General features: G+C 35.8%; 4 protein-coding genes across 4 annotated transcripts; 2 read left to right on the top strand and 2 right to left on the bottom strand.

The window, feature by feature from the left end:
* Nucleotides 1–14,760: 14,760 nt before the first annotated feature.
* Nucleotides 14,761–17,277, bottom strand: LOC146170380 (XK-related protein 9-like). The gene is made up of 5 exons (XM_083388592.1): nucleotides 16,923–17,277; nucleotides 16,735–16,859; nucleotides 15,337–15,406; nucleotides 15,023–15,146; nucleotides 14,761–14,906 (listed from the first exon to the last, which is right to left on the bottom strand). Exons 1-5 carry the CDS (start codon nucleotides 17,133–17,135, stop codon nucleotides 14,761–14,763), a joined length of 678 nt encoding a protein of 225 aa, XP_083244718.1. The 5' UTR covers nucleotides 17,136–17,277.
* A 1,274-nt stretch (nucleotides 17,278–18,551) lies between these two features.
* On the bottom strand, nucleotides 18,552–29,434 carry LOC146170379 (E3 ubiquitin-protein ligase UBR2-like). Its single transcript, XM_083388583.1, has 15 exons — nucleotides 29,317–29,434; nucleotides 28,978–29,254; nucleotides 28,716–28,803; nucleotides 27,935–28,115; nucleotides 27,414–27,513; nucleotides 25,005–25,133; nucleotides 24,503–24,763; nucleotides 23,584–23,784; nucleotides 22,540–22,722; nucleotides 21,692–21,744; nucleotides 21,147–21,280; nucleotides 20,497–20,654; nucleotides 19,913–20,009; nucleotides 19,148–19,389; nucleotides 18,552–18,647 (listed from the first exon to the last, which is right to left on the bottom strand). Exons 1-15 carry the CDS (start codon nucleotides 29,343–29,345, stop codon nucleotides 18,552–18,554), a joined length of 2,229 nt encoding a protein of 742 aa, XP_083244709.1. The 5' UTR covers nucleotides 29,346–29,434.
* Nucleotides 29,435–32,724: 3,290 nt separating this feature from the next.
* LOC146170378 (calcium-activated chloride channel regulator 1-like) lies at nucleotides 32,725–47,544 on the top strand. Its single transcript, XM_083384152.1, has 20 exons — nucleotides 32,725–32,906; nucleotides 33,576–33,710; nucleotides 34,323–34,449; nucleotides 34,924–35,023; nucleotides 35,399–35,561; nucleotides 36,241–36,483; nucleotides 36,944–37,159; nucleotides 37,223–37,327; nucleotides 37,671–37,853; nucleotides 38,216–38,461; nucleotides 39,045–39,206; nucleotides 39,943–40,045; nucleotides 40,492–40,568; nucleotides 41,563–41,659; nucleotides 41,989–42,085; nucleotides 42,718–42,857; nucleotides 43,307–43,493; nucleotides 43,957–44,126; nucleotides 45,125–45,199; nucleotides 45,742–47,544. Exons 1-20 carry the CDS (start codon nucleotides 32,742–32,744, stop codon nucleotides 45,876–45,878), a joined length of 2,928 nt encoding a protein of 975 aa, XP_083240278.1. The 5' UTR covers nucleotides 32,725–32,741; the 3' UTR covers nucleotides 45,879–47,544.
* Nucleotides 47,545–55,634: 8,090 nt separating this feature from the next.
* On the top strand, nucleotides 55,635–66,395 carry LOC146170377 (calcium-activated chloride channel regulator 1-like). Its single transcript, XM_083388570.1, has 15 exons — nucleotides 55,635–55,875; nucleotides 56,661–56,795; nucleotides 58,708–58,840; nucleotides 59,368–59,467; nucleotides 60,019–60,184; nucleotides 60,376–60,621; nucleotides 62,133–62,201; nucleotides 62,417–62,521; nucleotides 62,822–62,971; nucleotides 63,569–63,805; nucleotides 63,924–64,085; nucleotides 64,559–64,661; nucleotides 65,161–65,237; nucleotides 65,482–65,578; nucleotides 66,292–66,395. Exons 1-15 carry the CDS (start codon nucleotides 55,711–55,713, stop codon nucleotides 66,393–66,395), a joined length of 2,049 nt encoding a protein of 682 aa, XP_083244696.1. The 5' UTR covers nucleotides 55,635–55,710.
* Nucleotides 66,396–72,089: the final 5,694 nt, after the last annotated feature.

The raw sequence follows: 72,089 nt of genomic DNA, 5'->3' as shown, positions 1-72,089 counted from the left end.
AAAGCAAATAGCAACCACAAACACCGGGGCACCAAACGTGTTCCGCCCTGCCGCGCCCTAGTATATTAGAATCTACCGCCTAACCTATACTTGTCCGACAGGACGCAACCGCAATGAGTTCTTAAAAGATAATCGGGAGTTATTTGCCTCAATGCTTAAGTTTATTCTACAGACCACACAACTTAACCCAAGCAACTAAGTGTATTAGATGAGCCAAAATGTCAAACACCACACCAACGCTTAATACGTGAGCAAAAGTTACTTACAGACAGGACACTACACACAAAACGTGCTGACCTCTAAACGCAATGGCCCACTTCCCAAATACTGGACAAAAGAGACGCTCTGACGCCGATTAATATAGACACCTTCTAAAAAGCAGTTACGCAAGAACTGGAAATACGGGAAGGGCGTCGACGAGTTATTGGAAAGTACGCAATTTAATAAAGACAGTAAAGTTATAGCGATGGCAAAACAGATTAATTCTTCGGTCCGAGGACGGCTGGCGCCAGCGAAAAGATTAGATCAGAACAACGTGACCATTACTTGCGAAATTGGCAGTCATTAAATTTAAAAGTCCAGTGGAGAATCGCCAGAGGTCAGATTACAAAGAATGCCTCACGAGAAACGCACTATTAAATGTCCCGTGTGCAGAGAATATTAAGCTGGCTTAAAAAAGGCCGTGTGCACAAACAAATTAAACACATACCAACCAAAATAAGATGTTACAGTTTAATACATTTCGAAATATGAACCCAAGTCCCTAATCCCTATTTTTAAAGTAAGGCGCAAATTAATAATTAAAGTTAGAATTCGCAGTTGACAAAATGACAAGAAAAACACGCTACAATTACCACTACAACTCAATCACCGAGCAAACCCTAACGTTGAACAGAGTCATTAGGGAACGGAAGCGAAAAAATAAACCTTGCTGTAAGTTGGTTTTATTTTTACCGGTTCAGTTTTTATCGCATTACTTTTCTATGATTCTGTGCATTACAGTTTATGAGTTAAGTGACATCCATATTTAATTATTTAAAATAATAGGTATAAATAACACTACATTTTACCATTCCTTAGGCTACTTGTTATGCACTAAACTCTGACTAATTTTGCACTACATCAATTTAAAATTTAAAATCCTTGGATAGTTCTAAAATTATGTATTTTACTTTTATTGATATTTTTTCCACGTTTTAACAAAGGAAACTTCAGATAAAATGACATATTAACTTAAAAAATGTTTTAGTTTTGCGGAAAAAATATGCCAATTTTTTTTGTGATATTTATTTTACCAAACGTTTGGTCAAAATATTTATATTTTTTGACTTGCAACCATTAATATTCAGATTATACATGCCCCAACCCTCCGCCGTTTGCCACAATGTTCCAGAAAGTTCCAGAATTTCTCAAGTCACGTTCTTTTGTGGATTTTCTCGGGGAAACATTGACGCTACTCATCGACGAAAAAAGTTGTTTAAAGTGGTCTGACAAACTCGTTCAAACGGTGATATTAATATAATAGCATTTAAATGAAATTGTTATGTACAAACAGAATGGCTACGGTGGTATGATAATTTCCTTACTCTAAATTGGTTGAGCGACGGTCCCGGTGTGACCGTGAGTTCAAACCTCGCCGCAAATTGCAGAATCCAATGGTGCTGTGGTTGGTCCCGACCATCGCCCACGTAACCAATTTAGTCCATGCAGTTGGTAAAGCGACGGCCCAGTGTTAAGAATTTTCTTATCTTGCCGTATGGACATTACAACCATGATTATGCCTGAATAAGACTCACATCGTTAGGCCTTTACGAAGCCACATTGCTATATAGAACATTCAACTTCCAGGGACTTTAAATTTTCTATAGTGTATCATGAATTTCTGCGAAAAGTGTTATTTCTGAGATACATCTTTTGTAACCTAGTAAAACTCATATTGTTAAAAACATGAGTAAAAACAGAATCAGACGTTTTGTTTAAAAGAAAAATATATTTCGCCAAGTGGCATCATCAGTTCCTGTAAGAGTACAAATAAATAAATAAAATCAGAGCGCACCCATCAAGCTCTGATTTTATTCATTTATTGTTTTACTTGTTAATATACGCGACAGCGGAGCAGTGATCGACTGGCTAAAACCTGCCGCCGATTTTTTGGACTCCATAAATATACACCCTATTGTGTTTTGTAACGACGTACACTTTTAACAGAGTTTACAAAAAAAAAATTGGAATCCCTTTTTTAATCGTTTACAGCAGTGGTTCCCAAACATTTTTGGCTCGCGGCACACTAAAAAAGTCCTAACTATTTCGCGGCACACTTTTAACAGAACAACAACAGAGTAAAACTATCTTTCGAGGCCGCGGCACACAGTTTGGGAATCACGGATTTACAGAGTTAAATATTATAAAAATTACATGCCTTTTATTTAGGTCTGAGGTGGGATTTCATGTTGAGTGTTCTTCTTGTGTTTCTATTTCAGTTATTTTATCTGATCTGGTGCCCCATTTACGAAGAGAGGGAAAAAGTAAAAACAGATCCCAACAGTTGCTTTAACTTCTGTGAGCTTGCGGAAACAAGTGTGTACCTTTTGCAATCGGAATTAGGCAATTTATTAGTAATTAATTCAAAAGTATAGGAAAACATGGCGTTAAAACTCTTTTTCAATTAGCATTTGCTCTGTTACTACAGTTTATCTTGTCGATAACTAATCCAAAAAATTAGGCGCATATAAAATTGTAAAACTTACAGCAATTTAATTTGTGAGAATAACAATTTTAAGATATTTATGGAGTAAGTTAATGTAGAGTGATCCAAGATTGCAAGCATTTCTCGGACAGCTCCCACTGAACATGGGTAGTTCAGTTAGTAGAGAGACGGTCATGGTATGACCGAGGTCGTGTGTTCGAACTTCGCTAAAGGTTAGTTTAACCAACAATTTAGCTGCCAATATAGTGTATGTTGTTTTTCGACTCGCCCCTCTCTGTACCTGTGTTGTTCAGTTGGTAGAGCGACTGACCCGATTTGCCCGGAGTCATGAGTTGAAACTACAAAAGGTCACGTGCCCATCTTGTTCGAAGATAGATGTATATTTTGTTTTTTTGTAGTTGATCTCAAAAGCAAATTACTGACGCTTGGGAAGAAAGTCCGGAGCATTCACCAGGAGAGCATCTCATGTCTTCTTCGAGGAATGGAGGAAGTGGAGGAGAGAAGAGCAGGGTTTGATCCTGGAGATCCCGTTGTGATGAGGTTTGAGAGGTTTGTTGAACGCTCTGAAGAGAGGATGGATTTCTATGAGATGGGAAGTGGCATCGTGGTTGTGAAAAGGTTTAAAGGGGGAAAGAAAAAGGTAAAGCATGTTTGACCTCGGCCCAAGATTGTTAAGCTTAAATTTATTAAATTAAAGAGATGTAAAGTATCATCAGTATCCTAGTTAATCAAACAAAAATCAAATAAACGCAAAATCGGAAATATCCAACAAATGCGTTGGTTTATTGGAGCAATAGGTTACTGTAATGCATATTCGCATTCTGACATACATTTTATTCAAAGTCAAATCAAGATATTTGAAAATATTTAGCAATTTTGGGTTATTGTTTTATTCTAGAGTTGGCTCTACCGAAAAATCCTTTTGAGGGACTACAGAAGTTTTTCCACATTCAACTTGCTTATGGCGTTTTGTGAGTTTGTTTGTATTTTGTTACTTTTATTGATACCGTTGGTTTGTCTACACTCAAACTGACAACTAAAACAACAACTAAAACCTAATATAATTAGAAACAGTTTTTACTAACTTCAAGTAGCAATGAAAAAAAAAACATTTTTATAAAATTGAATGGCCGACAACAAATTACCATCTACTTTATCGGATTCACGTTATGTTTTCTTTGGAATTGTTTTTTAATTGCAATTGTCAAACATATAGGCCTATCATTCAACAGTGTTATAAAATAAAAAATTGGCTGTTTGCAAAACGCCGACTGCTTCTGAGAGAGCCTCATAGTCCAGTCTGGATATTCATTTAAATAGTAAAATAACCTACTTTGACTTGAGGAAGCACGGTTGTACAGTAGGCCACCTCTTCGAAACGATAAAATTTATTTTCTTGAAACAGTTTCCATCGGAATGTATCTTTTCGATGTTGGTAGCGACCTTCTTAATGCTTATACTTATTACATCAATCGCCACAACATCGAAAACAGTATGTTGTACTTTGGCCTTACACTATTTTTTATCCTGGCTCCATCCATGATAATGCATGTAAGTAAACAACAAACAAGTGTGTGTATTGTGTACTGTTTTCTTTTAATGTATTATTTGTTTAGGCTTACTCTTTCAGAGTAGAGAAAAAGTCACTTCGTCGACATAAAAATAAGAACACGGCAAAGAACAAGTTTCATTATTATGCATTCCTTGTGGCTCATATTCTTCAGGTTGGCCTCATATACAGGTAAGACCCAAGAATGCTCTATTCCAGTGGTTTACAATCTTTTTAAATAGTTTTCTTGACAGATTTTTTAATATTCATATGTCGCTTACATTGAAACACCTGGCAAACGAAATATGACACTCAAAAAGACTGACGAACAAAACAAAGATAATAAAAAAAAAATGAATCAACATATAGCGAAGTGTATTGAAACTGGTTGACGTGTTTTGCTTTATTCATCTATCTATTTTAGGTTTGGTTAAGGACTGCAAACGTGTGATTCAAGCCCAATAACCTACTTCGAATACCCGATATATAACTAATGCTCTGTCCTATATATAAATAAAGTTTCAAAAGCATTCATGACACCAATTGCTAGGTGATATCGGCAAACCTGCATTACAAACGCAACATTGAGCTAGCAGACTTATTAGCTGATAACGTCTGGAAAATAAATCTCTAATATTTTAATATAATAATATAATTTCTGATATTGTGATAAAAACCTAAACAAGTTATTAGCACTTAAATGTTCCATAGGATTTTACGAGCCGTGTATTTTGGACGTAAGGAACAAAAAGGCGACAATAAGGAGTATTACAACCAGAAGGTAAAAGAACAACACATTTGTGAATGTCTATGTTTTTAATAACCAATCTGATATCACCAAACTAAGCGAGAACATAGTGAGCGATTTTGGTTTTATAAAACGGACTCACGATCCTAATATTTAGGAAATTCTAAATTCTAAAACACGTATCGTAAATTTCTTATAATTTCCAAAATACGGATCGCAAAAAAGAAAATATAAAGTAAGGTAATATGTGTGTTATGTTTATACGAAATTTGTCCTAAAAATTGTATTTATTTGTAAAAAAACAGCTGAGTTGTTTGCTTGATTTCAGTGGATTGACGAAGGCGAAGCTGTCTGCAAAATGCGCTTATTTGAAACATTCTTAGAAGCAATTCCCCAGCTTATGTTACAAATTTATATCATGATTACAACTGTACAGGCTCCACCTATTACAGGTAAAACTTACTGACTGATCGTTGTTACCAACTAGGCTAAAACTTACTAGGTTTTGTAACGAATTCTGTCAGCAGGATACACCTAGTGCTAAAATGTCAGGATTCGAGAAAATACTTTTCAAACTAATCGCTTTTGAATTATTATTTTAAGTAGATCAATGCGTTCATGAAAGGAATGAATAAAAGATCTTTTTAAAGGTCGATAAGCCAGACTTTGAAAAATGTTTTTGATGATTCGAATATTCCATGAGTTAGCTTTAATCAACTTGTTTTATTCCAGTTTTAGCTTGTCTTGGTTCCGTCGGAGGATTATCGCTGTCAATGCACGGCAACGAAGTGGCAAAGAGAAATATAGATCTATCCAAGTTTGAAACTCTTTTCTACGTGCTTTATCAATCGTTCACTGTTCTTTCAAGGGTAGGAACACAAATATACAGTAAAATAGAATTTATGTTGGGCTGTTTCCTGGGTTTTAATCAATATTTTTCCACTAACTATGATCAGATTGTATTTTGTGATGTGGTTGTGAGAATCAGAGTTACGGAATCGGTTCAAATTAACCCGCGTCAGACTCCGATCAAAAAATCAAACCCTGTCCGACTAGAGCCAAATGTGCGATTTCATCGAATCCCGAGTCCGGTTCCACCTCTATTGCTTGGATCTCACATATTTGCTTAAATAAATAAGGTGGATATTTAGCAATCCACTCATATGGGGGTCATATAAGTCATTCACCCACGATAATCGCTTGTAAAATACTTCACCAAATTCAACCTTCACAATTTTATTTTTTTAGACTTTATAGTTTTGTAAATTTTGTACTGCTCATGCCCACTTTTGAATCGGGATTAAAGTAGTGTTACTCGACTCAAGGTTCCGAGTTAGAAAAATAACTACGTCCAGTCCCGAACTTAAAGTCCGGCTTCGACAGTCCTGAATAAATGAAGTCTTTAATTTTGGAAGAACACAGTGAATATTTATTTGAAGGTTTTGGCGTTGTCCCTCCTGCTAACACTAAACGTTGAGGCGGGGTTTGGGTTGGCTCTTTTTCACATGTTGGTCGTGGCTGGATGCTTTTATTATAAAGGCGAAGAAAACTTTTTTTCGCTGGTTGTTGGGTGAGAATGTTTTTGTTATTTATTTGTAATAATATCAAAGCTAGTTCATTGTTTTGAATATTGCGTCCTGGCTGATGCGGTGCCGAAAATACAAAAAACACCTCTCTGTCTCTAAAACGCTGTTGATTTGCAAGTTCTTTGTTTCAGATTCATATTCACTTTCACTGTTCCACACGAAGACTATGGACCAAAGCTCGGCGATTCTTTTTATTACTCAAGTCCAAGCGATCAAATCCGTTCCATTATGCTCATCTTCCTGATCCCAACATTGATCGAGAATTGCATAATAGCTGGAATTTGGTTCGAACTTAGACCTGGAACAGTAAATGTTAGCGGACAGAATGGCATCTATTTCACAACAGAAGTCCCATATTTTACCAATATCACAACCCAAGTTCCCCATATAACTCAACCCTTTAACAATGATAATGCTTTACAGTCTTCACAGCACGGTGTTCCACAACTCATTGCGATTGCCATTATTGTTTTTATTCCTGCTGTCTTTCTACTGGGTATTCTTTGCCTGATGGTTTTCTGGCGCTTGCTTAATTGGCATAAGCATCAATTAAGTTTCCAAGTAGGTCTTACCCCATTTTGACAATTCGTTTTGGCCTGTCTGTCTGTCTGTCTGTCTGTCTGTCTGTCTGTCTGTCTGTCTGTCTGTCTGTCTGTCTGTCTGTCTGTCTGTCTGTCTGTCTGTCTGTCTGTCTGTCTGTCTGTCTGTCTGTCTGTCTGTCTGTCTGTCTGTCTGTCTGTCTGTCTGTCTGTCTGTCTGTCTGTCTGTCTGTCTGTCTGTCTGTCTGTCTGTCTGTCTGTCTGTCTGTCTGTCTGTCTGTCTGTCTGTCTGTCTGTCTGTCTGTCTGTCTGTCTGTCTGTCTGTCTGTCTGTCTGTCTGTCTGTCTGTCTGTCTGTCTGTCTGTCTGTCTGTCTGTCTGTCTGTCTGTCTGTCTGTCTGTCTGTCTGTCTGTCTGTCTGTCTGTCTGTCTGTCTGTCTGTCTGTCTGTCTGTCTGTCTGTCTGTCTGTCTGTCTGTCTGTCTGTCTGTCTGTCTGTCTGTCTGTCTGTCTGTCTGTCTGTCTGTCTGTCTGTCTGTCTGTCTGTCTGTCTGTCTGTCTGTCTGTCTGTCTGTCTGTCTGTCTGTCTGTCTGTCTGTCTGTCTGTCTGTCTGTCTGTCTGTCTGTCTGTCTGTCTGTCTGTCTGTCTGTCTGTCTGTCTGTCTGTCTGTCTGTCTGTCTGTCTGTCTGTCTGTCTGTCTGTCTGTCTGTCTGTCTGTCTGTCTGTCTGTCTGTCTGTCTGTCTGTCTGTCTGTCTGTCTGTCTGTCTGTCTGTAGCTTCAACTTGTTTTCTTTCTTTGTTCTTTGTATAGTATTATAATGTTTGCTTATTCATCTGTAGAACAAAAAAGTTTAGGATAGTGCATTACAAATCTTTATCTATGGTTTATAACAATCTTACGGTGATGAGATATTTAAAATGGAACAAAAACGTAATGGCGAAGAGGTTTGTGCAAAAATAATTAACTCTTATTTTCTGTAGTTGTAGTGGTTTGAAAGCCGTTAGGGCGTCTAAGTTTGCCAAGACTGTATACCCCAGTTTGGTATCAGAAATGAGGTTAGAGTTTGAGTTAGAGTTAAATTTATTTGGGCAACTCTTAATGAGTAAGAGGTGGGGTTAGGACCAAGATGAAGATTATTTATACCTTATTCTGGCCGTTAAGGTCTTAGTCCCATTTCAATTTTATTCCGACTATTAGGTGTTAGTCCCATTTTGATCTTACTCGATACTGTGTTTTTCTGACGAATATTTTATTCTAATTTTGGTGTTATTGCTAGAGTCAGGCTGAATACTGTCCAACTGATGTTATTATGGTGCTTACCTTTTTCCCTTGTCGTAGTAATGGTTATAATTGTATTGAGTTGTCATCTAATGATTCGCTTTGAAACAAGATAAGTAAATTAATTTTATTTATAATTTATTTTATTAAAGTTAATAGCCGGGATTTTGTTAGTTTTGCAATGTATTTTACCACAGTCTTGTACATCGCATGTTACAATGGGCTATATCCACTCCTAGGAGCTGATGTTAAGGCGACCAAAATTTGCCGAACAGAACCAAACTGAACTGGAACTGTTTGGTTCTAGCGCAGGTAAGTTTAACACAACAGTTGTTGAGTAAAAACGTTATTGATATGGAGCATAATGATTAGAGGTTGTGGTGAGACGTAGTAAGCTAAGAATATCAAAGCCCATACAAAAGTAGGAAGCGTTGTGTGAACTTTGAAATATCTCTAAAACAGTGGCCAACCGTTTAGCGATCAAGAGCAACATTTCTGGTCTGTTAGCCACACTCTACAAACGGGCACAAATGACTACAACAAGACGGGGGTGCGGTTGTTGTATGTTTTGTCGGGGGGGTATATTTTCGGGGCTTAGTGTTTATTTTCAATTTTTACTTTATTTTAATTTTTTTTTTTTTAATTTTTTTTTTTTTAATATTTTGCATTGTGTACTTTATATTATATATTTTGTTTTTAATTTTCCTTAACTTGTTTCTGCAAGCAAAAACAGATATGGGCCGAAAACTTCCCCACTTAACTTATGCCTTTGATGCGAAAGGGGTTCAAATATGGCGTAGAATTTGGGGAATGATCGAAACATATATTTGATAAATAGAATTTACGTAGATAATGCGTATGGCCATTTTATTAGATTTTTACCAGCTTACGTGTTTGAAAATCAAATATTATCATTCTCTTAAAGACTAAAAATGGTTTTTGCTATACTTTTGCAAACTTTTACTCGTAATTTTATACCATGGCTTGGTCCGAGCAATCACTGTTAAAACAGGCTTTAAATCTGTAGTTTCAAACATCTGTAGTTTCAAACAATATGAAAAACACTATTATGTTCTCAATACGCAAACTGTTAAATCGAAAGTTTTGCTAGATGTTTAGGCCTGATGTTGGTCTGCTGGTCGGAGCAAGATGCACAACAGGTGCTAACAGAGAGGCGTAGACTACCTCAAGATTTCGCATTTAAATTTGCGGCGGTAAATACACCCTATTGACACTTGATTATTAGGCGAAGCTTATCGCGAAGTTATTGGTCGCCCGAAGAAAAGCTAACGCCGCATTGAAAGCAAGCATTATAAATGATTCGCCGATATTCTGCTTTGAAAATCTCTACTCGCAATGCTTCCGTCCGTTAATTGTACGGTGGGTGAAACTTTATTCACGGCCTTACCTCTTTGTGTATTACCGCGACAATACGATGAAATACGATTTGGAGAATATTTGCTATTTGCACCTGTATGGTATGTTACTCCAATCCAACATATCAACATACACTATTTTAAATTGTGTAGGCCTGGTGTTGATATGTTGGATTAGAGTTGCCACCAGATTTCGCATTTAAATTTGCAGCGGTAAAATAAGTTGTTTCTTAAGAGCATTAAGTAATTTTAGTAAATTTTACTAGCCTCTTTTCAAAATGCAAGTCGCACGAGCCCAGTTTTGGACGTGCCACTTCGCACAATGAAAGTCTCACGCGCGGGACAATAAAGCGCAGCAGGCGGTGAGTCGCTTCGTCACTTCACAAGCTGGACAAAGCAAGCGAATATGAATGAATTCTGTATGAAAGTTTTTTCTGCTGCTAGATAGCAGTCGTTAGCTACAAAAAGCTAAAACGTAATATTTCAGGTTTTTGCCCCCCAAGCAAAGGCCCCTGGGGGTGCAGCCTCATAAATTCTACAAAGCAGCTACATACCACTCTACGCCATGTCTGAAAATTTGAAGGTTCTACGATGTATACTTTTTCTATAAAGCTTCGGACAAAAATCGGTCTGAAACATGCCATAGGAAACCATAGGAAACCATAGGAAACCATAGGAAACCATAGGAAACCATAAAATACCAAAAAAGAATAGCGGCAAAAACAAGATATGTCCCGAAAATAAATTTTCGGCCCATATAATAACCGCAAAAACAAGATATGTCCCGAAAATGAATTTTCGGCCCATATAACAACAGCAAAAACAAGATATGTCCCGAAAATAAATTTTCGGCCCATATAATAAAACGCCATTTGTACCATGCACAGATACTGTATCTTTTGTAAAGCAGATTTATTTTATTATGTCACGCACTTTAGCGATTAAGGGATGTTGCTGCAGGTAAGCAGCGCCGATGTCTTTTAAGACGAGAGCCGACGGCTGCCCAAGTCTCTTACACGTTCCTTGCCAAGACTGAAAGAGCAGGCCGCTAAATTACCACTTGAACTCTAGACAGGGTCCCTTCACTCAGTCCATATTGCTCGTTGAGTATATATTAACAAATCTCAAAACACGGTGATTCAAGCCGCTAAGATGTAAGCCGTGTCAAGTAGAATGAATCGCAAAACGTCGATTATGCTCGGTACGGATCTTGGTCACACCTCAATGAACATTGGTCACGTGCATAATGACATCAATTAATTAATGCAGAGAAATAATTCTTGATAAACGCCACACACACCAACTTGAAAATAAATAGTTACAAGGCCTTTAGTGTCATGTGTTTTACAGACTTTAGGGGGAATTTTAAATACATCATTGTATTAGCAATTATCTTTAAATCTGGCTGGAATTCTGTGGTTGCCAATAAGCACAGCTTTCAAACTATTGTTAAATCAACACATAATATTTGGGTTTAGGTGCGGGTTAGCTGCTGGGTTTGGGTGGGCCACGCATCATTATTTTAATAACAGTTGACCCATCCACACTCTAACGCCAGCCCGCACCAAAACCCAAATACTGTGCGTTGTGGTACAATTCAAGACCAGCTCCCAAAATACTGGTGTAGCGATTGAAAGTTTAAAACGAGTCTCATTGAACTGACACGAACAGTAATGTCACGATAATTAGACAAAAGCTGATTGTTATTCACAATAGGGGATTTAATAAACAAAATACAATGTGTTGATGTGGTTGTAATGAGAATCATTTAATAGTCTTTTGTGCCTTGATGTACCAAACTCACAACTACAATGTATTTAGATACTGTATTCAAATTGAATTGTTCATCTTCTGCTCCATACCTCTAATATGCTTCGTATTAAACCTTAGCTCAGAAAACAATCACTCGACCTTGTAGCAGCAGCCATTCTGTTTATTAACTGGACAAGACTGGTCTAGTTCTACAGCAAAACAACTTGTAAATTGATCCTGATAACTGGACATGTTTATTTAGTATGCAATCTGTTTTATACACAAAATTCAGAAGATAAATTTCTGTACGAGAAAAAGATTATGACGCAGCAATGACACGGCAAATTGTTATAATATTTAATCATAATTACGTCACACGGGTGTTGGCTTTCTCGCCTTTCTTTCTCAACATCTCTCCTACGAGGAAGCTAGAATTTATCCATATAAGTACACAAAAGCAGCTTCTCTAACAGTAAACACAATTTTAAATCATAGTTTTGAAATATGGTGATCGTGCCAGTTCTCAAACGGCGATTTAGGGCACGCGTTTGAGGACAATTAGAGGTCATTTTTGCTATTCGTCATCTGTGAACAAGAGGCGATGCAATTTCCAAGGCATTCGCAATACTGGAAGTTTCACTAAAACGCACGCAGTTAACGATTCGTCAAACATTACATTTTCGAGTTTAGACACAAAATGCTCTTTGATAAATAGATACATTATTACATTTTTGATAAATATACAACGAGATGTTTTTGATAAATATACAACAGGATGTTTTTGATAAGGATGCATTATATAAGAAGGGTGCACGTTTTAATCATTCGTTAATTACTAAAAACGCCTAATCAAACATCTTAAAATGACCAATGTCGTTACAAATGCAATCACATGGTAAGGCTCCTGATATTAAATTAGTAATAATAGGTATTCTTCAGAGTGAAAAGTCACTCACAAAGTAACATGACGGCTTATCCGAAGTTGATTTACAATAGAAAGAAAATCAAATGCAACAAGGATCAAAGATCTATGTACAACCGGTCAAAGAGTCGCTCGTTTGCCACAGCTCTAAAATGCAGTCATCTTTTTGTTTGAGCTTTGATATTCTTAGTACGTATTTTTTGAGAAGACATGCGCGTTTTCTTAAACAGGTGTTTTAAAATGATTCAGAGTAGACAAATATAATTTCCTATATATATATATATATATATATATATATATATATACGTTTTTAAATATATATTTAATCTTGTTATGTATTATTATATTTGGTATTGCGCCTGGCATTTTGCGCAATATCGATTCTGTGTTTTCGCAGAGCTAAACCTCACATTGTAATCGTGGCACTGCTTAAGTTGTTTTGTTTTCACGAAGCAGCTTGTGTTTTCACTTTTGCAAGCGCCAATAAATCACCAAGCAAAGAATACCCAGTACGAAGACAGCAGGAATAAAAACCACAATGGCAATCGCGATATCCTGTGGAACGCCGGGCTGTAAAGACTGTGAAGCAGTTCCATTGCTAAATGGCTGAGTTAGACTTGAAGGATTGGTAAAATATGGAACTTGGGTTGTGGAGTTGGTAAAATATGGAACTTGGGTTGTGGAGTTGGTAAAATATGGAACTTGGGTTGTGGAGTTGGTAAAATATGGAACTTGGGTTGTGGAGTTGGTAAAATATGGAACTTGGTTTGTGGAGTCGGTGAAATATGGAACTTGAGTTGTTGAATTGCTAAAATACGGAACTTCAGCTGTGGAATAGTTGCCATTCTGTCCGTTAACGTTTACTGTTCCAGGTCTATGTTTGAACCAGGTTCCAGCTATTATGCAATTCTCGATCAATGTTGGAATCAGGAACGCTAGCATGAAAATGATTTGATTGGTTCTACCCAGTTGATCAGGACGCTCGATGAAGTCTTCTGTAAACTTTAGCTTGGGTCCATAGTCGGCATATGGGACAGTGAAGGTAAATATGAATCTGAAACAAATAGCTTGCAAGTCAAAAAGCATTTAGAGTTCGATTTTTGTTTGATCGCTATGCTTTATTATACACTTTTGTATACATGTGACGTTGCCCATCTAAATTTTACTGACCTCACACAATGGAACTACAAACAAAGTGCTCTGTTAACCTTCGAAAGAACCTTAACATGATTTTGAAATGCTGCACAGTTTTCATTATAGGCATATTTCATATATGTTGTTGTTTTATTTTACCGATTTTATTTGAATAGATTAAGGCAGTTTAGATGTAGAACATTAGGCTTGATTAGAAATTTGAATTCCGAGCTTCAATGTTCACTTTTTATAGCCTATAACAAGTATTATTTATTTAAGAATTCTGATAATAGCTTATTGACTATACAAAAACAAAGTTCAGTTCGCCTTAGTAGACTGTAGCTATATTAATCGATTAACTTCGAATGTAATTGAATGTATTAATCGAAGTTTTCTGAAGTTATTAATCGAAAGTTTCAAGGTATTAATCGAAAGTTTCAAGGTATTAATCGAAGGTATTAATCGAAAGTTTCAAGGTATTAATTGAAGGTATTAATCGAAAGTTTCAAGGTATTAATTGAAGGTATTAATTGAAAGTTTCAAGGTATTAATCGAAAGTTTCAAGGTATTAATCGAAGGTATTAATCGAAAGTTTCAAGGTATTAATTGAAGGTATTAATTGAAAGTTTCAAGGTATTAATCGAAGTTTCGAGGAATCCGGACAGATACCAGCTAACCTAACCATGACAAATATTTACAGATGGAGACGTTAACTAGCTTTTATATTATTTGAAATAAGCAGAAAAAGCACAAGTTGTAAGTTTAACTATTTTAAATTAACTAGCTCACCCAACAGTCAGAGTAGAAAAAACGCTTTTTTGGTGATCACAATAGAAGAACCCAGCCACGACCAATAAGTGGAAAATAACCACTCCAAACCAAGCCCCAACGTTTAATGTTAGCAGCAGGGAAAACGCCAATACCTTTAAAAACATTAGTTGTGTTATTTTAAACTACAAGGACTTCATTTTCTCGACCACACAAAATAATTGAAAATACAAAATTAGGTCTTTTAAACAATTTGGTCATAATCAAACAGAAAATGGTTGTTAAAAAACAAGAAAATTCTGGTACACTGTTTAATCGCAATGATAAACTGTAAAATGGGAAAGTGTTTTTCAACATGTAACTAGCTAAGATTAACAGTATTAATTTTATCCAAAGAAGGTTTATTGTGTAGGTAATAAGAGTGTTCCTACCCTTGAAAGTATAGTGAACCATTGGTAAAGCACGTAGAAGAGAGTTTCAAACTTGGATAGATCTTTGTGTTTGTTCGCCACTTCGTTGCCTTGTATTGACAACGATAAACCTCCAACTGAACCAACACAAGCTATAACTAGAATGAAAACAAGTTGGAAGTCCGCAGTCATGTCTTCATACTGATGACAGAAAAAAAAAATCGTAATTTGAAATAGTATTTAACCCCTTTACCTGTACTGAGAGGGGTCTGTGCAGTTGTAAGCATGATGTATAATTGCAGAATAAGCTGGGGAATTGCTTCAAAGAATGTTTCAAATAAGCGCATTTTGCAGACAGCTTCGCCTTCGTCAATCCACTGAATGTAAAAACATCTTCAGTTAACTTTTACCAAACGATTTGTTGACGATAAACATTTAAAGATTCGTAAAATTTGAGCTGTCTGGATCATTTTAGAGTTTATAAAACAAAAGCTCTCACTAAAACTGGATTGGACATCAGCTGGGTTATCTAAAACTTTAATTTTCGTAAAAGTGTATTTGTTTTACCTTCTGGTTGTAATACTCCTCATTGTCGCCTTTTTGTTCTTTTCGTCCAAAATACACGGCTCGTAAAATCCTATAAAAAACATTAATAGCGAGCCATAAGTTAGTAATTAAAAACTAAAAAAAATGAAGAAGTGTCTTTTATTTTGTTCTAATACATAGAGACCTGCTATTAAGCATGTTACTCGCAAAAATATGTATATCTCCCAAATTGTGATCTTGTTGTCTCTCAATGCAATCATGAGGTAAACTTACGAGTTTTCAAGGTTATAATTTCCAGGATTAACTAGGCCTAGCTGTCAATCTAACTAAATGTTGTGTTTGATTTTATTTACAAAGTAAAATATGGCTTTTCATATCAAAAGTTTTTACGAATTTTTTACATTTAGGAATGTATAGAGGAGTAGTACAACACAAATAAAACTAGTTGCTTTTATTATGAAAGAAGCATACATATGCGTGTTCAACAACTGTGATCCAGTTTTTCGAAGTCATTTTTTTGCCAACTCTTTTGTCAACGGCTTTTATTACGTGTCACAGTCAGGGCGCCCTCAGAAAATTTTTCAGGGGGGGAAATCAGGGGGGTAACCAGAAAATCAAAAAGGGAAGGTCCTGAATTTACAACTTAGGGAATTCCCCTGTTTTTCGTCTGACGTTAATGAATGATGACGTCTTTCACCACCTGCAATACTAAACAAAGATCGTTTTTTCCAGGTGCTATTATGCCACGATTGGCGCAACATATGCGCCGAGCTGTGTGCCAAGTCAGCTAAATTACAAGCTGCGGTTGAGGGGAAATAAGTTGTTTTTGCCGCTACACATTTGGTAAATATAAGTTGTCAATTGTCGAATACACACTTGCTAATCAGTCAACCTAAACAAATAACGAAAGAAAAAAACTTCCAGCGTTTACGGTCGACCAAACAAAATTACTTAAAAAGCACGCCGCTTCGAACAGTTTGTTAAACCATGACAAAACGAGCAACAAAACGATAATATCACTTACAAAAAAGGGGGGGGGGGTAAGAATTCCCGCCTCCTGGATACTGGGGGAAATGGATAATGTATAATATTTTCAACCTTCATAAATCATACATATTGCACTTATAAATAATACTAATAATCGCATTTTGAAATTCCAGGGGGGCAAGTCCCCCCCCCTTGCCCTCCCTGCGGGCGCCCATGATCACAGTATACTGGAACCCTTCCACAGACTAATCGAATCAGTCGATCAATACTACTTTTTAATATTTCATTACTTTTATTGAGTTTGACGTTATAACTATTTCGGACTTTTATTACAAATGCAGTTCTTTTAAATTGACTCCAATGGGTTTGTTACGCAAAGTTCTTAGTTTTGAAACCACTTGTATAAAGGATTCTTTGAGTATTTAAGCCTACCTGTATATGACGCCAACCTGAAGAATATGAGCCACAATAAATGTGTAGTAATGGAAGTTGTTCTTTGTTGTGTTCTTATTTTTATGCCGACGAAGTGACTCTTTCTCCTTCCACAAAGAGTAAGCCTAAACAAATATTACATTAAAAGAAAACAGTAAACAATATACAAACACTTGTTGTTTACTTACATGCATTATGATGGATGGAGTCAGGATAAAAATCATGGAAAGACCAAAGTAGACCATACTGTTTTCGATGTTGTGGCGATTGATGTAATAAGTATAAGCATTGAGAAGGTCGCTAACAACGTCGAAAAGATACATTCCGATGGAAACTGTTTTAAGAAAAGAAATTTTATCACTGCCTTTGGTTGAAAAAATCTCTACGCTTTTATAAAGCATATTTATGCAAACAAGAAGTAATAATGGCAAATTGCTGGCAGTTTAATCAATGTTGCAAAGAATACCTTAACTATCGAGTCTTCGTTACAAGCAGCGGACTTTTTTTTGCAAACATGTACCTCAGTCATTTTATTAAAAAAAAATATCCCTTAGAGCAGGGATGTCCAACCTGCGGCCCACCTGATATTTACGTGAGGCCCACTACTTATTCTAACTTTCAGTAGTCTTTATTTAAAACAATTGTTTTCACCATCAAAACGTGTAGAACGCGCAGTATTTAATGTAGGCCTAATATTATATTTTTTCTGAGAGAACCAAGTCTAATGTCGCATTTCCGCGTCCATCGAACACTTTGTGCACACACCATTGCTAAGCAAGATGTGTGTTTTTCTAAATGTGTATTTTTTCGAACCGTTTTAAGGAAATGTATCAGCACAAACATGTAAAAACTCAAATTTTCGCGCTTCGCCATAATAAAAATAATAAATAAGGTCGAGATTACTTGAGTTCACTCTCGAAGAGCGGGTGTTTATAAGTTAAGTTGTTTTATGACGTCGTAACTTATGACGTCACCCCTTTAATTTGAGAGGTTTTGCGGCCTATCGAAATTGTTAAAGTGGCAATGCGGCCTATTCTGCTAAAAGGTTGGACATCCCTGCCTTAGAGTGAAAAGTAATAACTTACAGCCTATAGTTAGTTTATAGACATATCCGATAATATTTAATCGGAGCCGATACCCGATGCCAATCGGTGGTGTTGGTGTCATCCTATACTAGAGTGGTATTGGTGCAGATCTGATACCAAATTATTATAGGAATTAAAGCTAAGATTTGGAATAGAATGGAGTAAATTTATCCAAAAATAAAAAGTTAAGAACTTTAGATTTCTTTATTAATAACTTCGAATAACGGCAGGCGCTATGCACATGCAGAAACAATAGCATATACATGCAAAAGTTGAAATAAAAAAACGTCCGTAGTTCTCATCGAAATAAACTCCAAGTTTCCAAGATCCCTAGTAAAATATACTTAAGGGAATAAAGTGGACAGTAAATGTAACTTTGTTAAACCTTATCAAGCTTACAATGCTATTTAAATTCCATCGGGGGGAATGTACATAGTTTATATCTTAAAAATATTTTTTAATAAAATATAACTAAAATTCGCCGTTATAGTGAGGACGTTAATTAAGGTGTTGCCCTGCAAATGGTCTAAAAGGGAGCTGTTTGGGCTGTGTTTCGTCTTATTTCAGAGTCTTATATAACGCAAAAAAAAACGTGAAGACAAATTAAATTCTTTTTTTACTTCCATAAGACATAAAGGTAACGTTTTTTTCTAAATCAATGCAGTATTGACATTTTCATACCTCATATCTTCACCGCCGGGGCCCTTGGATGCAAAATTATAAACAAAATGTTCATAAATTCCTTATAAACTCACATAAAGCCATAGGTATGTTGAATGTGGAAAAGCTTCTGTAGACCCTTAAAAAGATTTTTCGGTAGAGCCAACTCTAAAATAAAACATTTCAAAATCATTACATATTTACAACTATAAAATTTTACTTTGAATAAAAAATATGTCATATTGCAAACATGCATTGCAGAAAACTGTTCACTCCATAATACTGTTATATTTAGTGAATGCTTTAGATTTTGCGTATATTTGTTTTGTTTGATTTAGTTATGTTTTCACAGATACCGATTGTGTTACAATTATATTTCTAGTAGAAATTTTTGTTTTTAATACCCTACACTACAATATAGAAGTTCAATTACTTACGTTTGTTAAACATTTTAGTTTAAAACTTTTATAGATATTGATGGTACCCCTATTTGCAAATAATTCTTATATATAAGCACTTTAAAAATATACAGATATATATCTTTTTTTCGAAATAGACGTATTTGTACTTAGGAACTTAATTGGGTTGTAAATTTTGTTTGTGAAAGTTAGAAGCAGTTAATTAGCTTTAATCTTTACAATCTCAAACCAAATCCAAACGTCTTTTACCTTATTTTGTCCCTTTTCAAACTTCTTCTCAAACACGTTGCCGGTTAACCGCTGATAGAAATCCATCCTCTCTTCAGAGCGTTCAGCAAACCTTTCTATCCTCATTACCACGGGATCTCCAGGATCAATTCCCGCTCTTCTCTTCTCTATTTCCTCCATTCCTCTGAGAAGACATAAGATGCTCTCCTCGTGGATGCTCCGGACTTTCTTCTCAAGCTTCAGTAATTTGCCTCTCAAATCAACTGTTATAACAAAAAAAAAAGGTTCAAAGGTTCATCAAGTATATACCGAGTGCCAGTAATGGATCCAGATTGGCACATGTCCTTGTAAGGTGAGGTTCGAACTCACGACCTTTGTCATTCTGGGAACGTTCCTTTATCAATTAATCTACACAAGTTCAGAGTGAAACGAATCGACATACAACCATAAATCTAATGGCTGCTAAATGGTTGGTAAAACTAGCCTGCATTGAGGTACGACCTCGGCCAAACCTCGGCCAAACCGGAAAACGTTGCTTTGCCGACAGGACTACATTGGTAAAGCGGGAGTAAGTCGCCAAACAACTATAGCACCGTTGCCGGCTGCATCCTGTTCGTAAAACTCACTTGTGGTGAGGTTCGAGCTTACGACCTCGGTCATACCGGGACCGTCGCTCTACCAAATGAGCTACACGGGATCAGTAGGCGCTGGTCGAGAAATGCTTGCAATGATCATCCAACATTAGCTTATCCTCATAAATAACTTAAGCTTGCAAAAGGTACACACCTGTTTTTGCCAGCTCACAGAAGTTGTAGCAGCTCTTGGGATCTTTTTTTACTTCTTCCTTCTCTTCGTAAATGGCGCACCAGATCAGATAAAATAACTGAAATAGAAACACAGTGTTGTTAGAAGAACATAGTAATCAGTAAATTACATCTCAGAACTTAAATAAATGGCAGGTCATTTTTTATTATTTTATACCCTGCAAAAGGTTTGAAAGTGATACAGATATTAATTTTGTCAGGCTCGTTAAAGAGTTACATGTACTTCGTTACAAACCATGTAACATCTCTCAGAAAGAAAACTTTTCGCAAGTAATGATTTACTATATAAACAATAAAATCCCTTGCAAGTTAAATGTTATACATACCAAGTATTAAAAACACGCAAGGTGCCTTCGAAACGGCCTAGTGAATCGCAGTCAGGCCTACTTAGGGATGCTATTCCCATGGGGCCAGGTTGGAAAACTTTTAACACAAGCACCACCTGAACTACATTGGTCAAGTGAGATCTGGTCAAGACCAACCATATCACCGTAGCCATCTTATTCATACAAAAAACTCACTTGAAGCTGGTTTAAATACTATTACCTTTTGTCCGAGTTTGTCAGACCACTTTAAACAACTTTTTTCGTCGATGAGTAGCGACAATGTTTCCCCGAGAAAATCCACTAAAGAACGTGACTTGAGGAATTCTGGAACTTTCTGGAACATTGTGGTAAACGGTGGAGGGTTGGGGCATGAAAAATCTAAACATCGATTGTTGCAAGTTAGAAAAATTAAACTTTTGAGCCAAACGTTTCTATACAAGCAACGATTGGTAAAATAAATATATCACAAAATAACGAAGAACCGAATAGTCAAAAATAATTGAAAAGATTGTACTTTTTTTTACAATATATAAACAAGAACTAGGTTTATGCACTGTTTTTTGTTTGTTTGTTTTTCTTGCTAATATTACTTCTGGCAAAATTATTAAAATAAACAATTTTAGAATTACTTTAGAGCGCAAAGCATTTGTGAATACTTAAATTAATTTGGTGTCAGCTCGGCACCGATACCAGCCTAGTATCGTACAAGTACCGATATTACCATTTGGCATTGGGTATCGGTTCAAATACGATAATATCGGACATACTTCTGTACAATTTGTTTAAAATATTACAATTAAACTTAAGGGAATAAAGTGGTTAACAGCGATGTGATAAAAACTGTAACCAGTAAAAATAAAACCAACTTACAGCAAGGTTCATTTTGGCGCTTCAGCATCTGAATGACTTTGTTCAACGTTTGGGTTTGTTCGGCCACTGAGCTGTAGTGGTAATAAAATGGCGAAACTTGGTCGAGAAATTCTTCTTTAATTTTGTGTGCATAGCTTAATATTTGGAAAATGATTGCATTTAATTAATTTTTATAATAAGTTAGTTAAACTCAAAAAACTGTTTTAAAAAAACAATTACCAAAGTAACACTTTTGGAATACAACAAAACTCGCGCAGACAATAAAGTGTTAAACAAAATTCCTGTTTTGAAATACGTCGGTATAAAGTGAAAAATTGGATTATCGTTTGGGAATATGTCATTAATTACGCTGTTTAGTTAAAACAGACGTCTAAAAACTAACAGAAATATATTTATTAAACAAGAATCCGAAAATTACTGTTTTGTGAGAGAAATTAATATTTCTGCTAATTTCAAGCAATGATATTGTACTTTGTACGTGTTTTAAAGTCTAAACATTTTCCAAAGTCTCGATGTTTTAGATCTTGATATAAACATGTTTGTACCGTCCTTTGATGACCTCCTTGCGAGCACTCTTCCAACTGGAAGATGAAAGGACCTAACAAAACAAATATATCCAGACCTAAATTATTCACACAGATTTTTTTGGTTAATTGTGCAATATACACTGTTTTTTACAACACTATAGCTTACATCCTATAAGTAAAAACAACTTCATATTGAAGGGGATCTACAGTTTCAAGTTAAGTTAATGAAAGATACATACACAAATGTGTGGTCTACGTCAGAAGGCTAAATCGCAGTTGTTGTACACGTATGTGTAAGCATCGTTTATAAACAGTTATGTTTAAAGAAAATACAAATATGTTCAGAATACACAGTTTGTTTACAACTATGACACAATCGCTTGCATCATATTAGTACAAACAACTTCATATTAACGGGTATCTTCAGTTTAAAGTCAAGTTAATAAAAGATGCATACACATATGTGTGGTCCACTTCAGAAGGCTAGATCACAGTTGTTGTACACGTATGTGTAAGAATCTTTTATAAACAGGCTATATTTGGAGAATATAGAAATATGTGCAGAACACACCGGCCGAAGCAATTATCAAAATCTTAGTTGACTGTATTCAAGAGAGTCACTAAAATTGCTTATAATATAATTGTTTCCATATGAGTATAATTTACTACGTAACACTAGACCTCTTATTTAACTCCATTCTTTTCCCAAACCAAGTCTCAATGTCAATCATTTAGACAAATCATCAAGATTATATTATAAAATTTTAAAATATTGTAATTTTTTATCGCCACCAAGTTAACGTTTCGAAAACAACGCTTTTCAATCAGCAAAAATGGGACTTGTAGTTACATTATGATGTGGTTACCCTGTCTGTAAAACGATCCGACATATTGTCGTAATATTTGTGAGTGTTGCTGCCGGCAAAGAAATGAATCAACTCCCTTTTGGCAATTTCTTTCGGCGAAACCTCTGCAATCCCCTCGACGTATCGCTCCACGCAGATAAAGATTAGCAGGGAGAAAAACTCCTCGAACAAACGAGTCTTTTGCTGGAAACAAAATATTGTGACGTGATATGAACGAGTGGTTGGTTTGGGGATTAAAGTCCATCTTGAAATAGCCTTTATTTTAAAAAAGGTTTTAGGCATGAACTATTTTTGCCAATTGGTATGTTTATATAAACTGCACTTTACTCTGACTTTCAATATACAAATGTCAAAACTAATTGAGAACAATTCATATCTTACTTTTAATTCAAGAAAAAAGTAGTCATCTGAAAATGTTTTAATTATTACTGCCATAGGGTGACGGAAAGTTTAAAAGAAGTCAAATAATTAAAAATTAAAATTGTGAAAAACCTTGTTTTAACGTAGCCTACCTATTTTACAAACTGTATTACTTCTGTAATAAATCGTAATAGGAATGGCCGATAATATCGGATGTGAACCGATGCTCGTTACCAAGTGGTACTCTTTATTCATTTTAGCATTGATTTTATTTTGGTTTTGATATACTTGCTAAATCGTTTACCTGATTCGATAAATACTTCATTTGCTAATCTTTTTTAAGCTGTGTTCTAATTTATTAATTGTGTTTTTAATATTTCACTTGAATAGAGTTTTCAATTGGCGTGCAGTTCTAACCAATATGTCCAACTCGTCCGATACTAGGGACTCCTATGACAAATTTATTGATGCATTTTACCAAAGATTTGCAATCTAACGATTTTTTTGTTCCTTTTATTTTTATAGATGGTTCCTTGATTTATACAATAGCAACGACGTTATTTGGTGGCCGTACTTAGGACTACAAAATCGGAAATGCCAAAGAAATAAACTTACTTATCCGAACTAAGGTTTTAAACAGCACATTCCTGAAATGAAAGGGTTAAGTAATATACTCATGCACACCTTTTTCTTAATGCCGGGCATATTGAGATCCATTTGTTCGCGTAACAAAGGGAAGAATTGTTCCGGAGGAGCGAGAGCGGCGCAGAGCTGGAGCATCTGAAGATCCCGGTCGAACATCTCGGATCTGTATCGATGATGTCTGTAGTGTCTGATTCCATTGCAAAGTGCCAAGTCCTTCTTCTGCCATAAACCAGCACTCACCTGATATAAGAAGGTTATCAAGAACATGATTAAATATATAAATTAATTACTTGTTTGTGTCTGAAAACTGAGCCAGTCACCAAAACCTGTAATAAATGATCAATTCAATTTATGAACATAAATAAAATAACATTCTTTGTAATAAAATATCCAAAGTCGCCTTTTTGCCATAAACTGGCGCTCACGTGATATGAAAAATCATCTGGATTCGACTAAATATATTTGTATTTAGTTACTCGTTATTATAATATAAATGCTCAAACCAATGATTATATAATTAACCTTGTAAATATAAAGAAAGTAACATTTTAATTAACAAAATATAAATATATATATTTCTTTTTAAAATTTAGAATTTGCTTAATACTGAGAATTGATCCTCACATTTTGACATATTTTAAATTTGTTTTATGATGCTCATTTAATTTAAAAACGTCATTGTTATTTATAAATTTAAAAAACAATTTGGGAAATTTCATGGTCAAATTTTATTTTTAAAGAAAATCACAAACGTTTCTTTAATAAACTTTGCATCGACAATTAGTGCAGAAATAAACCCAAATCCCTTACTTACCTGTTTATTACCCAGTCAAAAGGAGAGAGCCACAGGAAAATAGAATTGTTAGTAAATTTAAGATCGCGTTTTCTTAAACAGTAATTAACCTGAGTGCAATTAACAGGTTAGACAAAAATTTAAAAAGATTAAAACTTTACTGGCCTGTGCACTTAGGCATATCGTCTGTATCACGTTTTCAGCAAGATCTAGAATGTCGATTCCAAACTCCGCTTGATTCCACGGATCGCCCAGTTTTCCGTATTCTACCAGTAGCCCAGAAAGTAGTCGGGTCAAGGGAATGTGTAGTGACACAGGAGTCCTTGTGTGGTCCCTAGCTCCATCGCTGTTCGTAGTCGTCATTGAGTTCTTTCGTTGCTTTAAGTGACCAATTGTGATTTGAATGCAATTGACCAGGACTTCTTTCTAACAAAACAAATTATTACATCAATAAAGACTTACAACCCAGTTGTATTAATAGTTAAGTATACAAAACTCCTTCTCAAATTTAAAATAATTCAAAAAAAAAGCATCGTGAAAATTTGACTGAAATAAACATAGCCTATAAAGGAATGCAATAAAGTGCAAAAACAACTTATAAATTAAAAAATTGATATAGACATGCCAAGATTGTTTCAACAAAAATAGGTACAAGGGAATAACATACGTTAAACGAGCACCACGGATAGAGGTTTCTTAGAAGTTGTGTCAGTCCAAGTTCTAATTGAAATCCTGATCTCCATTCAGGTTCTTGCTCAAAATGTCCCTTAGTCTTTAGTTCAACGCTGTGCATTCCCTGCAACAGATATGATAATATGCGACCTTTCGATTAAATTAAAGAATCAAAACATGTTCCTGCAACTGTGTGAAATAATGTAATGTTGTTCGCTTTGTTTCTTATTAAACCTTTTTCGCATTGCTTAACATCGAATAGCGATGTTCGATATTTACATTGTAATTCGACACTTGTTTAAGGGATCCGCGTAAATTTAGGGCAACAATTTAGGCTATGACAATTGGCAGCTTCAATGGCAAAAACTGGAAAAAACTTGTGCCTGCTTTGTTTCTTATAAAGATTTTTTAACGTTGCCTATGTCAAAATTAACAACTAACTTTCCCAAATTTATATTTGATATTGACAAAAGACTACCAAGTACATGTGTCAAATTTCCTTAAACCGAACAAGAAATTAAAATGAAGGCAAAGTGTCTACACCAGTGTTTCCCAAACTACTTTTTTAATTAGTGCCCCATTGGGCTCCATATTATTTCATATCGCCCACCCCCCATCTTGCTTTACAGTAAGATATTAAATATGTGATTGTAGTGCCCAAATAGTTAGTTGACTTTAATCGTTGCTTAACATTATACTGTCTGGATTTTGTCAGTTATTTTGTTAGGATGTCTAACAAACATACATTCACTATAGGAATACGTTAGGGAGCATGTGTGTAAATTGAACACAAACTTAAAAAAATAAGGCATATAGGTAACAGAATATATAATTTACATACAACAATAATTGCGTTAAGGTTTTAACACACTGGTGTACAAATACTTCACCCACCAAAACTCAAAACCCTAATAGTATGCTATGCGTTACGGTATGCTGTATTTATAGATTTTTTTGCGTTACTTTCTACCAGGGCTGCGTAGTCTGTTAAAAATAACCCGAGTCCGACCCCGGCCAAAAAAATAAACCCAAGCCCCAAGTCCGATTCTGGTCAAATGTGCGATTTCGTCGAGTCCCGAGTCCAGCCCTTACTCTACAGCCTGTGTTCCGCCAATTCACGTAACTAAAATAACTTACACATTTACTTAACTTAGGCAAGGTGGATATTCAGCAATCGACTTATAGGGGTGTCATATAATTCATTCACTCGCAATACAAGCGTAGAAAATATTCCAACCTATAATATTCCACCTTTACAATTTACATTTGCCGCCTTAACAGTTTTAAAATTTGGTACCGCGCATGCGCATGTCGGACTCGGGACTCGGGTAGTTTTACGTGCTCTTACTTGAGTACCGAGTCCCGATCGGCTTCGCAGCACTGCTTTCTACGTTTCTAAACACAAGAGCTCCGACTATTAAGCAGGGCTGCGGAGTCGGAGTCGGACTCGGGACTCCGGACTCGAGTAAGACCACGTAAAACTACCCGAGTCGCGAGTCCGACAAGCGCATGCGCGGTACCGAATTTTAAAACTGATATGGCCGCCAAATGGAAATCGTAAAGGTGGAATGTTATACGGCGGAATTTTTTCCAACCATGTATTGTGAGTGAATGAATCATACGACCTCCCATAAGTGGATTGCTAAATATCCACGTTATTTTAGTTACGTAAACAAAAAATTTGACCGGAGTCGGACTCGGGACTTAGGAGTCGGACGCGGGTTATTTATAACCGACTCCGCAGCCCTGCTATTCACTAAATAGTTCCATACTAAAAAATAACACTGCACCACATCTTGCCGAAAATTTAACTTGATTATGCAAATCCAGTTTTGTCACGCAACACAAACAATTAGTTTCTACTAATAAACATGCATAATCAGAAGGTTCTGTTATTACCAGAAATAATTCAACTTTCTGCACCAAGACTTTAAATATACAAACATTTTGCCGCGTAAAAACGGTAAAACGCAACAACAACCAACAACCTTTTATTTAACCAAAAAACCTCTTTTTTACTATTATTACGTAACAATGGTCGGATACTATAGCAGTACGGAAGTTGTCATATAAGCTTAAATGTTACATACTATACAGTGCTGTTTTTTTACTATTTTTATGGAAACAGTTTATAAAATTTTACGGAAAAGACTTTTACGTAGCGCCCCCTTATGTGCGTTCAGCACCCCCCAAATAAGAAAAAGACCCAAAACGCCCCCCTGTAACTCGCCAACGTCCACAAGGGGCGGTCCCGCCGACGTCGGGACCTTCTGGTCTACACCATTGCCATTTTTGATGTTGATGGTTAGCTTTTAAATACCGTTATAGTTCTTATAAATAATATTACTACGTTATATGTTAAGTTTAGAATTTAGAATAGAGGAAGAAATATTTCTAATACTACCCCAAGAAAAGCAAGGAAGTCGCAGAACATGTGGAAGAAGTCGTTAAACTTTCTGTCAAGTGTAGAATCCCATTGCAAAGGAACGGAATAAAGGACTCGCCTGGGTGAAAAAAGTCTTGTTATTGATTTAGACAAAACACATGTTCATGGGTCAATTAATCCGACCCGTGGCACATTCTCTGATTACAATAAAGTGCAGTTGTCATGTTGTCCGATGCAATTCAAAACAAAACTTTGATAAAAAAACTAAACTATTTACAATTTTTTAAGGCTCGGGCAGTTTTTATTACGTATAAGTTTTCATATTTCTTTCATTTAACGATAGTCAAGTTGATATGTTCGACGAAAAATTGAAAAAAAAAAGAAAAAATTGAAAAAAGTAATATTCGGTCGACAATCGTCAGGCTTTACTGTTTTCCGGCTTTAAGCGTAAATTAGGAAAAACTTGGGCGACCCCTAGTTTAGAATGAATTAAATAAAGGTTAAAAACGCGAAGCAATTGGAAATCAGGGTATAGTTACCCAACATGTTTAAAAACGTCTTGTATCCTTGTGTTGTATTTTTTCAGCTTGTCCGGGCTCAGATTTAGTTGATGAGTTGAATAGGGGCTTTCCCCGGCGATTGACGTCTCATCCGAATTAAGCAAGCTGGATGAGAGCTGCTCAAGCCGGCAAAAAAATATTTCTTCAACACTCTGGACGTCTGGCAAAGAAATGTAACTTAACAAAACAACTCGTTAAAATCCGTTTTATCTCCGCCACATGGACAAGCAAGTCAGTTTAGTTAATCTCACTAACATAAATTATTTTAGCAATAATAAACCATAAACTAAGCTTTGCAATTTACATGGTTATGTACTGTAGTCTATCCCTTCTAAAGACGTACTGACCAAAGATTAAGGCAAACTAATTATAATATTAAGGCTTTTACTGAAATGAGATACACAGTCAGAATTGTAGTGCAAGCTAGAAAAATTACTAGACCGTAACAAAATAAACTCTCGTATTTCAGAAGAACAAAAAGTCTGCCCAACCCTGGTACTGTCATCTAGCCCTTCTGAAGTCGTTCTGACCAAGGATTAAGGCATACGAATAATAATATTCAACTTCAACCCCCTAAATACAGCAAAGTGGTGTTCAAGTAATGGTGAGCTTAGTCTAGCGAAATAACGTTTTGCAAAAATCATTTGACTATCGGTAGTCAAAAAAACAGTAAAAGATATTTTTTGTATCGAATCGTATTTTGGCAAAACTTATAATTTATATTTATTATTAATATAAGGATTAATATTTAACAACCAACCTTGTTCAGAATGTTGTTGTTCTTCTCTGCTTGTGATTGGCAACGATTGAATAAGAGGCTTACTCTCATCAAATCCATCGCAGCTTTCCTAAACATTAAGTTGTAACTGTCATTAATGTAACGCATCCAAGCTAAACATTAAACTTGCCGTATGCTACTTCTTAGATGGCGGTTATTTTGTAGAAATCACCAAAAGTTACCTAACACTCTCAGGAAACCATCAAAATAATAGGAAATAAGGGTCATTTATCTTTATACACACCTCGCCATTAAACCCTGCTTTTATATCAAATATCTCGTTCCTCATAGAGGTTCTAGTGATTCTAGATGGAAGGGGAACTACCGGTGTGAGGTCAGGGGTCAGTTGAGGGGTTGAAGTGGTTCTAGATGGAAGGGGAACCACCGGTGTGGTGTCAGGGGCCAGTTCATAGGTCGATTGGCTCTTTTCAGCTTCAGGAAACACTCTAATAGGGTCGGAAGCCAATTTAAAGGCAGCATTTGAAGCGTTGTGCAGATTCTCATGCGATTTCGTCCGTTTGCTGAAATTACATAGACAAGTTAGTAATAACGAGCTTAAATAAATGTATGCAAACAATGTTACCTCATTTCTGTAGGGCGTTTTGGTTTCATTCAACACATACTCCAGGAATATATTTCATTTCCTTTATTATTCTTTCTCGATTTTGAAGCACTACCTTTGTTTAGAAACAGTTTTTCACCTCAGAAAGAAACATATGAAATCGTAAGAAATATGAAGTGCGTTTTGAAACAGTATTATTTCCACTTAAACGGGGATAGATGGCAGAATAGAAACTCAAGGTGTCACGACATTCTATCTTTTTTTAGGCAAGCAATATAAGTAAGAGCTCTTCTGGTAAATGTAATTTTTTATTCCGACGTTTACAAAATTACATTTGCCAGAAGAGCTCTACAAACTTGATATTATGCCTGGCAGCAAAAGCTTATATACGCCTCTGTTTACTGTCAAGTATTTTTGTAAAAATATTTAGTCACGCAGAATGTTGGCAAACGAAGCCATGAAACCTTGACTTAGTTGAAAGAGTGGTGCACTGCTCCTAAAGTCAATGACCCCCTTACTACACTAACAATAACTGAAACCGTTATCTACCTTATTACGGTTCTTGTCTGTTGACATGACTCAACAATTACCATAGGATGTAAGATTAAGTATAAGGGTATGTTCACTGATCCTGATAGTTTACCCAATTCTACGTCAACATACAGTAAACTAACAAATTATAATTACATATTCCACTCTTGACTCTAAGCGGAACATAGTTTATACCGCTTTTACAAACTCGTAAAAAAGGTTTAAATGTGTTGCTGTTAAAACAGTGACCGACAACATTTGCACCACTGCATAAATGACATTATCACAAACTCATTCTGAATCTTTTTAATACTACGGCTCTCTTATGACCAATCCAGGAAAGCCAGTCTTGATTATACAAATTGCTGTAGGCTTCGAACAAGCTATTACAGTGCTGAGATAAAACATTGACTGCCTCGTGTCCCAGGCGTTGCGACGTGGGATAATATTTCCACTCTAAACGAGTGACAACAAAGCAACTACAAACCACCGAAGCAAAACGGAGGGATCTTTGTAAACAAAGGAGCTTTCAGCTTCAGCTTTTCGATTGCCAACGGACCCTGACAGTTTTGTTCAGACGAGACGCTACAAAGTTCCGTTATAACGTCATGTCAGAAAGTTATTACTATAACTATATCCTAGCGATATTTTCCAAAATTGTAAGTCATTCAAACTAATATTCACTCCTAACTACATCTGGATAAAAAGCTAATTGTAAATTTTGCCGAAGAAAACTGTAATATTTTGTTATTAATATATGCCAGGAAATCAAAAAGCCCTGCTTTATAATAGGATATTAAATATGTGCCTGATCTTGCTTTATAGTACGATATTAAATATGTACCTGACGAGATAATTGCAAAGAAATAGTTAGAAATACGTAGAAAAATCCTACAATAATTTGGTTTTGGGAAGGATACTATTTAATTGACCATGTGATACTATTCTCCAATATGGTTGAAGCTTAAAAGCTTAAGATGTTTGTAAAATGAAGTAAACTGTAACGACTGCCCAAAACATGTCTTTATAAATCTTGTTTACCATTTTTTTAAACAACAAAATTGTGATAAAATGCCCTTCAAGCCTGCAATAGAAACAAAGGCTAATAACTTGGCGAGGCGATGCGGATAACGTTAGCGCTGTCTGAAAGGCCGCAGCGCAACAATTGCCAATAATTTGGGAAACTAAGTCAGCTCTTTTTCGCCTCTAGCGGGCAACGGCGACTTGACGAGAGGCTGACAACTTGGCGAGGAATGAAGGATAACGTAAGCGCTGTCTTGAAACTAATACTCAAATGATTCAACACTATGTGTGCATCTTTCATTAAATAAATGATATGGTACTGTGCACCCCTTTAATATGAAGTTGCTTGTATTGATAGATTTAACAAGCATTGGCGTATGGTTGTTTCTCGACTCGTTCCTCTGTGAGCCTGTATAGCTGTATAGTTCAGTTGGTAGAGCGACGGCCCCGGCTTGACCGGAGGTCGTGAGTTCGAACCTCACCAAAAGTAAGTTTTACGAACAGGATGCAGCAGGCAACGATGCTATGGTTGTTTCTCCACTCGCTTTCCTCTGAGCCTGTGTAGCTGTATAGCTCAGTTGGTGTGGTCCAGGCTTGACCGGAGGTCGTGAGTTCGAACTTCTCTGCAGGCTAATTGCTTTTCTAGACTGCCCTGCTTGCAACGTAGATCAACAGATTTGGTAAGCCTGTAATGGCTGTCGTACTGTTGTCCTCAAATGATTCTATTGAGGAATGGTCGTTTATGCTTTTATATTAATTCTATTGGTCCAAACATTTATATTTGCAAAATTATCAGCCATTATTTTATAATATTTTTATACTTCTTCTGATTAAGTTAGGCTAATCTTTGGAAATCTTTTTTTTTTTAAATAAAGATCAATTTAATTTTTTTTTAAGATGGTGGGCAGTTCTCGCTAAGACAATACAGGTTCATATTCAAATGTTGTTGATGTTTTTAATTTCATATTATCTGTTTCATAGCTCGGGAAGCTATTACATGGAAAGAGTTACATTAAATATTCAGCCCTAAATGACTGTATTGACGTGACATCACAAAAAGGAAAACAAAACACTGGTCGAATGCACAAATACTAACTATATCTTGGAACTTCAGCGATCCAATAACAAAAAAACTAGAAGCAACAAAAGAAATTTAAATACTTAGACAATGGAAAGTTGCCTGTTTGCTATGAAAGCATTTACAAAACATATACGCTTTTCATAGCTTAACAATAAACCGGAGTCCATTACACAAGTCGCTATACAATAACATAATAGTGTAAGTGAGACAATGAATATCTTTCGTTGGTCTTCCGGGGCGCTTGTGTCCTTTTATACCAGTGCTGTTGATACCAGTTGGAAAAAGCACGCTCAGGGTGGTTTTAAATAAACGTTTCAGTTTCCTTTATGTTTTGGTTCCCCATTCCAGTTCAGTTCAATGACATTGCTGCAGCATCTGAACTACTCTGTGTATGACCTCGGCAGGACGTTTTTCGGTGTATATTGGCATTGCTATTAATCGTTGTTGACGGCCATATTTGTCTGAATTGCAATGTATGGGAATTAGGTTATTCTAAATTGTATAAATATTTAACCTATCGGTATCAGTACAAAGCAAATAAACATTACAATAAAATATGTTTGTTAGCCTTTAGGACTTTTTGAACCCAAGCTTTGTGAGATTAGTCGGCGTAAAACGGCTTAATACATTTACAAGTAATTTAAAGTAACTCTACATAGGTAAGGGTATTTCAGCATGGTGTGTTTCCCTGATAATGTTCTACATGTGCCAACTTGCATCTTGGTCATATGCCAAGGTCTACAGTCTGTTTATTAAATATAATACGACCTGTTTGTATAAAAATTACAGGGCGTTGCAAATACATATAATTATGTATGCTATACTATGGTGTACATCCCTGGTAATGCTCTTCATGTGCGGAAATGTATCTGCGTCATACGCCAAGGTTTCGTTGGTGAACAACAAATACACAGGAGTCTTGGTGGCCATAGATCCCAAAGTGCCCCAAACGGACACGATGATCGATTCAATCAAGGTAATGTTTATTATTTATACCTATCATTCACATTAAAGAAATCGTCAAGGTAAAAAAGAAATCTTTATCAAGGTAGAAAGGAAATGTATATTAAGGTAGAAAGGAAAATATTTATTTAATGATATCTACGAAAGACGACATTTTTGTTTTTTTCCGCTTCCAGAAGTGTTTGCTTTATACTTTTTTCTATCTCTGTGTGGACTCCAACTTTTTCCAATAAGCAATTCTACCTAACCATCTATTCTAGTTAATGAAATAAAATTGCCCTTCGTTAGAATCTCTAGCGTCTTTATTATATGATATATGGATCGTACAGTATTATAGAGAAACACTTCTATACTTTTTGTACATTGCACGAGCGTTGACCCGTTTAAGTTTACCCTTGTTTCAAAGCGTAAATAATAAACCATCGTCAAATTAGCCCCTGAAATGTAGAAGAGTTATCATTGAAGTTTACAACCCGCTGTTTAAAAACACTGCTACTAATTTAACACGAATAGCCACCGTCAACTATATGAATGGTGCAATTAGAGATATTTGTGTAAATTTGACAACTATTTTTCGTATTGTAGTTAGACACTGTGAGTATAACATTAGCTGTTACTTTTTTTTCAACGTCGAACAATAAAAATAGTTTAAGCTGGCAAAACAAGAACCTTTGTTTGACAGACAATGATCACTGAAGCTTCAGCTTTTATGTTTGACGCAACAGAGAAGAGGGCCGCCTTTGGTGACGTAACAATCCTGGTCCCGAGAAATTGGAACATGAGCGGTGTGGAAATAGCGACTCAACCTTACAGCCAGGTAACGTATACTACTTTGAAGTAAAGTTGCATACTGTTGTTCAGTGGTTCTCAACCTTTTATGGCATGCGGCACCCCTCAGAAATAATTAATAGATTGCGACAGCCCTACAAGATTTTTCCGTAGGTAATTATTGGCACTAGAATGTCACAATAAACGAAACTGAAACAGCGCACATCAACTCTACACAACGTAGAAGATATAATCGGATTTATTCCACTGTTATCTTACACTAAAATTTGTAAGAGTTGAGCACAAAACAAATATTTAAAGGTTCTCAAATATCTCTCGGCACCCTTGAGCACTAGAAATGGCACCCCGGTTGAGAACCACTGCTGAAGTTACTATAGTAGGAGTATTAAAGCCCCAGAATAAGTAACAAAGGTATTTACGTTTTAATTGTTGAAAATTAATAAAGAGGCATTGGAAACATAGGCCTACCTAGGAAAATTACCAACACCACGTTGTTTGAGGATAGAAATGAGGTAATTTCGTATCGAATCGGAGCGACGTCGTATTATTTCCCGCAAAATATCGGGCATCCGTTTTGGAAAACAAATTGTCCTATGAGAAACCTAATATCAACAACACCATACTTTGAAATACGTTTCAGGCGGACATAGTAATTTTAGAAGAAGACCTTCTTTCTACTTTATCTTATCGTGGTTGTGGAGAACCTGGGGAAAAAATTCAGCTTTCAACCAAACTTATTGAAGGGATATGGAACTATGGACCAATAGGTTGTAAAAACATTGTAAAGTTTTTATCAGTTGACGTTCGAACAATAATTTTGCAAATGGTGTAATGTCTTTTTCAGGTGCATTTAAGTCATTTTATTTAAATGACCTTACCCGCCATAATAATATTAATAAAAATGGAATTATAAGGACTGGGACTATACTGGAGTAACCAATGTCTTGGAATAGGATTTGACTTGAAATTTGTTTTAGATGACCTAGTTTTGACTTAAGGTATTTTACCAAACTTGCCTTTGTCAATTCAGAACGACTTAAATCTTTGTAATTTGCCAAAAATAGACAGATAAAACTTGATAAGAATATCAAAGCCCATTCTTACTTAGTCTTATACTACACCCTTCAACCATTATGCTAAAAAAATTGACAGATAAGACTTTAATCAAAACAAATTTATCCTAGCGCAAAAGTATTCAGGCCTAATTAGCCTGATGATTCTTAAATATTTGTCTTTTTTAGGCAAAGTGTTACTACATTTCTGGGCTCAACTCAGATGGGGAGTAATGGAAGAAAATGGAAAGTTTTATTTGGACAGCAACTTGACGCCTCAAGCAATAAGGTTAAAGTTATGTCATTTGAAAACTAGATTCGGTATGTTCTAGGTGTTACATTTAAAGGTCTATAAACGAAACACTTATAACCCTTTATTTATAAATGACACATTTTGTGATTCTGTAACAGCTGACTCTGCGTGTAAACGTCTCAACAGTCATCTACCAGTAAAAATGGGTTATTTGTCTTATTTTTGCACATAAAACAATTAGTTTGCTATATCTTGCTTTTATCTTATTTTTTAGTTAAGTCCAAATAGTTTCACGTTATAGTTTTATGACAAGGGCTTGAATGGAATTTGGCTTGCTTCAATTATGACTTGACTAATTGTTATATATCAGAATATACTTAACTTGAAAATTGGCCATTTTTCTGTTTACAGATGTCCATTGGCTCTCAAGGGAACTTACGCGAATTTGGATGGATCGGCCTGCGTACTCAATACATCTACCAAGCTGTACGAGGATGACTGTGTGTTCCGGGGACAATATGTGCAACCAACCGGCCTCTCAGCCTCTATAATGTCACATCAGTACGTTGCACAGGTAGGTGGGTTCTGTATTGCTGGTGCTTTGATTGTCAGTTTTAGTTATGTAATGAGTAATGTCAATTACTTGATTAAAGTGCACTTAAGTCACCATTTGGTTATTTGTCTTAAGTTTTGCGCATATAGCCTAGCAATGAGCACGCTATGTTGCGTTTTGTGTTATTTTTTTCAGTGATTAAATGCTCATAATCGGACTAGTTTACTAATTTTAATAGTTTAGCGTTTAATTATTATGACAAGGACTTGACTTTTAAATTAAGTTTCTTTTTTTTTTGAGACTTGAGTTGTTTTTGCAAATTACTTGACTGGGACTTAAGTCATTTTAAAATGGCTTGTTTACAACACTGGTCAGATTACCCATCGAAACCTACTCATTACTCGGCCTATTTTTTTATATATCTGCAAAATATCCATGAAACCTATCCCCAACATTGGCTGGCACGGTTTCTCTCTCATTTTTTGGCCACTTCAACTTAGGAACATGATGTCCGATACCCGAAGTTTTATTTCCGCTATTTTGAGCAAAACGTACAAAATCAACTGGCGAACGTTAAAACAAAACTGCGTCCTTTAACAGGCGTAAAATTAACTTCAAATTAGCTATCCAAAGCGCCTGGTTAAGTAGTTACACCTCCCTTTGTTTCCATTAGTTTTAAAACTAAGTCTAATTTTCCCAGGTGACCAAGTTTTGCCACAACAACGCTAGCGACCCTGTAAATCTGCACAACCAGGAAGCGCCCAACAAGCAGAACAGGTTTTGTGGGCGGCGAAGTACTTGGGAAGTTGTCATTTCTTCCGAGGACTTTGCATCGAACCAACCAAACGACGCTTTGGATCTCAATGTGAACTTTAAAGTGGTTCAGGCCAGAAGCAGCCCGGTTTACGTGCTCGTTCTTGATGTTTCTGCAAGCATGATAGGGGTAAAAGTTAATTTCTGCAATAGCTGTAGCGCCCAATATTTTTACGTCTGTATTTTATAATGTTACATTAATTTTGGTCTCATTACCACTTATATAATGTAGCTAATTTCCCGGAATTCTAACACATTTACATATATATTAAAAAATAGTCACCTCTGACAATTTTCTGACTTATAGAACTAACATGGACAAATTGGACATATGGGCATAATGCGACCAGCCCTGCTTTATCACATTTTGCACCTGTAAAAAATTAATTGGTTAGCCTAAAACATACCATTCTGGTATCCAGGCGTACATGTACGTAGCTCCTCCCTATAGATTGCGCATCGTGGCACATTGCATACATTTGCATTATAACAACCTTCTGTTTTTAGACTAACTACGACATCGTAAAATAGTTGGTTCCCGCTCTATTTTACATTATATTTAAGTATTATTATTACGCTGTTCGTTGCAGACGAGGTTGGCAGATATGATATCTGCTGCAACGGCATTTCTAAACACGTATGCACCAAATGGATCTCAAGTGGGGATAGTAGAATTTTCATCAACTGCAAGAACCCTCAGTTACCTAACTCAAATCGATGGAAATCGAAACACCTTGGTTTCGAGATTACCAACTACAGCAAGTGGATATACGTGTATCGGTTGTGGAATTGTGTCTGCACTGACGGTAACAGGTCAACATGCAATGTTTATTATTTGTGTTACTTATAATGCCGGTTTATCTTTATAGATGTTAAATGCTGACACTCACGGTACCAACGTTATTGTGTTGACTGATGGAGGAGAAAATGAACAACCATACGTGTCGACTACACAATACCACGTGCTAAGCAAGGTAAACGTTAGTAGAAACATCATTGTTTTTTGCTTCAAAGTCTTGCCGTAAAACAGTACCCACCAAATTTCATCTTCAATTTGTGTCGAAAAATAGGCCGCAAATTTGTGTCGAAATATACATAAAAACAAAAAAATTGACGAAAACTATTTTACTCATTAAGAAAATGTATCAATGCTTAAGACATTTAAATGTAACAACTAAATTATCACAAGTCCGGGACTTCTATAACAAGCAACCTTTAAGAACTGTTTCCTTCCATGCGAAAAAAAAAATCCTCAAACACTCTTAAAAAAAAGTATAAACTAGTATGAAATCATTTTGTTGTACTCTAAATATGCAGGGAATCTGCCTTCGCGCGATATTTTTCGGAGAGTCGAGTCAAAACGCTGCTTTGCAAAGTCTGGCTGAAAGCAGCTGTGGAAGTTGGTTCTACAGCAGGGATGGCGAGATTGGAGATCTTCTGAGCACGTTTCAAGCCACTGCTCGAAATGATGATGGAGATATCACCAAACAACAGATACAGGTTGAACAGAAAACACAAACAAGTCGATTTACATTTTATTCATTATTTTTTGCTGTTTTAAACAAGTTGATTCCTAACGTCTGATACAAATCATTTACGAACCCACTCTTTAGTTAAAACATACAGATAAGGTCTTGATTTTTAAACCTATTAAAATCACGAATAACTTTCACGTTAAGTCCATTAAAAGATTTAAACACTTTCTTGTCTTGAACGTAGTATTGTACTTAATTTATAGTTTAATACAGTTAGCATCTGTCTTTAAAGTGTGTTGATTCATACTCGTTAGTATGTGGGCATATAGATATATTTTATTCTCAAAAAGACTTTGTAAAACGCCATTCTTTGTGGGTTTTTTTCAGGTTTCAAACGACCAGGTAATAACATCTCCAGGTCAGAATTACACCGGCACCATTAACATTGATTCTACCATCGGAAACAACACAAAGTTCCAGTTCAGTTACAGTTCCACACAACCAGTGATTGAACTGACCAGCCCTGATGGTGAACGCTATTGTTCGTCACTTGTGCCTGCTGGATGTACTTCCTACGGAGTGGTTGATTCAACTGTGAAAACTGTGGTTTTTACCATACCTGGAACCGCTAAGGTAGCCTACAGTTCAAATCACAGTATAGGAAGAAAACTTTGAAACAAACTCTTTGTGCTTAAGTGAGATAATTAAAAAAGCTCGCGTTACACTTATGCAGGACAATAATACCCATATAATGCTCTTAACATACGACACACCAATATTGGTATAAATACTATAATATTATTACATGGTTGATTTTATGCCTTTATGAACAGTTTGATTTCCTAAATTGGAATTCTTTTCTCGGCACACTTAAGGATATTTTGAGTCACACTATAGTGTAGTGTGACACACAGTTTGAAAATCAACAAAAACACATTAAAAAAAAGAACAAACCAGGAAGGACCAATTTAGAAAAACAATAATAAAATAGCGAATGTAGCCTACAGTTAAAAAATAGATTAACATATTGACCAGTTTTAACCAATTACTTGCCCACAACTGATTTATCCACCTGTAAATAAATAGTACTTAAAACAATACAACAATCTTTTTAAATCAGTAATAATTTAAAATCCAGTAAAATTCAAGGGGTGCGATGCTTGTTACTTAGAATGTTTTTAAATTTCACCTGTGGGTTAAAAGTTTTATCGCGTAGGCTGGCACGTGGACCTACATTGTGACGTCATCATTGAATCAATCCGTCACCGTAAGTGTGACGTCATATGCTGTCAGCACAACGATTGACCCAATCATTGTGGAATCTGGAACCTTCGTCAAAAATGTTTCCAACCTCGAAGTTTTTGTTATTTTCACAAAGGTAAATTTAATTTCACGAATAGCCTTTGCCTATTTCAACTCTGAATAGGTTTTACATCACACGAGATACAACACTGTGGGATTACATTTAATAATAGTTTTCCCCAATTTGTGTTCTTGACAAAGCTTTTGAAACCAGAATGCATGGTAGTGCTTTGCAACTAATATAAGTTTGCGTTCAAATTCCAACAATAAGGATTGTTTGGAACCCATACTCAAAAAATTAGCACAAATGGCAAAAGTTAGCTATGAAACTGTTCTCCGTATAGAGGCTGAATAGAGTAATTTAAGAATCACGCAGAACTGATGTTAAATAGTTTATTGCTTGCCTGCTGTTAACAAAACACCGCAAACTGAAAAAAAAGAACTGTTCGAATGTGTAGCAAATAAGCGTAACTTTCGTGAGAGAAAAGAGTCAAATGTCTTTTCCAAATCACGTTAAATTATTCAAAAATGTACGCCTAAGTAAACGTAGTTTTAATAGACAAATCAAAAATTGACACTTAATTCACTCAGGCGTAGAACTAGTAGTTATTCAGGCATGAACTTGTGGGGTCGCTCACGCGTGTAGAGTTACAAAACAACTGATTTCAAAGCAGGAGGCCCTTCTAAAGGGCTTAGTTGAAGAAGCTTTGGTATAAATAATACAACAAAAACAATAATATTACAAAGAAACACTGAAGCCATGGTGTGATATCCACCTTTTTATAATTTCATATAATCTGTTATTTCTTTAGGTGAGCCAAGGTACTCTCAAGGTCACTAACGCCACCGTAGAAGCTCTAGTGACAACTCCAACTGGTGTGAAAGTAAATATTCATTTGAAAGATGGCGGCGCTGGTAAGTGAGAGTTTCTATTTGTCATTTATTTTTCAAAATTAGAAAAAATACTGATATGATGGTAAATACTTGCAGCATTACAAACTATTGTGCTAAAACTTTTTTAGTTAATTGTTTACAATAGTTAATTTGCTTTAAACGAGTTTTGGATACAGCTTATGTTTCTCCAATCTAAACGTTAACATTTAGGTTATTATATATATATGGAGTAAAACTGCTGGAATTAGTTCTAAAACACTTTTTAAACTTTTCATAAACCACAAAGCCCTATATATTATTGTTAGTCATGATACAATACAAAGCGTAAGGTGGTATTTATTTTCTTGTGCTTTGTAGCACCATATAGTATAAATATTAGTGTAACATTGGAATTGTTTTAATACTAGTAAAGAATGGAAACTCGTCGGTGTTTTTGAGCGCGTAAAATGTTTTCTTTTTTCTCGCAGTCCCTGATTTGGAGAAATCCGATGGAATATACGCGGCCTATTTTATTCCGAACGAAATCGGACGACATTCGATTCGAGTAAGCCCAATTTTTTCGTTATTTTTTAAATAATTTTGAATTGCTTTGGAGCATAATGGTTGGAGGTTGTAGAAAGACGTAATAAGAATATCAAAGCCCATACAGAAGTAGGTATCATTTTGGACGTTTCGAATAACTCTTTATTCATTTTCAACATCATGATCATCATGACATTTTGCATTGCATTTCAGCTTTGCGTTTACCGGCGATATCTATTTATAATGTCTTGTTTGTTATCTGAAAAATGTTCAATATTTTATTTAAAACATAAGTTCGATGTATCAACTTTACATTGCCAAATGCTTCGGAAAAGCTTACCAAAATCATTCATCACCATTATAATTCAATCAAGGTAAGTCTAGAAATACAACGAGCCTGCAGTGAGTTTCGAACTCACGACCTCGGTCATACCGGGGCTGGCACTCCACCACATGAGCTATGTAGAGGTGAGCGAGTGGCTAAACGACCATAGCACCATTTGCCTGCCTGCTGCATCCTCCTCGTAAAACTGGCCTGTGGTGAGGTTCGAACTCACGACCTCGGTCATACCGAGACTAGCACTCCACCACATGAGCTATGTAGAGGTGAGCGAGTTAAAAACAACCATAGCATCATTTGCCTGCCTGCTGCATCCTCCTCGTAAAACTGGCCTGTGGTGAGGTTCGAACTCACGACCTCTGGTCATATCAGTACTAGCGATCTAACAACTGAGCTACACAGGCTCAGAAGGGAGTCAAGAAACAAGCATAGCACCATTGCCTGCTGCATTCTCCTCGTGAAACTAGCCTGTGGTGAGGTTCGAACTCACGGTCATACCAGTACTGGCGATCTAACAACTGAGCTATATAGCTCGGAGCGAGTCAAGAAACAAGCATAGCACCATTGCCTGGTGCACCTTGTTCGTACATACAACATCAATTTACAAAACTATGGTCGGTTTTAGTTCATAGAAGGTCTTTACGTCCCAAGTTTGCTAAACCTCATATTTCAACAGGTTACAGTAAGTGGTACTGGAAGCTCCACCAGAAAATCCAGCGATCCGACAAAAAGATCTCGGAAGCGAAGGTTTTCGCCAAGACTAAGCAGCAGCGGTAAGTAATATAATAAGGGTGGGTACAGTGTTGTAATGATTTAAGATAATGACTAAACTTAAATATACTTAATAATAATGTTCCCAAACCTAACAGACTTTTTTATCGAAGCATTACTTCGAATGAATTTGCTCCCATGATGACTTGCTCTAAATTGGTGTCGGACTTTTAAGGATTAATTTAAGTGCTTTTAAGGATTGACTTTAGTATCTCAAAGTACATTGGAAATTGGACTGAGACTTTGTAACTCATCTTCTCCTACCTTCAAAACTTTTGATTTAGATTATATTTCAAGTGATTAATGTTGTTCGTGTGATCTTCACTTACAGGCCCATCCGTAAGCGTCACTGCGCCTAGTGTCAGCTCAAGTGACCTTGATTCGTTCTCCAGAGTTGAAATTCCAGCAAGTTTCTCGGCAACAAGAGCGTAAGTTTGGGATTAATTAAATGTTTTGCAACTTATTTGTGGTCAAAAGTTTGATAGGTAGTGTTCTATTTCTTGTATTGTTCGCTCGAAGAGTAAATAGAATGGGGGTAACGAATAAAAGAAACAAGCCTTTATAGCTTGGATAATTGGCAATCTACATAACACAGACGAATAGTAATCACCACAGGCAAAACAGTAAAGAAATGCGGTACAGTTAACGAAACACGTGACTGTGAAATGCGCGTGCGCGATTACTGCCTTGGCGAAAGTACACGAAGCGGACCACAACAGGTAGTTTCCAACTGTCTTAAGTTTTGTAATTGTATTTGGTGTTTAGAGGTTTTCTAAACTCCGTGTTGTATTTTGATACCCGATATTTGGTAAAAATATCACACAGTATGTTTCGCTTTGTAGATTTTACCAAGGGTATTTCTCAAAATACAAAGGTCTGGTTAATTATGGCGTTTAGCAATAATTTGACGAGCCAAATAAATGAGTTTTCATCAATTGTGAGGCTAAAAGTGAACAAAATTTTATCTACTTAGTAACATAACTTGCGATACACATTGTCGTTAAACTTCTGTTGATTTGTGTGAAAAAAAGGTATTTATCTTGCCTATGTTTCTTCATAGACTTCCTGCTGCAAATTTATCTGCTTTACTTGGACCCAGTCAAATATTTGACCTTGACGTTGTCCAAACTGACCTTGAGACAATTGACAAGGTCACCGTGACTTTCACAGCACCAGGAGATGACCTTGACATTGGAACGGGTGAATTTATTGACTTATATTAAAAAATAGTCTTTTATGCAACATAAAATTTGGATATCAAAGCTACTTAATGAACTGACCTTGTTCGAAATGTTTTTAATCCTTTGCAACTCTTTCCTCGAACATTAAAAACCTATATTTTAACGTGCGTTTCACCGAAAGAGTGTATTTTTGAAAATGCAACATTTTTCCTCCTCAAAACCAAAACCTGACTAGCGTTTGAAAGGCAACCTCTGGTTTTAGATTTCAAATAATATTTAAAAATGTTGAACCCAAATCAAACAGGCATAAACTGCTTTCACCCTAAGAACAAAACAGATTTGAAGATTATTTTTGTCAGTTAGTTAAAGTGGTTGGATTAAGCAAGGCTGTGTTCAATATATGTATGTGACCTATATAAAACTGTATGCATATTTTTAAATCAATGTTACTTTTTCTTTTTTCCTCAGCTTCTCGTTACGATATCCGATACAGTTTCACTGCTCCACGCAGCGTCTCGCTTGACTTCCCAACCTGGACCGACGTCACAAACGCCTACGCAACGCATGGTAACGTCACAATGCCTAAAGCGTCGGGAGAAGTGGAGACGTTTGTGGTCTCACTTGTGGGGACTCCCTCAAAACAAAACTCATTAAGGTAAAAAGCCAAATGAAAATATATTGGCTCGCCTGTTACGCGAAGAACGGCGGCGATTTTTTCACATTTGCAATTCGACACAAGAAACCTATCTAACCCCGTTTTGACTCCCCCCATGCGCCCTCTCCACTTTGCAAATAAAAGGCATCAAATTCTCCGAATGATTCATTCGAAAAAAAAATACTTGCGAAGGCTTTTGCGAAATATATATATATATATTGGCGACTTTAAGTTTATAGCCAAAATACTTAAATCAAGTCACGTCATTTGTACGGAAGAACTAGGTCAAGTCAATTCATTTGTGCACTTACATCAAGTAATTGACTTAAGACATTTTAACACTGCTGGTACCCAACATAAATACCATAGCACCTTATTGATTTGATGAGTGTATTTCTGTGGACTTACTGCAGTAAGCTCTTCTGAAGGCATCTTATATAAACCGTATTTTTTATCACTCCAGGGTTTGGTTCGGAGTTCGTGCCCACGATTCTGATGGAAACGCCGCCGATATTTCCAACATCGCAGTTGTGTACATGTTCAACAGAAATGTAGCTCCACCATCAACAACATCAAGCACAGTTAGAAGTACAACATCGGATCAGACAACTGTAGAAACCACCACCACATCTTGTGAGCAGAACTTTTTAAACTTTTTGCAAATTAGATCATTTCAGTTTATTTCATATTAGATTAAAATTAAAGTTAATGCATTTAGACTTTTGTAAAGTAGAATAGGATTAAAATGACTGAATTGTAGAAAAATAGAAAATAAACTAAATTTGAACGAATTATATTTAATTATTTTACGATCAATTTAGTTCTCAATTTATTCTCATAAGAATGTTGTCTGTTAAATTTGCGTGGTTTTGTTACATTCACTGATGAAGGTATCCTGGATAGGTAGCCGAAGTGCAAAAATAAATAAGTGCCGGAAGAACTTATTTTCAAAATAAGTTTGACTAATGTGTGACATTTTTCGCTGGCTGAAACACGTGATCATATAAAAAGCACGCGATCATATAAAAAGCACACGCGATGTTAGAAAGAAAATCGTTTAAGGTCGCGCCACTTTCAATAAGTTTATTATTTGGGTTTCAAAATGTTTTGTTTACTTTTTTATTTAACACAAAAAATGATCTTGTATTTTATTAATCAAGTTTTATTTTATTAATCAAGTTTTTTTTTATATAACACGTGATCATATAAAAAGCACGAAAACAAGCGTAAAGAAAAATTAAAATATTATTTATTGATTTTTTATGTCCGCATACGCCGAATTTGCAATTGTGATAGATTTATATTTGACTCGTATAGAAGGTTACACGGAAACAAATTTTATTTGCACGTAATATTATAATCCTATGCAATCGATTCTACTGTTGCATCTACTACATCATAAATCAGTAGCTGTAGAAAAGCAAAAAAATCTGCTAAATTTTGTAAATAAAAATGATTATAATAATTTCAACACAAATATGAATCAATTATTTAAAAAACATTTTCTGTTTTAACATGAAAAATTTAGATTTTTTGGAAAGATTTAAATCTGTTTTTTTTTTTATTTACGCTGCATATTAGCATATAATAAGTCAGTTTCAATTGTAACATGCATTGACATTTTATTCCAGTTTCAGATTCTGTTGAAGAACCATTTCCTTACCTAACCGTCATCATTGTCCTGGGAATAATTGCCGGAGTATTTAGTAAGTAATATATTATTTTTTGAAATAGGCATTATTATATAAATGATGTTAAAAGTACTACATAAGTGTGTGTAAAAAAAAAGATTGCATAATTAAACTTTTTCACCTGGTCATATCATGTTATAAAATAAAACTTTCAGTTTATTTTAACGCAACAATTTTTTTTTTGTTTTCTCAACTAACTTTTCATTTTTTCGTATCGACATTCCACAGAATAATAAAATATAAAAATACATTTTTATTAACTTTTAGAAAAAAATCACGCTTTAGAAACAGTCTTTAAAATCAAGAGATCAGACTTAATATTTTTTTGACCGTGCACTTTGCTGCCGGTTCTAATAAAACGTTTAAATACACTGTTTCTGCATCAATTAAAAACAGGTTTTCTTTAAATTATCAAATATAACGACCTTATACTAGGTAACTCTTAATAATGTCAGAAGGTAACCAGGTTTGGTAATTCAAACGTCGACGGGTATAATAAAAGTTTTCTCCGAAGATCCATATTTTACTTGAAGTTTACTTTATTTGTTGTTGTGCAGTTCTTCTGTTTTTCCTGATGCTCATCATACACATTTGTGCGAAAAGAAGAGCCCCGGGCAATTTTAACTTCGGAAAACCAGATCAAGATCAAGCACAAGAAACACATGGAAACCCTTATCAGCTAGAGCCCATCTAAAAACACAATGTCAATTTTCTTCTCAGACTCTTCACAATAATAAACAAAATAAAATTGCGGCACTCTTTACTAAACAATACGCTTATCAGTATCTTAACAATCACCAACAAATTTGGTAGTGCTAACATACAGTAATATTAACTTTAATCGACTTGATCATGTTGTTTGCCTAAATACACAGAAAATCATCGATAAAACGCGGCATATTCATTAAACCTTTCATGGTAAATCCTTAAATTGTAATGTTGTCATCTATAAGTGACCGAAATAAAACTCTCAACTGTACTTACCTGATGGGGTCTTTAACCGCGTCAATACGGGTTAGTATAATAGAGCCCGAGCTCTATCAGGTGCGAGCATAGTGCGAGTAGCTTTTTTTACTGCAGCTATACCGTGTTCGAGTCTTTATCTCAGCCTAACAGTGTTGTAGTTTTGTCTAGTTTTGTTGCTGTTGTCAGGCAAGCCCAGTGCCTTCCTTCACTTTTCGAACAGCATCTAACCCTGGGCTGTTCTTCTTTGCGCCTCTAAACTTTTATATTGATATCTGTTCCTCTCTCTGTGGTCGTAACTAGTCCTGGGCGGCCACCTAGTGCTTGTATTATTGTTATAGTGGCCGTAACTAGCCCTGGGCGGCCACCCTTCTTCTCAGACAGCATGTAGACCTGCGCTGTCTATACTTTAGCAATCACACATACGACACCTGTTTTTCTGTGACGTCATTGATTGCTAATTAGGCAATCAGCGCTTTTCGCTGATTGCTTAATTGCTTAATTACTTTGCGTACCTATTTACCACTTTTTAACGTCCGTCTCGACGTTAAAATACTTTACACATACACACACCACAAACGAAAAAAAAAATGGACACTGACGCCAAATCCCTAAACATTAAAATCGTCAGCGACAACGAAACCGATATACAAGATTTCCTACACCTCTTCGAAGAAGACGGTGCCTTCTCCGCATATACTAACAATATAATTGGAGCAAGGACATTGAACAGAACAAATAAACTCTATATCATCACTTTCAAACCGGATTCAATAAACCAGGAGCAAAACTATATGGAACTTCATAATTTAACAAAAGACGGTATCCACATCACTACTAAAACTGGAAAAAAACTCTTCATCACGTCGCGCATCCCACCTAAACGAACAACGAAAATTACTCTGTACCCCACACCTTTTCACCTCACCGAAAAGGACCTCAAAAACATTGCTGCGTACCTTAGTTGGGGAACAGTCGAGAACATCTATTTTTGTACTCACAAAAACCTTCCCGCTTTTCGGAATGGTTTCGTCAACCTCTTCATATCAGATATTAACACTGAAAACATTGAACACGAAATCCGGATCGACGACCATACAATACAAGTTCTTCGCCCTGGCGAAAACATGGGCCCAATGTGTGAAAAATGTAAAACAAGGGGCCACTGGGCTACAGCCTGCCCAATGGAAGAAAAGCGCAAATGTAGGCACTGCAACGCGGAAGATCATCGTTCCAAAAAATGTCCCACTCTTCCACAAAATCAACCGGAATACAATAAAAATTACCCCCCACTTATACCAGATCCTACCCAACAACAACAACAACAAGGAAACCTAGACTCAATCATAGAAGTCATCGAAAAGTGGTTCCCCGGTTGACCCCCCCCCATCGACACAACCTTCAAACACCGACCAACAAAGCTCATCGAGCAACACCAATCTCCCTGTTCCTCCAACCTTTTCACCACCACGCGACGACACCCCATCAACAAACTCAATATCAGAACTACATTTCAACCTACTCGAAGAATTTGAAAATCACCCCGCCATCATCTTAGACACAGGAACTCCAAAACGTAAACGGGCCGAGTCACTCAGTCCAAACAGACCATCAAAATCATCGTCAAGAGATAGAGAGGAGCAGCCTCCCCCTCACCCTCCACTTCACCAAGATTCAACACCCCCCCACCCACCATCAATGTCCTTCTTCGTAAAGAAACGCCGGCCACGAAGCGGAAAGCTCTCACAACAGTTAAAAAAAAATAATAAAAACAACCCTAACTCTTTTAACATACATCTTCCCTTTCCTTTCCTAACCTATGATGTCTTTCTCAATAATCAGCTTAAACATTAATGGTATTGAAAAAAAATTCCTCAATTTAGAACATTACATTTGTAAAAACCACCCCTCCATAATTGTCATCCAAGAAACCCACAAAATAAATAAACCCAAATTAAATAATTTATTAAAACGCATAAACTATATCGCACACCAAACAACACCAAGCGGACAATACACAAGCGGCACATATGAAAGATCTGGCCTGTTATGCTTAATAAATCAAAAACTCTGCGAAAAATATACTATAACACATAATATTATAATAGAAAATCGTATTCAAGCTATCACACTAATCGACAAAAATGAAAAAAACAATATAATAATAATCATAAATCTCTACTTACAATCAGGAGCACTTGGCAACCAATCTCGCGTCGAACAATTAAAAGCAATGAATACTTATATAACGTCAAACACACATAAACATATAATAATTCTCGGCGATTTTAACTTTCCAGACTCGGATTTTGACTTCTCCAGCCTCCGAACCGTCCGATCTAAAAAAGATAAAATTGAATTAGACCATATCAAAAAACAACATAATTTATTTGATTCATACCGGTATTTCGAGCCCACGAAAAAACTTTTTACATACATACGGAGTAATGCAGCATCTCGCCTCGACCGCATATATATCTCCAACAGTTTAAAACCAGCTCTAATAAAACACGGACATCATACAATAACCTTTTCTGATCACCAACAAGCTCCATACATTCAATTAAAAATAGATAACGAAGCTTGATGGGGAAAAGGAACTTGGAAGCTAAATACCAAATTACTAAAACAACAAAACTACAAACTGCGCATTAAAAATACAATACAACAGTGGAACGCCAATTTTCTAAACAATGAAAATATATTATTCAAATGGGAAACTTTAAAATCAAAAATTAAATGGGACTCAATAAAATTTAGTCAAAAATTAAACAACGAAAACCGAGCACATGAAAAAAAATTACACACACAACTAGAACAGCTAACGCAAAATATAGATCCAAATAACTTAGACGTCAACATAGAATATTTAGAGATAATCGAAAAACTTGAACAAATTGAAAATGAAAAACTATTAGGAGCGAAAATACGGGCAAAAATCAAAGAAAACCTAGATTACGAAACCCCGGATAAAAATTTTTACAAAATGGAAAATAAACATAATTCAAAAACTGGTATTTTTATTTTAAAAACAGAAAACGACACTATACTAAACCAAAAATCTGATATAATAAATGAAACCTTTAACTTCTACAACAATCTGTGGGGACAACCCAACATAATCAATGAATCAAAACAAGAAAAACTTTTAAAATATATTGATAAAATTGACATAAACCCTGACCAACACAACCTCGAATTCATAAACATCGACGAAATCAAAACTGCCATAGAATCTATGAACCTCGGCTCATCACCTGGATCAGACGGCTTACCTGTAGAATTTTACCTAACTTTCTGGCACACAATAAAACATCCCCTACACGAGCTACTAAACAACATATACTTTCAAAACCAAATGACCCCCTCAATGCGACTAGCAATTACCAAACTTATCCCAAAAAAAGGCGACAACACATATATTAAAAATTGGCGACCGATTTCCCTATTGAACACAGATTATAAAATATTAAGTAAAATCGTAACATCTCGACTAACCAAATTACTGGAAAACGAAATTTCATTAACCCAAAAATGCGGCCTCCCACAACGCCAAATGATCGAAATTCACTACAACATTAATTCCGTCACCGAATACAGTAAAGAAAAAAACACACCACTTGCGATAATTCTAACAGACTTCCAAAAAGCCTTTGACATGGTTGATCATAAATTAATGTTTAAAATATTAGAAAAAATGCACGTCCCGAAATCAATTATAAAATGGGTACACATAATATACAATAATATAGAAAGCAAAATATTAATTAATGGTACACATACCTCCGCAATCCACATCAAGCGAGGAGTCCGGCAGGGCTGCTCCTTGAGCATGCTTTTATTCGTCCTCATTGGGGAAACTCTGTCGAGGAAAATAAAAAATACAAAAAAACTTAGAGGTATTACCTTCAACAATATAAACATCCGTCTACAGCAGTATGCCGACGATAACTCGTTTTTCCTATCCAATGCTAATGATATAAAAATACTATTCAAAATATTAAAAAACTATGAAGAAGCCACAGGCCAAACCCTAAACATGTCAAAAACAGAAATTTTAATTACACACAACGGACTAAAACAAGAAATAGCTCCTATCTACCCAGAATATATAAAAAAAACAGTCAAAATATTAGGAATCTTTTACAACGAATCGAACCAAACAGAATACCATAACTGGAACTACGTTGAAAAGAAAATTCAGGCCATTAAAAATAAATTTGATAATCCGTATTTAACCATGTTAGGAAAAATTCACCTAATTAACGCCAACATTATAGGTAAAATTATTCACATCGCACGTCAATCTATCCCCAGTAACTTTACCATCAAAAAACTTAATAAAATTATATACAATTTCCTTTGGTACCTAGAATACTTCGAAACCATAAAACGATCCAAACTAAACATGTCTATAGATAAGGGGGGCCTAAATGTCCCAGATCTCTATACCAAAATCATTGCCTTAAATCTCGAAAGAATTAAATATATTAAAAAGATTGAAAATCCAAACCAATTCTTCCACGTCTGGTTTATATATCAACTAGGCTTCAAGATAAAACAAATTAAACAATCCCTCTTTAGCAACTTAAGACCAAAAAAACTCTTTCAAAACAAATTTTGGACTACCTTAATTCAAGCATACAATAAAATCAATTTAGAAGACCCTGATTTCGATTGGGATACCGCCAAATTAAAAAATATATACACAACACTTCAAACCATAAATACCAAAAACACCCCACTACCCATTGCGCTCAATATCAATTGGAATCACATTTTATTTAAAAATAACAAACAAAAATTCTTTAGCAACGACGAACGACAAACAAATTATCGAATAGCACACAAAGGTTTCTTCTATGGCGATTTCTTTAAATTAAATAAAATGTACAAATTACCAAACGGCAGAACGCGCCTCCTATTCTGTAAATTATGCCAACACCCCCAGGATAACATTAAACACCTAATACTCGAATGCAAAGTCACAAAACAAATTTATGAACATATTAAGATCTATGCAGAACAAATTGGACGTGAACCACTTATCCTCAACACCAAAGCTATTCTATATAACCAAAACGACGACAATTTTGAAAATAACTTATTTCACCTTAAACTCTTAACCATTACCAAAAATTACATCATTAATCGCAAAAAGTCCTTAGATCTCGCTAATGAATATATCTTTAACCAAATTCAATTTATCACGAAAACCGTTTGGCAAATTAAATGTAAATTCAAGAACCAAATTGAGCTCCTCGAAAACCATTTTGATAAACAGGATATCATTAAGAAATTTAAACTCAAGGAATAAAAACATGATTCAATACCATTAATGATATAGTCTTATTTGTAAAAACCATAATTATATATAATTAACTAGTACTATTGATAATAAAATAAGAACACATATACTATACGCATATCATATATGTATATACACATATACCTATATAAATAAACAAATAAATATATATATATTTAAATATATAAATACATTAGAATATTCATAATTGTACATATATATATCTACTTATAACCATAATAGCTATGCTTATATTTTATTTAACTTACCATTGGCTTACAATGATCTACTTGAACTTCCTCCAACTTGATTTGAGCTTATTAGCTCTCCTAATCGTGGAAATACATCCAACCTAATCATAATACTGCATGCTCTAATTTATTATTATGGTAGTTTAGATACAGCTATACTCGCACCTAGACCCCCACACACTTAACATTTAAGTGAAAATGTCGGTAAGTATGCAAAATATACTATGTTTACTCTCTTCAAACAACAAATGTAACCACATTACTATGCTGGCTTGATATGAGTCAGCAAATCCATTGTCTGCGCGTTTTTATTTTTATGTTGCGTCATATCCTAATTTTTAATTTAAGGGCAACTTTACTTTCTACGCATGCTAAGTTACAAACATCTAACTCGGTTCATAATTTCTTTTGCTTTTTCCTCCATATTTGTATTATGTTATTTCCTTGTTTATTTCTTATATGTAATTTTTGCTTTAACTCCTATTGTAAGTTAAACCCAACCTCCCACAAACGACAAACACTTCACCGGCCCTAGGCCGAAGAGGCATTAAACGAATGATGAGGCCCACTATACCCATTCAACCCGGCGCCTCCCCTCCACATGGATTCCGTACCTCTCCCTTGTTGGATGAAACGGTTGTCCGGAGGTGGTAGCTCTCACATATCACTCCAATAAATAGAAAACAGTAGCTTTAACATGGGTGTAATTTTTGGTTGATTTTAATACCAATAATTTTAATCTGAGTTTATTGCCTGTGACCAAAAAAAAAAAAAAAAGGTAAATCCTTAAATTGTAGAAAACTCTCAACTGTTGCGCTGTAGTTGTGTTATTTTACAGGCGGCGCTAACGTTATTCTTATGGTCTCTCCAAGTTGTCACGTTCTTATCAGCCAGCCGCTCTTGTCCGCTAGAGACGACAGACAACTGAATTAGTTTTCCAAATTAGTGGAAACTGTTGCGCTGCAGCTTTTAAGACCGTGCTTACGTCATGCTAATGAGCTCGCCAAGTTTTCAGCCTTTTAATGTTTTTTTTTTTTTTTTTTTTTTTTTTTTTTGCTAACTAAAAGAAAGCAAAGAAAGTAAGAGTAAAGTAAAAGGTAAAAAGGGTAGTGGCTTTGTCTTCCCATTGGCCAAAAAGGAGGCCGGGAATGTCTGAAGTGTCAGTAATGGTTCAGGCCCTCCTCCGGACAACCATTCCCAAAGGGATATGGTGCCGCCACAGGGAGGTGGGCCCGAGTTATAACTGCGCATTGGCAGAAGGTCAACTTTTCGCCTTTTTGTTTTGGTGTAGGTAATAGGTAAGTGTCAGTATTAGTAATAATTTTAGTTTTATACTGGCCAAAAAAAAACCGGTGTTACCCAGGAAAAAAAATGCCAGGACACAGACCCCACAGTGATCCGGTTAAAGACCACCGTCAGGTAAGTATCTCAGCCTTTTAATGTTGCTCACTAGAGGCGACAGTGAGCTACATTGGATTCCAAATTCCACGTAATTGTTTCACTGTGCCTTTTCAGACAGCGCTAAACGAGCTCGCTGAGTTGTCAGCCTTTCGCTGCTGCTCACTAGAGGCGACAGTGAGCTACGTTGAATTCCAAATTCCACGTAATTGTTTCACTGCGCCTTTTCAGACAGCGCAAAACGAGCTCGCTGAGTTGTCAGCCTTTCGCTGCTGCTCACTAGAGGCGACAGTGAGCTACGTTGAATTCCAAATTCCACGTAATTGTTTCACTGCGCCTTTTCAGACAGCGCAAAACGAGCTCGCTGAGTTGTCAGCCTTTCGCTGCTGCTCACTAGAGGCGACAGTGAGCTACGTTGGATTCCAAATTCCACGTAATTGTTTCACTGCGCCTTTTCAGACAGCGCAAAACGAGCTCGCTGAGTTGTCAGCCTTTCGCTGCTGCTCACTAGAGGCGACAGTGAGCTACGTTGAATTCCAAATTCCACGTAATTGTTTCACTGCGCCTTTTCAGACAGCGCAAAACGAGCTCGCTGAGTTGTCAGCCTTTCGCTGCTGCTCACTAGAGGCGACAGTGAGCTACGTTGTATTCCAAATTCCACGTAATTGTTTCACTGCGCCTTTTCAGACAGCGCAAAACGAGCTCGCTGAGTTGTCAGCCTTTCGCTGCTGCTCACTAGAGGCGACAGTGAGCTACGTTGGATTACAAATTCCACGTAATTGTTTCACTGCGCCTTTTCAGACAGCGCAAAACGAGCTCGCTGAGTTGTCAGCCTTTCGCTGCTGCTCACTAGAGGCGACAGTGAGCTACGTTGAATTCCAAATTCCACGTAATTTTTTCACTGCGCCTATTCAGACAGCGCAAAACGAGCTCGCTGAGTTGTCAGCCTTTCGCTGCTGCTCACTAGAGGCGACAGTGAGCTACGTTGGATTCCAAATTCCACGTAATTGTTTCACTGCGCCTTTTCAGACAGCGCTGAAACGGCTCGCCGAGCTGTCAGCCTCTCGTGAAGCAAGCCGCCGTTGTCCGGTAGAGCTTCAGAAGCCACTGAAACCTCGTCTGTTTTTAAAAGATGATATACTTTTAATATTGTGGCGGAGCAGCAGTGCTCGAAATGTTCCACCCTAAAGCATGTTTGTTGTGCAGGGATCGAATTGATCAGCAGCATACGCCGCTATTCCTAACTTTTATTTTTAAACATTTACCCAAAGCTAAACTGATAAGGACTTCACTATCCAATAAAAAACAATTTCTGCTCATCAGTGTTGGTTTAGTGTTATGAAAAAACATAATATTTTTTTAAATTAGATTATGGAAACCTATCTCTATTATATTTAAGAAAGATGAGTTATAAATTCACTTACAACTTGAGCTTCTAACTAACATAACCATGTAGTTGATTTCGTTGAAAAAAAAAACATTTAAAAACCTGGCTCCCATGTTTTATTAGCATTATAATTTTTTGTTTAAGAATGAAAAAATAAACTACATATACATTGTCAGCTTTACAATTTTAAAATCACAATCCATCACTAAATAGTCCCTTTACTTAATCTCTCAAAATAGAACATCGCCATAACTTTAGCTATTTAACAATATATTAATGTTAGTGAGACAATAGAGGTTATGTTTCCGTGCTTTTCGGATTGAAAGGGCGCCTTTGTCTGTCCCTTTGTATTCCTGCTGTCGGTATGTGTTCGGAAAGCACGCTTAGAACGTCAAACAAGGGTAATATTTCGGGTTTACCGTAAATTCCAAACTCAGGTCAGCTTAATGTGTTGGCCTCTCATTCAATTTAGTGGTATGATGATATGTTGGAAGCATTTAAAAGCACTCGAGACAAATAGCTTTGGTCTTTCCGCAGAACGCTTTTGTTCTTTTATAGCAGATCTGATGATCTGTGTTAAATCACACATATGATGGTTTCAAATTAAGGTTTCAGGTTTCCTTTATGTGTTAATTCCCCATTCTAGTTCAGTTAAAACATAGTGCTGCAGCATTTAATTACTCTGTGTATGTCTGCGGGATGTTTTTCGATGTATATTGGCATTAGTGTTTTTAACAGTCTCTGTTGAGCCGTATTTGCCTGATTCTTAATCTAAATGTCAGGTAGCCCGGTTAAAAGGAAAATTAAAATTTTAAGCAGAACAATATCATTTTAAACAAGCAAACAGATAGTTTAAACATTTAGACCTTTATGTTCAGCATGTACTAATCGGCTGTTTAACTGTAAAATCTGGTAGCACAGCCAAACGACACAGATCAAAGGTTTGTGTATCACTTGTGCTTCATCAGGTGAAACTAAGAATGAAAAAGAAATAGGAAATTTGGCCGGATGAACCACTGTCGTGCGATTGCTTGTCAAAATTGCAATGCAATTACTTCCATTTTAAAAAAGGCCACTCATAATTTAAGGATTAATTTTTTGATAAACTTTAAATCTTTGAAGGATATAATAAGGCCAAATGTGTCTGTGTTGTAAGTATAATACGATATATTTATTTAGAATTTACAGGCTATGTAATGTAACGCAAATAAATACAATTATGTATGGTATACTGTGGTGTACATCCCTCGTTTTGTTCTTCATGTGCGGATTTGTAGATGCTTCATATTCCAAGGTATCGTTGGTGAACAACAAATACACCGGAGTCTTGGTGGCGATTAATCCCAATGTGCCTCAAAATGACAATATCATCGATTCAATTAAGGTAATCTATTTAATATTGGTATTTACAATTCCCATTTAGACATCCAGCGAGTGGTCGCAATAAGGCGGTCGCAACATCATAAGAGACAATTTTTCCATTTTGTGTTTTAAAATTTGGTGCATTTTATTGTTTTAAAAGGTAACTTTAGGAGTAAAACTAGCCCGAGCCCGCTTCTGACTCTGCAGCCTGTTTTCCACCAATTTACGGTTGTGGAGTCAGGTGCTCTTGTAACTTGTTTATCCATAGCCTTTCATCGCGATAAAAGGCATTATATTTAACAATGTGTAAATATTTTCGTCTCCTTCCGAAGCATCAAGTACAGGAGATTTCTTATGGTCATTTGTAACGTACCTCTTGGTGACGTCATATCTAAAAAAATTACAAATTCTCAAGAAAAACGCAATCTGCGGTGATTAAGTTGCAAACATTTAGGTTTGTAATTCTTTGAAAGACTTCACAGATTAAATTTTCCTTTTAGTAAATTTAATCTAAACGACTCGCATAAGTGTTACTAAGATTTTTAAGCACAATATGTATAGCTTAGATTTCCAATCGTTATTATGTAATGAATGAATAAATATTAGTAAAAATTATTAACAATCCAAATCCTGACAATAATTTATTCAAAATTAGAACATCACATATAAAACATATTTCTGAAATAATCCCCTAAAATGTCAAAATGATTAGGTGTGATCGAACAAGTAGAGATATTATTAGCTAGTATCGGGTATCGGCTCCGCCTTTACCCAGTATTGTAGACAAAGAAAACCTTTGATTGACAGGCAATGATCAGCGAGGCATCAGCCTTCATGTATAACGCAACAGAAAAGAGGGCAGCCTTTGGTGACGTAACAATCCTGGTCCCGAGCAATTGGAATATGAGCGATTTGGCGACAGCGAATCAGCCCTACAGCCAGGTAAGATACACTTATTACACTACCGTTAATTGACAATATGTACCCTCTTGACATAATTTATCTGGGTGTAATTAGCCGTGAAGTAACGTATTCCATTACACTCTTATCGCTGGACGTTAGTTTACTATATTGGACTTTTGTACACTGATATGTATTGTCTATGTAACTTTGTGATTGTATTTCAAAAGTCCCCGATAATAAAAACGATGGATAACTGGCACCGATATACCGTTAATCACCTGAACATCCAACAGTTTAGTTTTGTGTTTTTAATCCAGTACTGGACAAGGCACCCAACGCAGATTTTATAACAAGAAACTCGTTTATGCAGTGTGTATCCTTTACGTGTTAATTTATTTTCAAGCAAATCCGGTGAAACCGCCTTAAACTGGTTTAATCAAGATTTGGGGCAATTTGAAGCAAAAAGTATTTTTGGTAAAATATGAAAATTTGGCAAGGCTATGCCTTGGTGATTTTTCAATTATTGCTGATTTTGAAAAAATCCAATTTTCATGGTGAATTTACCGGATTTTTCAACAAAAAACGGTTAGAACCGCCTTAAATTGGTTTAATCAAGAATTTGGGGCAATTAAAAACAAAAAAGTATTTTTGGTAAAATACCTCAAGTACGAATGTAAATTTATCAGTAAACCCAATAATGATATGTTCCACCAGCGGGCTACCGGTAATTTCACGACAGTATCGATTATTTTTGTCCAATTTTGTTTTAGTGAAGCGTCATGAAACTTGTTTAAAAATATAGATTGTAAAAACTAGCAGTGTTGTAAACATGTCATTTAAAAATGACCTCACAGTCAAGTCATTAGTAAAATAGCTTTAGTTCAAGGTACGTATTTTTGAATAAATACCAAGTCATAGGTGCTGAAGTCAAGTCTCAGTCAAATCATAATTAGGGCAAGTCAATTTTAAGTCAAATACTTTTCATAAAAATGAAACGTTAAACTACTAGAATTTTAACTCTTACGATTATGAGCAATAAATGAACTAAAAAATAAGAAAAACAAGCGCAATTTTATAAAAAAAAATACTTCGTTGTAACCCAAGTCATTTATCCAAAGGACTTAAGTCAAGTATTTCGTCCAAAAGAGTTAAGTCAAGTTAAGTCACTTCTTCGAAAGACTTAAGTCAAGTCAAAGTATTTGAAAACAGTGACTTATGTGCACTTAAGTTAGGTCATTGACTTTAGTCATACAACACTGGAAACTAGAGAAACCAGATGACAAGTGGAAGTATCGATAGTTCTACGATTCTAGGGTAGTATCTTGCCAGATCTGATACCAAATTCATAGAGGTTTTTCAGCCATGCGTTTTTTCACAGTTTGGTGTTGTTATCGCAGTATTCAGTCTACCGTGCTTTAAAGGGTAGCTAACGTGTCGAAATTGAGGTCTTTCGTCTACCAGAACCTCAATTTCCTTGTTTCTTTGCTTTACAAATCGTGCAAATAAAATATATTTCTACCTAAAAAATATTTATTAAGTCAACAACAATTTCTCCCTTTCTGATTATTTTTTGAATAAAATAGTAAGTTGACAAATTAAGTAAACCTAATTGTTAACTGCTAAAGTAATGTTAGTCTGCTTTCCTGAAAACATCAGTTTTTAAGTTATCAATTTTGCTTGTTTGAGTATGGTAATAACGTCATCTTTGAACGGATTGGACGGTTGTGCGTTTTGCCCAGAATATCAGGTAGAGTATGGAAATGCCACATTGACCTGACTATTAATTAACAACACCGAATAATGAAGCATTCGAAACGTGCATAAAACAGTTTGCCTTCACCACGTTATCAACACTGACGCCGTACTATTTCCCTCAAAATATTAGTTTTTGTACCGGCATCCCTATGATAAACCTATTACCAACAACAACACGCTTTAAAATTGTTTTCAGGCAGACATAGTGATTGCAGAAACTGTACTTCCTTCTAATTATCTTATATCTTATCGTGGTTGTGGGGAACCTGGGGAAAGGATTCAGCTTCCAACCACAGTTGTTCAAGGACCTACAAGCTACGGACCAATAGGTTGTGACAAATTTCTGAAATTTTGCTGTCAGTTTAGGTTTGAAATATAATTAATTCAAGTTCAATGCTGTAGTCTTAAGAATTTTCGAAAAAGTACTTTATGTGGACGTGAATTTAACTGGGTAACCAATGTCTTGAAAAAGGAAAATTGTTTAAAATGACCTAACTTTAAGATATTTTACAAATGACTTTAGTTAGTCAATTCAAATCGACTTGAATTTTTGTTATTTTCGAAACATTGATAGATAAAACGTAGTACGAATATCCAACCCCATGTACAGAAGTAGGTAGAATTTTGAGCGTTTCGATTAACTCTTTGTTCATTTTCAACGTAGAGTTATACGAAACGTTCAAAATGCTACATGCTTCTGTGTGGGCTTTGATATTCTTACTACACTTCTTACTACACCCTTCAACCATTATGCTCCTAAATTGATAGATAAATATTTTAGTAAAACAACAACAAAAAATACCACAAAAAGTAATCAGGCCTAATCAGCCTGATGATATTTAAGTTGTTGTCTTAGGCAAAGTGTTGCTACGTTTCTGGGCTCAACTCAGGTGGGGAGTAATGGATGAAGATGGAAAGTTTTACTTGGACGACAACGGGACGCCTCAAGCAATAAGGTTAAAGTTATGGAAGCTGAATACTAAATTCTGTATCTGCTTAAGCAGCATATATTTAGTTTCATATAAAGATCTTTAAACATAACGAGCGAAACTCTGTATTCATAAAAACAATTGACATAATTTGCGATAACCGATGGCTTTATATCAACTTTCTTGCAGCTAGTCTATTGATAAATATACCTTGAGTATTGAAGTGCACCAAAAAAGCAAGGCTGCTATTTTACAAAATTTTATAAACACAATGTTGTTGCCGGTGACACTAAACGTGAAAATAGACATCTATTTAAATTGCAAAAAAAAACTTCCTTGTGGTAGCCAAAGAATTTTATTTTTATTTGGTTAGAAAAATAATAGTAAATAATAAGATAAAGGCTCTGAATAAGAACATTTAACTCGTATTATTATTTATTCCCGAATCAGAATTGCTCTTTCTATAATAATAAAATAATCTTAGTTCAACTAAATTAAAAAAAAATAAGATAAAAAATAACCTAGCAAAACCTTTTAGTATTTAACAATGACAACTCTAATACTTTGTCTTGTTGTAGATGTCCTCTGTCTCTTAATGGGACATATTTGGAACCAAACATAAAGGCCTGTGTAGTTAATACAACTACTCAGCTCTACGAAGACACCTGTTGGTTCAACGTTTCGGACAATATGCAGCCAGATAACCTCTCAGCCTCTATAATGTCACATCAGTTCATTTCACAAGTGGGTGCACACATCTATTCAGCTGCATAAATTCACAAAGTGATCTTAGCACTATGATACTTGCTCACAGTTCATTGACGACGTAAACATTTTTTTCAAAACTTATGTTTGGGTAGTTCGAACTCTTCTTTTATCACATTATGGCCAAAGTCATTTGAGAAGTCAAAAATGTTTTAAATTACTTTCCTCAGGTGACCAAGTTTTGCCACAACAACGCTAGCGACCCTGTAAATCTTCACAACCAGGACGCGCCCAACAAGCAGAACAGGTTTTGTGGGCGACGAAGTACTTGGGAAGTCGTCATTTCTTCCGAGGACTTTGCATCGAACCAACCAAACCACGCTTTGGATCTCAACGTGAACTTTAAAGTGGTTCAGGCCAGAAGCAGCCCGGTCTATGTGCTCGTTCTTGATGTTTCTGGAAGCATGAATTATGGGGTAAAAGTTTTTTTCTACAATAGCTACATTGCCCGATAAACTATATCAATTTTACGATTGTACTTTATAATGGTACTTTAATTAATATAGTGTTGCTACCAGGAATGCTTCAATTGTAGAATTTTTATTCCGGAAAACTTTACTAAAGTATAGCAACTTTTCGATAAACTGTTCTTCTTTACGGCAATATTGCTACTATAGGCAAAAAAATACATATTTACCAGACAAAAAGTAGGAAAAAAACTTTGGTATTTTATTAAAATTTTGCCGGAAGATTAAGTTTACAATTAAATGGTACTTTAATTTTGCCTACATCTAATTACTAATAATAATTAAGCTATATCTCCTTACACGGATTGGTAGCATATTTCATATTTCTCTTCTTCCGTGTGATATTTTATCTTAACCTCTGCCCGGGAGACCTAATTGGTCCCGTTATGCTAAAAAAGAACTTTCTGATTTTCCTTCAGGCTACCTGTATGCTTACTTCCTTTAGACCAGTAGATATCAACCTTTGTAAGCATCTGAGCCATTTCGTTTAACAGTTGCTTTCAAAAGGAGTCGCAAAGGTCCAGCAGTTTAATAAAACTAAATTTTTATTAATAGAAACACAACACAACAAAGAAGGCAATCTGCCTTGTATTGTATTTCAATTTGTAAATGTTTCTCTTCCCATTTACTCTAAAACGTCCTGTTTTCTAGAAGGCAAGCTTTCTTCGAGGGTTGTTTAGTTATCGCTTTATTTAACCGAGCCACAACTGGATGTCTTTACTTTTTTAATCTTTAGACAATTCTCCGTGGCTTTTTGAATGTTTTCTGCGCTTAAATTATACGAGGGGCGTTGTTTGAAATGTGAATGCACCAAATGCATGTCGCGTAAATAAAGATGTTTTCTCTCAAGCAACTGCTTCCTTCTATTAACAAATAATGTTTGAAATACTTTAAAGTATTAATGCGTTGGTGACAACTAGTTAAAACGACCTAACATTTTATTAATTTGATAAATGTATAAAATGCTGTTTTTGCTGTAACAATGTATTGCTATCATTGGATAAAATACATGTTAGTCTAATTTTTCTCGTCGAAATAATAGTATAAGAATAGTTTGTCAAAACAAATGATGTTTCTCCATGCATTGCATGCGAATAACTTATGTTGGTCATCTTCTACAGTCATCATATTTTCAAACAAGGTTTCCTCTATCAACCTGCTTGCCCTTGAATGAGTGCTTTCATCGGAACAAACCAGAACGACAACATTGCTTTTCAAAATAAGAAACCCTACATTTTTTTAAAAGTGTGTTAAACTCAAAATGACAGCGGTTAAGAGTTGAATGCGGCTATCGAAGCCGCAGTTGAGAACCCCTGCTTTAGGTTATATCTCCGGTCACGAAGCTATACTAGCATTTTAGCAACATTTTGGTTTTAAACGGACAATAGAACGTAGCGCTCTATTTTGCTATACTTTAAAGTTTACACCCTTATTATAACATATTAATTATTGAATTGCAGACGAGGTTGGCGGATATGATATCTGCTGCAACGGCATTTCTAAACACGTATGCACCAAATGGATCTAAAGTGGGGATAGTACAATTTTCGACAAATGAAACCATCATCAGCAATTTAACTCAAATCGATGGAAACAGAAATACCTTGGTTTCGCAACTACCAAGTGAAGCAATTGGTGGAACATGTATCGGTTGTGGAATTCGGTCTGCACTTACGGTAGTAGTTTTTCATGGTTTTGCTCTTTTGCTTACGTTACTAATAATACCGTATTATCTTCGTTATAGATTTTAGCTGCTGACACCCACGGTACCAACGTTATTGTGTTGACTGATGGACAAGAAAATGAACTCCCCAACGTTTCTACTACACGAGAAGACGTTCTAAGGAAGGTTATGCCGAAACAATTGTTTTAACCTTTTTACTTAATACATCACACAAAACTACCACTTACATTTGAAATAACTGGTTGAATTGAAATGATGTGAAACCGTATTTAATGAAATCAGCGTATTACAAAGTTGATACTTGATTTTACAGTAGTTTAATGCCTAATTTCGAGGTTTGCGCTACATATGAAGATGTTCTAAAATCATTTTAGCACGAAAATAATGTTAAACTATTTCAACTCGTATTTTGGTTGCACATTCAATAAACAGGGAATCTGTCTTCGCGCTATATTCTTTGGACAGTCAAGTGGGAACGCAGATTTGCAAAGTCTGGCTGAAAGCAGCTGTGGAAGTTGGTTCTACAGCAGGGATGGAGAGATTGGAGATCTTCTGAGCACGTTTCAAGCCACTGCTCGCATTGATGATGGAGATATCACAAAACAACAGATACAGGTTGAACAGATAACAAGTTGATTAACGTTCTATATATTACTTCCTGTTTTTACTCTTGTTAAACAAGTTGATTGGCAACGTCTGATACAAATATTTTACGAAATAATGGTTAGTTAAAACATTTTTTATACAAAGTCTAGTCATGATTTAATTCTTGCACCTTTTGTTATGCCAAATCCTCTAAAATAGTCGTTAAGTTACCTAAAGGTAAGTCCATTAGTTAAAAGATTAGGAAACAAGTTAAAAATTGTAAACAGATTTAATCAGCAACAAATAGAAAATCCGAGCCAATAAACCATACCTAGTGGTACTATTGGTACTCGCCCGATATTAGGATGAACACCAAATATTGTCAGTCATGCATTGCCATAAAATATAATTAAACAATGTTTAAAAACATGGCATATTAACAATAAACGTAACTCAACGTTTTTAAAAATATATATCCCGTTAGGACTTTTTGCTCTTAGGGCTACCTTGATATATTTACGTAATTGTTCCTGAAATCCTTATCTGAAAGTGAAATCCTTATCTGAAAAGATCTATCATTTTATCATAAACGCCTACTAAAATCAATATTTGAGATGTTATTTGTAGGTTTCAAACGACCAAGTGACTGGCCAGAATTACATCGGCACCATTAACATTGATTCTACCATCGGAAACAACACAAAGTTCCAGTTCAGTTACAGTATCACACAACCAGTGATAGTACTGACCAGTCCTGGTGGTACACGTTACTGTTCGTCGTCACTTACAACTGGCTGTACCGTCACCGGAGTTGTTGACTCAACAGGAAAAACCGTCGTTTTTACCATATCAGGAACAGCTCAGGTACAGTTTAATCAAAAATCTAACACATATTAAAGGCGAATGTGCAGTTTAACAATCATTCAAGTCTTCCATTCACTTCTCTGTGTTAAAAGTTTTGTTGATGACGTTGTGCTTACAGACTGGTGCGTGGACCTACATTATGATGTCATCTTTAAACCAGTCTATCACCGTAAGTGTGACGTCATACCCTGTGAGCACAATGATTGATCCAATCGTTGTGGAATCTGGAACCTTCGTCAAAAATGTTTCCAACGTCGAAGTGTTTGTGATTTTCACAAAGGTAAATTTAATTTTCCAAATTCTTGTCCACGTAAAAGCTTTTAAATTAATCGTGGAGAGCAGTGTTGAGGTATTTTACCTAGAAACCCAGTTTGAACGATAAGTTTACTTTAATGGAACATAATAAGCTGATGTCGACTGAATTAACAGAAATAATACACGGGGATTACTTTTAACGAGAAACCTTTACCTCGGGCGGTTGTATGGTGACTACTGACTTAAATGATAACAGTAATGAGAACGTTTGAACGACAAGGCGAAATAATATATTCTCTACAATTCAAATACGAAATCAAAAGACGTTTTATTCAACCACCAAAGCTGTGGAAAATTGGCTGGTAAAGTATGTTTGCAAAAGTGAAAAAGCTTCTCTATCTAACGAAGGTTTTCGTAGCGCTGTTGTAATGGAGCTAAGTTTATAAACTTCACATTATTTTGAGTAGTTTGTAAAAGATAATTTTGTCATTTTCTCAGGTCACTAAAGGTCCTCTCAAGGTCACCAACGCCACCGTAGAAGCTCTAGTGACAACTCCAAGCGGTGTGAAAGTAAATACTATTTTGAAAGATGGCGGCGCTGGTAAGTAAAGCGTTCTTATTTGTGGTTATTCTGAAAACATAACTATAAACTTTCTGCAAATATACGCAGAATTTTTCATCGCACTTTTAGCAGCAATACGTCGGACCACCTATAGTCCTATATAATACAAAAATAACATTGTTAAACCTAAACCTACAATAGTAAACTTCTAATGTTAGTCCACAATACTTTTGAACACAGGATTGCCTATTTCTTTATAAATTAAATTCAATATTAAAATACTTCATAAACATCAAAACTCGATATATCATTAATTGTTCGGATACCATCTAAATAGTTATTTTCTTACGCTTTTTTAGCACAACAGAAAAAAGATTGAAACTTTTATAGGCTGTTAATTTGAGGAGAAAAAACATTAGCAACTGTGAGCAAAGAGTAGTACTATTACGAGCACAGAAGTAGTAACTTGTTACTTAACTGTTAAAACTTGGTGGGTTAATTTTTTGCACAAGACTCGTATATCTCTTGTTTTATGCAGTCCCGGATTTGGAAAAATCCGATGGAATATACGCGGCTTATTTGATTCCGAACGAAATTGGACGACATTCAATTCGAGTGAGTTCATTTTTACTTCAATCCGGAATTTGTGTGCTTCAAAGAAAGTGCTTTTACCATTGCATTACACTTTAACGACAAATGTGTATTAATGGCATCTATGACATTAGGTCTTACGTTCGGCATTTCAAGACAACAAAGTGTTTTTATATGTAAATACGCAAACATTACATTGCAATAAGATGGTTGGCTTTAATCCATAGCAGACGTTTTAACGTCCCTAGTTTGTTAAACCTTTCACCAGGTTACAGTAAGTGGTACTGGAATCTCTACCAAGAAAGTCAGCGATCCCGCACAAAGATCTCGAAAGCGAAGGTTTTCGCCAAGACTAAGCAGCAGCGGTAGGTTATATAAACTAACAGTGGTGGCCTAATTTTGAACACTACAAACGCATATGAATTTAACACCTTGAAAAGAAAAAAGACATATGCAGTTAAATAGACGTAATAAGTTAAATAGAGTTTTAAGTTTTGAGGAACCAAGTAAGAGTTACTTGGCCACAAATGATAGATATTTTATGGTGTTTTTAAAAACACTGTCCTCTTTAAACTAGTTGCAAAGAAAAACATAATTCTGGTTTGATTTTATTATGCGGTCACAGAAAGAAATCAATAAAATGAAATTTCGTTAAAAAGGTGAACAGCTCGAAAAAATCTTCTAGAATGAATAAATATAAAAAAAAAATATAAAAAATGTCTGGAATATAAATTTTTTTTAACCACTTGCTATATAAAATTGAGAGTTTTAAAAAGTGCTTTATGTTAGTTCCACAAAAATGTGCACGTTTTTTTTAAAGCAAATCTGCTTATCAGAAAAGTTTACATTATTAAATTTAGGAAAAAAGCTTTATTACGAATACCAGATAATTGTTTATGTTTATAAATGAGGATTGCTATAATAACGCGATAACAGCAGTACATAGTGTCAGAATGTAACTGATTAACATACCCTCTTTTTTAGAATATATAATTTAATCCGGTGTATCATTTCATACTTGTATAACCTAGTGATACGTGTGCCATTCACGCGATGTTCATGTGATCTTCATTTACAGATCCTTCTGTCGTAAGCGTCACGCCACCTAGTGTCAGCTCAAGCGATCTTGATTCGTTCTCAAGAGTTGAAATTCCAGCAAGTTTTTCACCTACTAAAGCGTAAGTTTGGGATTATTACATCGTTGTCAACTTAAGTGTTTCTTTTTATGCTTGCTGAGTTTGAATAGGATCCCGCATTTCTTTCCAAAGGGAACCCGTTTTTTGGGAGGCAGTAAATACTGGAATTACATTGGCATTTATGTTGACACAATAACTTACACCACAAACAAAAGATAACAATATTGACCTTCTGCCGATGGGTAATTCAACTCGGGCTCCTTAAATGGAGACTGATTGTCCGAGGACGAAGTCCGAACATCTACTGCTTAAGTATTTTACATTTAGGAACATTTCATGCTTCAAGCTATATTTCGGTGGCAGTGCCCCGATTTTTATATAATAAACCATATCCGTCCGCTACGAACGTATTACTAAGGTTATTTTAACAAAATAGAAGGGTAATGTAATAATCATGAAATTTAGCAATAGTTTGAATTAGTACACCGAAAAGCCATTGCAGACTCACCGAATCTGTCGATCAATGATGCAAGCAGAGCAGACTAGAAAAACAACTAGCCTGCAGTGAGGTTCGAACTAAACTGAGCTATCCAGGCTCAGAAGGGAACGAGTCGAGAAACAACCATACGCCAATGCTTGCTCAATCTCTTAGTACAAGCAGCTTCATAACGAAGGGGATCGCCAGTATCATATCATAATACAATGAAACATATGTACAGTTTGAATTAGCTTGAAGAAAGTCGGTTAACATTAGTTGTGAGAATAAAACTTACTGATGAAAATCCTCTCACGTATAAAACATTAAGTTTGACAGATTACCCTTGCTTAATTGCCTAGGTTAGATTTCTATCGACTCTGTGTCAACACTACCCGAGTATCGGACGAGTATCGATACAACCGCTTGCTATCGCGTATCGGCTCTGCTCCGATATAATCGGACATCCCTTATTTCAAAACACCTTTGTGTATTTATTTACTGGTTTACTTGAAACCTAAAACAACCTTTTTTTATGTTTATTCAAGGGTAACTGCTGCAACTGTATCTGCTTCGCTTGGCCCTAGTCAAATACTTGACCTCAACGTTGTCCAAACTGACCTTGAGAGCATTGACAAGGTCACCGTGACATTTACAGCACCAGGAGATGACCTTAACTTTGGAACGGGTGAATTTCTTGGCTTAAAATGTTAAATCTTCATGTTTATAACACGCAGGTTCATAAAACAACCTAAAACACTATTTTTTTAGTCTTTGAAATACATTGTTAAAAATTTTGAATCCTTCTCATCTTTATTATCCAACGCTGAGATTCAATATTTTAATGTGCGTTTCTCGAAGTGTGTGTTTTAGAAATGTCGGCGATTTGACACTTATTTTTAACCTTTAAATATAATGCAAAATGTTTTCTAAGCATTCATGGAAACAACTTTTATGTTTCACCGAAGTAAATCGGTCAAATATATGTTATACATTAGAAAAAGCAGAAATTTTCGATTTATGACACAGAAATAAAAAACATGTCAGACAGTCTTACCGATTTTCAGCATTTAAAATATTTCCTTCATAGTTGGTTAAAATGCTATTTATAATATTATATGTACGCAAACTGTGTATTTTGTGTTTAAACACCTATTAGTTTTGCTCTCTTTTCGAATCTTCTTAAATCATGTTTGCTTTATTTTGCTGCATGAACGTATACCTCGCGCAATATCCAAAGTTTCCAATATGGTTGCTATCGAAATTCTATATTGACCAGACAGATAAAAAATCCTGTCTTACAATCTAACAACTATCACAATTAAATATTAGTTCCTAAAAAAGGCGATTTATAATATTATATGTACACAAAGTGCAATTGTATTTTAAACAACTATTAGTTTTAGTATATTTCTTTCTTCAGCCTCTCGATACGAAATCCGATACAGTTTCACTTCTCCTGGAAACGTTACGCTTGACTTCCCAACATGGACCGACGTCACAAACGCCTACGCAACACATGGTGACGTCACAATGCCTAAAGCTTCCGGCGAAGTTGAAACATTTGTTGTCTCACTCGTGGGGGTTCCCGCAAATGAAAATTCACCAAGGTAAAAAGCAAACTGAATATTTATAAAGAAGTATTAGGTGCTTCTTTAGAAATAAAAGGCGTCAATTTCTCGAAATCATTCATTCGAATTAAAATACTGATGATGCCCTTGCGAAATATATATTTGTTTAGCTCAAATGAAAAACAGAACTTGCTTCGATGATTCTTTCCCGCAGAACTGATGTCGTTTTTTCGTAACTGCAGTAGTCTATGTTTCAAGTAAAGTTATGTTTTTATAGTAAATTGTAGATCTTGGTTTTACGCCTGTGCTTATTTCTGGATCTTACGATATGATCCTGAACTGGCAGTAGTGGTGAAACATAAATTTAGATTTTTAGACAGATTCTAATATTTGCAACAAGAATAATTTTATTATCTTAATAGCTAGACTTGTTATTTTCCAGGGTTTGGTTCGGTGTTCGTGCTCACGACTCCAATGGAAATGTTGCCGAAATCTCCAACATTGCTGCGGTCAGCACTTTCAACAGAATTTTGGTTCAACCAACAACTACAACAACTACAACAACTACAACAACTACAACAACAAAAGCAACTTCAACGACAACAACAGAAGTAACAACAGCAGCATCAACCACTTCTTGTAAGATGCCTATTTTAAGTTATCAGACATATGTTAAGACTATTGTTGCTAAAACACTGTTTAGCGCTTTTCCATAATACTAGCCCCCGATTGTCCCGACCAAAGCACTTCGCAACTGTTTTAATTGAATAGATCTTTAAAATGGTAGGTTTGTAGCAGTTTTTAAACAACTTGTAAAATCATGTAGTTTTAAAACAAATAAACTTTTGAACTAAACGTCAACACCTTATCAACACCGCTGTACCTGCAACACTTAAAGGTTCTAAATTATGTTCCTACTTTCGAAACTCTGACTGATAACAATTGCGTCCCCTCTATTATAAGTGATGCTTAAATCACTGCTGAGTCGCATTAACTGAAGATGATACAAGCTCGTATCAAAACGCTTTGCAATTTATTATCAAGCTACATTACAGATCCGTGCATAGTGTACCCAAATAAACTTCTTGTGTCTCAGTTTTAATTGTACATAAGTAAGATTATTGTCTTTGTAAATTAGTCTCAACTATGCATTACACTTTAATTTAAATGAAGTTTGAATAATGTGTTCAGTGAACCCAACAAGTTGCAATCATTTAACGATGCAAAGCAGAGATAAAGCACGTTGTTTTCAAATGACCTCACTTGATTAAAGTCTTTTCGGTAAAATGGCTTGACTTGACTCAAGTCTTTTGGAGAATTACTTGGGTTAAAATGAAGTGTTTTCACTAATCCATTTTTTTTATAAAATTAAGTTGTTTATCTTCTTTTTTGTACATAAAATTATTTACTTGCTATATATTGGTTTTTGTGATTTTTTATTTAAGTTATTACTTATAATAGGACGAGGTGGCGATAAAGAATATTATTTCAACTTCGGTTTTAAGCTTTAAAATCTTGTTGTTTTTAGATTCTGAAGAAGAACCACCCAGTAACGAAACTACAATAATTGTTGTGGGTATAATAGCTGGAATATTTGGTAAGCAATTTGTTTTTTTCAAAAAAGCCTAATTTTATTAATTATGCTGGAACCATACAGCTTGACATAAATGGGGCATTTTTTTTTACCAAAGCGATTGTACATTTAAAATAAATATAGACAACACCTGTTTAGTTTTCCTGAGAATTCGCAATACCCCAGGGCTTTACTTTAAATTAATTGTGAAATACAAAAGTGAAATGTATTGCATTATGGCATCTATTCACGACTCACGTACTTGAAAAACCTTACTTATACGCTTAAAATACAGTCTTCAAAATAAAGTTCTGGAAAGTTTACTTAATCTATTTTTGGGCAGTTCTTGCGGTTCTCCTGCTCATCATTTGCATGTGCATGAAAATGTGTCGCCCCAACAAGTATAAGACAAGCGATCGAGAACGACAGCCAACCCCAAACCCACATTGGATGGAATATTACTCAAACCGCAGGATGTGACTTTTTGTCTGGTTGTAACATTTGTCTAATGTCTGTTCATCGAATAACTGTCTATTATGAAGTTCCACTTGTTATTGCCAAACCCTGTGCGTGCATTGAAAATGCGACTGCGTATGTGCATGTGTGAGTGTATGTGTGCATAGGCGTAGCCAGGAGGGGGCCTGAGGGGCCACGCCCACCTCCCCCAAAAATTTATAAATATTGTTCTCTTAATAATTCTTTTTGTAGCATTTATGAGCAGTACCACAACAGTCGATCACAGGCTTGCCATACTTTCAATTGTCATGCACTGTCAGGTCACAAACGATGTAGTTAATATTACGTTTGCTATACATTAATGTAATTAAACTACTTTTGGTCAGTTTTTGCTCTTTGAATGGTTTTTGAGTATTGCGTTAACACTCAGTCAGTTGCTGCTCGAACGGTTTGCTATCATTGTTATTTGTGTTCGTTACGGCAGTTAATACAATGACAAAAGCTAAACAAGAAATTCTAACTTTTTGCCCCCCCAAATTTTTTCGGCTGGCTACGCCACTGTGTGTGTGTGTGTGTGTGTGTGTGTGTGTGTGTGTGTGTGTGTGTGTGTAATCAAAAAGTTTTGTTTTTAAAATGTTTCTTCTCTAGAGTGCGTTCTTTTGTGTCTATTAAGACTTGATGCCAGGCTAAAACACTTTCCGCATTCTTCACATTTATAATGCTTTTCTCCACTGTGAGTTCATTTTTCGCACTCTTTGCATTTGTAATGTCGTTCTCCAGTGTGAATTCGTTCATGATCTTTAAGATTTCCTGAGTGTTAAGTGTTCAACACTCCATAACCCTCTATCTGCGCAAACTGCCGCCCGCGGCTTATTTAAAAAAAAACATTTTAGGCAAAATAAGCCTTAACGTTTTTTATTGATTTCAGAATATTTTATTAAATATATTACTCCTGTAAGGCATCCCTACCTATTCCTACTCTTATCAGCTTGTCAAAAGAAGGATATTTAAAGATCCTTTCAAAATCAACCGCATGTTGTAACTTGTGTACTTGAGATCTCTTGTTTTACGCGGCCCGCAACGTCATTTTCTGTTTCTTGTGCGGCCGCTGTCAAGAATAATTGCCCACCCCTGCCCTACAATCACTCCGGCCAATAAATTAACCCGAGTCTGACTCTGGCCAAATGAGTGATTTCGTCTATAAGCACTGTGGCTAAACATTGTTGTTTCTTTACACCTTGTGTGTGTTCATCGAGTGTTTCCAGCTCCCGAGTCGGTCTCTTAAATGTGTGATTTCGTCGGAGCCCCAGTCCGGCTACATTCTGTGTTTTACGCATTTACGTAATTAGAATAAGCTGAATATTCAGCAATCCAATCAAGGGTGAGTCATATATTCATTGCAATACGTGGGTGTAAATATTCCAGCATATGCCATTCCTTATTTACGATTTGCAGTTTGCGGCCTTATTAGTTTCGAAATTTGGTACTGCGCATGCGCACGTCGGACTCCGGACTGAGTAGTTTCAGGTTGTCTTACTCTAGTCCTGAGTCCGACTCCAACAATACAAACCGACTCTGTCGAGTCCCGAGTCCAACGCCGACTCTACAGCCCTGTATATTTTAGATTACCTGCTGAATATAGAAAATATTAAATGCACTGCTGAA

The sequence above is a fragment of the Ascidiella aspersa genome, chromosome 1 (assembly GCF_963924565.1).
Source record: "Ascidiella aspersa chromosome 1, kaAscAspe10.2, whole genome shotgun sequence".
Taxonomy (NCBI): Eukaryota; Metazoa; Chordata; class Ascidiacea; order Phlebobranchia; family Ascidiidae; genus Ascidiella; species Ascidiella aspersa.
Note: the sequence above shows the minus strand (reverse complement) of the source record. Positions and strands in the feature narration are given on the sequence as shown.

Coding starts and splice junctions, on each gene's coding strand:
- LOC146170380 (XM_083388592.1), bottom strand. CDS start 17,135: ATGCTTTATAAAAGCGTAGAGATTTTTTCAACCAAAGGCAGTGATAAA. Junction 16,860..16,922: donor CTCCATCCATCATAATGCAT/GTAAGTAAACAA, acceptor ATATTTGTTTAG/GCTTACTCTTTGTGGAAGGA. Junction 14,907..15,022: donor ACAGACCCCTCTCAGTACAG/GTAAAGGGGTTA, acceptor GTGTTGGTTCAG/TTGGAGGTTTATCGTTGTCA.
- LOC146170379 (XM_083388583.1), bottom strand. CDS start 29,345: ATGAAACCAAAACGCCCTACAGAAATGAG. Junction 22,723..23,583: donor TGCCCGGCATTAAGAAAAAG/GTGTGCATGAGT, acceptor TTTTGTTTCCAG/CAAAAGACTCGTTTGTTCGA. Junction 21,281..21,691: donor AAGGAGGTCATCAAAGGACG/GTACAAACATGT, acceptor CCAAATATTAAG/CTATGCACACAAAATTAAAG.
- LOC146170378 (XM_083384152.1), top strand. CDS start 32,742: ATGTATGCTATACTATGGTGTACATCCCTGGTAATGCTCTTCATGTGC. Junction 37,328..37,670: donor AATACCACGTGCTAAGCAAG/GTAAACGTTAGT, acceptor CTAAATATGCAG/GGAATCTGCCTTCGCGCGAT. Junction 39,207..39,942: donor TTTTTGTTATTTTCACAAAG/GTAAATTTAATT, acceptor TTATTTCTTTAG/GTGAGCCAAGGTACTCTCAA.
- LOC146170377 (XM_083388570.1), top strand. CDS start 55,711: ATGTATGGTATACTGTGGTGTACATCCCTCGTTTTGTTCTTCATGTGC. Junction 58,841..59,367: donor TACAAGCTACGGACCAATAG/GTTGTGACAAAT, acceptor TTGTTGTCTTAG/GCAAAGTGTTGCTACGTTTC. Junction 63,806..63,923: donor CCATATCAGGAACAGCTCAG/GTACAGTTTAAT, acceptor TTGTGCTTACAG/ACTGGTGCGTGGACCTACAT.